The sequence below is a fragment of the Quercus lobata genome, chromosome 2 (assembly GCF_001633185.2).
Source record: "Quercus lobata isolate SW786 chromosome 2, ValleyOak3.0 Primary Assembly, whole genome shotgun sequence".
In the NCBI taxonomy this organism is placed as follows: domain Eukaryota; kingdom Viridiplantae; phylum Streptophyta; class Magnoliopsida; order Fagales; family Fagaceae; genus Quercus; species Quercus lobata.
Genome location: NC_044905.1, coordinates 84,677,209 through 84,746,460, shown reverse-complemented (window position 1 = coordinate 84,746,460; position 69,252 = coordinate 84,677,209). Strand labels below are relative to the sequence as shown.

Genomic DNA, 69,252 nt, shown 5'->3' with positions numbered 1-69,252 from the left:
TGATGGGTGAACTGGAAGCCCGAGATATTAGGATGCAGGAATATCTGGGACAAGTCAAGCGGCTGCAGACGAATTTTGAGTCCTTCAATCTGACACACATTTCCAGGAGTGTCAACACCCATGCAGACTCGCTGGCCACTCTCGCCACGTCCTCGGCATATAATCTGCCGCGAGTAATCCTGGTTGAAGATCTGGCCCAGGCAAGTCCCATCAGCAGAGGCCCTGCCAGAGTCCATCAGATCAGAAAGAGTCACAGCTGGATGGATCCCATAAAGAACTTCCTTCAAAACGACGTCTTGCCGGAAGAAAAATTGGAAGCCGAGAAGATACGAAGGAATGCTCCTCGGTTTTGGCTGTCAGAGGACCACAAACTATATCGGCGCTCTTACTCTGGACCGTACCTACTCTGCGTGCCTCCAGAGGAATCCGAATCTCTACTTGAGGAGTTACACGAGGGGATTTGTGGAAGTCATACCGGAGGGAGATCGCTGGCGCACAGGGCACTTACCCAAGGGTATTGGTGACCGAACATGCAGAGAGAGGCCCAAGAATACGCTAAGAAGTGCGATCAGTGCCAAAGATTCGCCCCGAATATCCACCAACCCGGAGGAGTTCTCAACCCCCTCTCGAGTCCATGGCCGTTCGCACAATGGGGCCTTGATCTAGTTGGACCCTTCCCCAAGGCCGCGGGGAACAAGCGATATATAATAGTCGGAACGGATTACTTCACTAAATGGGTGGAGGCTGAACCATTGGCCAACATTAGGGACGTGGACGCCCAAAAATTCATCTGGAAGAATATCATCACCCGCTTCGGGACTCCGCGTACACTCATTTCCGACAATGGTCTGCAGTTCGACAGTAAAAACTTTAGGGAGTATTGCCGCGAGTTTGGAATCATCAATTGATATTCCACCCCCGCCTACCCTCAGGGGAATGGGCAGGTCGAAGCCGTGAACAAGGTCATAGTGAACGGACTGAAGAAGAGACTGGATGAGGCAAAGGGGAGATGGGTAGAAGAACTCCCCCACGTCTTATGGACTTATCGGACGACGCCGCGACGATCGACCGGTGAGACCCCCTTCTCGATGACTTACGGGGCTGAAGCCGCGCTCCCGATTGAGAACAACTTTCCCACACTAAGGTCTAGATCGTTTACCCCAAACAATAATGACGAGTTATTGGAACGGAGTCTGGACCTAGTCGAAGAACGAAGGGAAAAAGCGATGATTCACATGGCCTATTATCACCAGAAGCTGAGACAAGGGTATGATGCTAACGTCAAACCACGGCCTCTGGGTCCAGGTGATCTCGTGATGAGGAAGATTCTTGGCAGCGCAAAGAACCCCTCTTGGGGCAAGTTGGGGCCCAATTGGGAGGGACCATACCGTGTCACATCCGTGGCCGAAATAGGCGCCTACTACCTAGAAGATTTAGATGAAAAAGCTGTACCCCGACCATGGAATGTAAATAACCTCAGAAGATATTATTATTAATGAGAATGGCTTAGCATGCGTTTTCTTTCATGATTATCCACTGCTTGCTGAGCTACTGACAACTATTCATAGTTTTAAACAGAACCCAAGTCCTGCATGGCTCCTCGGACCACAGACTTGAGGGAAATTATTACTCATGACAACTCATATAAGTTTTAAACAGAACCTAGTCCTGCATGGCTCCACGGACCACAGACTAAGGGGAAATTAATACTTAAGGTAACTATTCATAGTTCTAAACAGAATCCAAATCCTGCATGGCTCCTCGGACCACAGACTTGGGGGAAATTATTACTCATGACAACTCATATAAGTTTTAAACAGAACCTAGTCCTGCATGGCTCCACGAACCACAGACTAAGGGGAAATTAATACTTAAGGCAACTATTCATAGTTTTAAACAGAACCCAAGTCCTGCATGGCTCCTCGGACCACAGACTTGGGGGAAATTATTACTCATGACAACTCATATAAGTTTTAAACAGAACCTAGTCCTGCATGGCTCCACGGACCACAGACTAAGGGGAAATTAATACTTAAGGCAACTATTCATAGTTCTAAACAGAACTCAAGTCCTGCATGGCTCCTCGGACCACAGACTTGGGGGAAATTATAACTCATATAAGTTTTAAACAGAACCTAGTCCTGCATGGCTCCACGGACCACAGACTAAGGGGAAATTAATACTTAAGGCAACTATTCATAGTTTTAAACAGAACCCAAGTCCTGCATGGCTCCTCGGACCACAGACTTGGGGGAAATTATTACTCATGACAATTCATATAAGTTTTAAACAGAACCTAGTCCTGCATGGCTCCACAGACCACAGACTAAGGGGAAATTAATACTTAAGGCAACTATTCATAGTTTTAAACAGAACCCAAGTCCTGCATGGCTCCTCGGACCACAGACTTGGGGGAAATTATTACTCATGACAACTCATATAAGTTTTAAACAGAACCTAGTCCTGCATGGCTCCACGGACCACAGACTAAGGGGAAATTAATACTTAAGGCAACTATTCATAGTTCTAAACAGAACCCAAATCCTGCATGGCTCCTCGGACCACAGACTTGGAGGAAATTATTACTCATGACAATTCATATAAGTTTTAAACAGAACCTAGTCCTGCATGGCTCCACGGACCACAGACTAAGGGGAAATTAATACTTTAAGTTTTAACTACTTAGTAGTTTTAAACAGAACCTAGTCCTGCATGGCTCTACCAACTAAGTCCTGCATGGCTCCTCGGACCACAGACTTGGGGGAAATTATTACTCATATAAGTTTTAAACAGAACCTAGTCCTGCATGGCTCCACGGACCACAGACTAAGGGGAAATTAATACTTAAGGCAACTATTCATAGTTTTAAATAGAACCTAGTCCTGTATGGCTCCTCGGACCACAGTCTTAGGGGAAATTATTACTTATGATAGATTGGGGGACTATTACTTAAAGGAAATCATTTTAAGGCGTTCGCGCAGTCGGGCACCATCGCAACCCAAAAACCCCCTTCGTTTTAACCATTTACCTGTATTTACATCGTTGCAAATGTTTAAAAAAAAAAAAAAAGAAAAGAAAAAAGAGCGTTACTGGCATACATCCGTAGTAAGCAAAGCGAATATTTCATATTAGTATTCCGAGTACATTAGAAAAAGAGGTCCTTACAAAAGAATAAAGAAAAAACAGGACGACTCTCACAAAAAAAGAAGAAGCCTAAAAGAGCTAAGCCTGGGCAGGAGGATCTTCTTTTGACTCGGGCTGAGGGGAAGAAACCTCTATGGAAGAGTCCGTGACATGATCTTTCGCCATATCAGGCGCAGATGCAGCATCAGGCACCACCGGATCCTGCTCAGAGGCCGCTTGGACATCATCAGGATGTTCTCGGATCTCCTTAGGATAGAAAATGCTCTCAGGCAGTCTCAGCGCCGAGTCAGCAGGAACTCCTGCAGCATCAAGGGCACGAGACCATGAGATGCCGCAATATTCCCGGCATACCTCGGGGATCTCCTCGGATAGCCTCGCCTCTGTCTCTTCGGCCCCGAGCTGGCGAGCGGCACTCTTCTCAGCCTCTGTGGCCTCCCGGATCAGCTGGGCCTCCTCTTTGACCCGCCGCAGCTCATCCTCGACCTTTTGCAGAGCAGTCTTGAGGTCCTGCACTGCCTGTTTCTCGGTGGCGAGGTTGATCTGGGTCGCGAACAGCTCCTTGCGTTGGTCCTCCGCCTGGGCCTCAGCAGTCTTCAAACCAGCGTCTGCAGATTTGCGCCGGTTCTCCGACTCCTTGAACTTGTCCGTGAGTTCAGCATAATCGTGCTGGAGGGACCCCAAGGTTTTCTCCACCTCCGCCTGCGCCTGGATCTCAACCTCAGCCCGACTATTGTTACCGCGGCAAAATTCCTCAGCCACGAATACCTGCTGAGTAATCTACAAACGAAGCAAGATTGCTTTAATCTAATAAGGCCAAATAAATCAATGAAACAGTAAAAGGATTACTTACCATCGCGAGATCCCTTTTAAGGGATAGGAAAATCTCGGGCTGAGAGAACCGCCTATAAGCCTCCATATCCCGAGGAAGGAGTAGGGGCTGCTCTAAGGCCTCGGCCACGTATCCCGCCCGGCCTCGGTTGTACTCCCGGATCGAAGCATTGTAGGGGATGGCCACCCCATCCAGCTCCAACCTGGGGCCCCATACACGCGGGGCAGCGCGTACCTCTACAAGATTCTCCTCGTCCCGACTCTCCGAGGAGTTGCCCCTTCTGCTCCTTGGCGCGCGAGTGGTTTTTTGCTGCTTGGTCGGCTGGGCAACCACCTCGCCCTCCTCAGGAGTGTCGGCCGGCCTTTTCTTCTTTAGGTCTGGATTAACCTTAAGGCTAAGGTCCGAGGTGTCCGTAGGGGCCACAGGAGGGAGGGTCTTGCCCTGTGGTGGAGTTGGTGCCTTCGGGGACTGCCTTTTTGATGACTGTCCTTTCGACGACTGGCCTTTCCCTCGGGAGGCCATCAGCTCCTTTAGAGTTTTTCCTTTTCCTGCCATGGGCTCTATCTCCTCGTCCGAAGTATCGTCCGAGCAGATAACGATGGAAGGAACACCAACTGCAGAATGTCGGTCCCGCTCTCCTTTGGGATCAGAAAATTCCACCAGGGGGGTCTGTTGAACTTCCTCCTCAAAATAAAACTCGTCTATCTCTGCCTCAAGGGAAAGACGAGATGATTCAGCTTCCTCTTCAACCTGAACGGCAGCACCAGGCTCGTTTGGCGGAGGTAGCTGCTCTGCCAAGTAGGGATCTCTAACACCGGGCAACACAACTGGTGGCAGATCGTGTTCAGTTAGGAGCCCGTCCCTGGACACGTCAATCCTAACCAACCTCGGACTACCAGCCCTTATGGCGTGACCGATAGCCTGGAAAGAGCTGCTCAGAGGTTGATAGCCTAGAACCAGATGGGCAGCACGCAACTGCCCGTCCTCGGAAACGTAGATCTCCGACCTAAGAAGGTAGTTCAGCGCTGGCACGTTCACAAAGTTTAGCCGAGGGGCGACGTGAATTTTATCTGCAAACAATCAAGGAAAAGGGGATTAGTCCACGAAATCTTCCAATTATAAAGAAAGCAAAAAATGTAACCCCTCAATGCTAAATCCTATCCCAAAAGGGACCGATCCTAGAGACGCCGCACCTGGGTTTCCTGCCCGAGTTGGACAATGAATACCGTCGAACCACTCCCCAGAAGCAATAAGGAAATCATTCTTCACTGTCTTATTGGATATTGGGAGGCAAGAGATCAACCTAACGTCCTCGTTCTGGGATTTAAGATAATACCCCTCATCCCCGAGGCGATGACATTCGTACAGATAAGCCACATCGTGCCAAGTAAGGCCTAGATTCATCCGCTCGTTTAAGACATCTACACAGCCTAGTATCTTGAACATATTCGGGGCACACTGGTACGGCGTCAACCTATGGTTGAACAAGTACTCCCTTGTAATCCTACGCATGGGAAGTGTCATCCCTCCCTCTATGAAAGCAATCATGGGGATAACGACTTCTCCTTCACGCCTATCTGTCAATACTCCTTCAAGAGGACAGTACCGCAACCCAACCCCCGGGGGAATGTGGTATTTTGCCCTAAAGGCCTCCATAGCGGCTGAAGTTTTTACTAATTTCTCAAATCTACCCATCGGAACTGAACTGGGGAAACGAAAGTAAAAACTAAGAAGAAAAGTAGAGTCCGAGGAGGGAATTGAAACGGCGAGATGAACAAAACGTACCGGTACTTTCACAAAATGCTCGACGGGACGCCTAGAAATCTCTCTTGGACGAAACGCTTCACATAAAACGGCTACGATGGCGTAACGGACGCAAGTGCTGGTATATCTCTGGTATTCGATGGGGTTCTCTGGAGTCTTCTGGGGTTTACGAAATGCAGATAAAAAGAAGAAACTGAACCCCTCTGACGTCTTATATAGCCAGGAGGAGAGAGAAAAGATCGCTCCTGCCTAAAAACACAAAAAAAAACGATGGCCGTTCGATCTATGCCACACCGTTGGATGAGGGAACATAACGCCTCCAGAAGTTAATGACCGCGCCTCGTAAATTGTAGCGCGTCAAAAGTAACGGACCGCACGCGCGCCACACGCTCTATTTATTTCCATCCTCTCCCAAACATCAAAACCCCGTTTTTTCCTCCTCAGAATGAGATAAAAACCGGAGTTTTGAGGGGCTATTGTGGGGCCCGGCCCAGAAATAATGGGCCAAATCCAAATTCAGGCCCGTCCGAGGAGCGTCCTGTCCGAAGAGAAACCACGTATGAAACATTACTCAACCCCAATAAACGCCAAGGAAGCCTGTCCGAGGAGTAATTCCTCCTCGGACATCACGAAACCCAGACGAGGAGCTCTCCCAGCCACTTCAGTTCATCCTCCCAACATATAAAATGAATAAAATCCAAAATATCTCATGGGGAGCTGCCACCACATTAATTGCGCCCCAACCACCCTCTTGGCCGCATTAATGAGGAAATGACCCCTGAACAGTACCGCCTTGGCCTCTGCAACTCACAAAGGGAGAGATGAGGGCGTCTGATGGAACAGGTACTCAAGTAGATGCTTGGATGATCAACAAATGTAAGGTTGGGATGAGAGGAGAGGAACTATATAATGTAGTGGAGTCCCACAAAGAAGGGGACGAAAAATACTGTATGAGGAACTAAAGAAATAGAAATATACGTGAGAGATCCATTCTTGTGCTTGGGTTTTCTGTAACAATGTTGTCCATGTATCAAACCGAATAGGCTCACTGAAGCTAAGTTCTTTGACCCATCCTCTACAAATATTTATTGTGGGTTGCGCTTTGGGCCAGGGCCTGATCAATAGAACTTGGGCCAGGAAAATCGTGCAACTACAATACCAAATTTAGGTACATTTCTTTAAGTGCTTAATGTTGATGTTTATTTTAAGTTCTCTAATTAATTTAATCATATGTTAAGATTGGTCAATGCTATAACACTATTTTTAAATGCCTCTTCGGCATTGAGAGATTGTGATTAAAAAAGTCTTGAATATGAAGTCTTTGATCAGCCTTAAAAAGCCCATTTGGAATAAGCAAACAAATACAAGAATATAAAAGAGGAAGGGTGTCATTCAACAATGCCATGAATATGTCACTTTGGAAGAAAGTAAGAGGCTATAAACTATGAAGTTAATTACATAAAGGCAGGCTTGCATCGAATAATAAGACATATACAATTAATGTATCCTCGAGTTTCTACGACTTTATAAGAATCACCAAAGCAATTCCTTTTCAGAAAATTTCAAGAGGTGCTTTTTTTAATATTCTATACCCATAAGTCTTGGGTATTTTCTCTTAGGATGCTGAAGAAACTTCTAATATTCCCTCAAGTTGTAGTTAGAATTTAGAGTTTGGTGTTTCTGTGTGCTTTCTTTTGGCTATTTTTGTATGCATTGACTAGAGCTAATGAAATTCTTATTCGATGGTTCAAATTGAATGTTACAAATCTAAAAATGTATCTAATACTATGTTATTTGATGTAATATGTACACTGTTTGACTTGGTCTGGGTTTCTAATGATAAGAGATCCAACTAAAAGCTTAAAACATTTTCATCCATTTTCATCTATTGAGCTTAATTTATTGTTCACTGATGGAGACAAAAACCATTTCCCCTTGATTGAACCTAAGTGCCAATTTGATTGTTCCTTGAAATTCAAATTAAAATTTAGGGAAAATAATTGGACTGTTATTTTTGTGGGATGCTACAGCACCAGTTTCAAGGACAGCAAAGTAACAAGGTTTGTAGCAGAAAAGAGACGCAGTACTGAGGGTAAAGGAACTTGGTTTTAAAAGAATCATCCTTTGGTAAGAACTAAGAAGCAAAGAATTGGAGTTAATTTGGAACTAGTACAGGAAACCGCTGTGGATTCTCTCAGCACCAATTGAAGACCTGAGGCATATCCAACAAGTAATTCAATTAGATTTCAATGCAGTGCCGGGACTGATACTAAGGAAACCAAAGCCTTAGCTACAAGCTGTTTCTTAAACACCTTTTGCTCCTGTAGGGATGTTTACGAATGCTAAGATGTAAAGACTTGGTTATGAGTTACGACTACAAATGAATGAACCAAGCTACTTATGAATGGTTCAAACTCAGGTCAAGAAAAAGTTTGTTTGTATTCCTTTGTTTAGAAAACGAGTCAATCTCACTTGGCCATTAAACGATTCTAGTTCAAACATAATAATTTGTTTGTAAAATTAACATAAAAGACGATTTAACTATATGTGATAGGAAAAACTTAATAGATGTCCTAAAAACATTGGTTTAGAAAATATTTTTAGAAAATTTTTATTGGAAAAGAAAAAAGTAATTTTTTTACATGTTTTTATATTTCTCATAAAAGTTGTATCAAATTTTTACTTAAATGGTCCATTAACAATGCCCAAAGGACAATTGTTAACAAGACCCTATATAATACTATATTTTTAATGTGTATGCTTGTCTGAAAATATACATATATAAACTTAGAGCAATAGCATCAGTCCTTGGAAAATAGAAAAAGTGTAAAATTTTACATATTTTTGCTAAAAAACTACCCACGTCAGTGGGTTTATAATACTGTGCATATGCCAAAATGCTACAGTAACCATGTAAATGTATATTTACATGGTTACTATAGCTTTCTATTTCATTATTTAAATATAGTTTTCTCTCACCTCTCTCACCCCCTTCTCTCTCTTTGCCCTTGAATCTCTCTCTCTGGCCGACTCTCTGTCTCTCTTTCCCTGATTCAACCCAAAACAAACCCAAGCTGAAAACTCACACAAATCTGAAAACTGAAAACTCAAACAAAACAAACCAATTCAAACAAATCTGAAAACTCATCACAAATCCAACTCAAAATCAACCCAAAACAAAACCCAACAGAAAACTTATTCGAATAACCCAAATCAGCACCAAACTCACGCTAATGTTGCCATCACCGCTGCCATGGAGGCTCTGGTGGAGTGCTAGCTGTTGCCATGAGTGAGAAAGTGAAGAGTCAAACCTCAAATTTGTCTAAAAATGCTGAAAATGGACTAGGATTGACATGGGCTTATGTCGAAGTGAAGTTTGGAGGTTTGTTTATGGAGTTTGGATTGTTTATGGGGTTTTTTGATGAAGAAAAAGGGGAAGAAGAAGAAAAAATTGACCGATGAAGAAAGAGGGAAGAAAGAAGAAAATGAAAGAAAAATGACCGTGTAAAAGACAGAATAAAGTGTGTTTTGATGTGAATTGTTAGAAATAATTAATATATATATATAATGATTATTTAAATAAAAAATGGTGTAAAATAGATAAACTAATGTAGATACTTTGTAAAAATGGTAATGTAAAATTTTTAAAAAAAAGATTCCTTTCGTAAAATAGACAAAAAATTTTAAAAGCACCAAATACCAATGCAATTGCTTTTATGACTTAATTGTATAATGACATAATAAATAGTCCATTCTCTTCCCAAAAAAAAAAAAAAGATCATTGGAATAAAACTTCTTAAATTTGTGAAGGGTTAAAAAAATTGTCATGGATTTACTATATATGGTAAATTAATAAGCTAGCTCGCTCAAGTTCAACTTATGTTCAAAATAAAACTAAACAAACAAGCTTAGACTTTTGATTCTTGACATAACTCAGCTAATTAACAACCCTAAAAAGGGTACGAAACAATAAGAGGTAAATTTGCAAACATAATAGATGAAATTTTAAGATAAATTCACCATATTGTTAAATGATCAACCACGGGGAACAGAACAGAACATTGCATGATCAAAATCAATTGCAACACCACAAAAAGGTAGATAAAGGAAAATCATTATAAAAAAAAAAGGACACGGTAAGTTATGAGGCCTATAACATCCTGGATCTTTGACAACAAATGATGCAGGTCTTGGCCCTATATGGCCTCTAAAGCCTGAAGTATGTCAGCCTTCAAATCTTCAAAGTCCTCAACCCCAAAGCTAAATCGAACCAGGTTATCCTTAATCCCATACTTGACCCTTTCTGACTGAGGTAGATCCCTGTTTCAAAAAAATTAAAAATAGGTCAAGTCAAATTGGCTATCGGTTCACTGAGTTATGCATCCAGTATAATCAAGTGCATGGACATGGTCCATAGTTGTAGGAAAATATCCCTACTCTTTTAAACCCCTAAGACCCTAGAGTACAAAGATTAAAATCTACTTGGGTCCCCCATTTGTCCTAGTATTAGAAGTATAGTCCACATGGATGAACAGCTTATGTGGACCAGAACACCCTAATCTCACCACATCACCTGGAGACCATTTCAACAGCTTATGTGGCAAGATCACACAGCTTCGGATTTTCACAACCGATGGAGTGGAGTTAAAACATGCTTACAGCAGAACCATTCCAAATAAAAAAATAGAAAATTTATTTGATGAGGAACTTAAGGGAATACCAGTAAGACATAATTGCTGGCTGATCCACAATGCTCTCACAGCCACCAAAGGACGGGGCAATATATGGGATATTCAGTGAGTCAATGAATTGTATGGTGGTGTTTAGGTCTCCATCAACCTGCATAGTTGAGCAATAGATATTGATAAAAATAAAAAATAAAAAATAAATAAAAAAAAGGTGGCATTACTCAATGGAAGCACGTATACTAGAGAATATATCACCAGTAGCCCACATATTAAAGCAGTTAGCTATACTCACCTCAAAACTGACCACACCACCAAAACCAGTCATCTGCTGCATGGCAAGTTTATGCTCAGGATGACTTGGCAACCCAGGATAATAGACATGTGCTACCTGTGAATGATAACATTTGATTTCGTCCATTATCAAAATACCACCAGATGAGAAGCTCAAAAACTAATTTCTAATATTTTAAATCTTTTCTATAACAGCATCATAATAATACATACAGTGATGATTAACATGATGGTGCAAATTTCTAAGGCATGTATTGATGATGATCATCATCAATTAAGAAAGAAGAAGTTTTAAAGTTGCTAATTGAGGAGTGATGAGGACAATATTGACTATGGCTTTCAGAAAAATCAGGCTCTAAATTTTGCCAAACATATCTATCAGTACACATGCAAGATGACACATCCAGACACATATATTGTAGAACACAATAGTGAAGCACAGGCAGGAGTGCAAAATGAGTGATGCAGTTGGCACTCAAGGCCTATGCTATAGATTCAAATTCAAAACTTCATAAAATATTCCAGAAACACAAAAGCCATTGCCGAATTTTTACCAACAGAGGCAATATGATATAAGAATGTTCAAAGGGCAAGCAAACAAGTAAACTACAGAACTGAAACTTTAGAAAATTTGTCCAGTTTAGGGATTGGAAAAATTTCTGAATAATACTTTCTAGCAGAACTTTAATTGGGGGGCCAATGAGTTTGTTTAGCTAGACTAGTTGTTGATCTTGGCCAATTTTAGTAGGACTTGATAAGTGAAACTTTTAGATCAGCTTGCATCTTCTCGAGTTGCCTAGGAAACCCAGTGTGATTCCCAGGTGTTGCACATGGGAAATTTTATGATAATACTAAGGTGATCAAAGCAAAAGGTAGGCAGGAGAATGGTGATGCAACAATGATTTTGTGATGCTTCATGCTACATAAGGTTGTGGCAACAAAATGTTTGGAATTGGATTTACACTAAATATCAATACCTTAGGATGTGCCTCTAAAAGCTTGGCCATCCTTAGCGCTGTTGAATTCTGCTGCTGCACACGAAGATGCAGTGTCTTCATGCCTCGGAGGATCAGGTATGCGGCATTCTGTTGAGAAAAAGAAAATCACCATCATGAATCTCAAGTTGCATAAGATTTGCAGTAGATTTGCAGTAGATAACAGTAAAATCTGCAAATCTTGTGAATGAGTATAGAAGTGTTTAAAACCATAGATCAATCCATGAGATGCTTAATAAAAATGTCTCACCGGGTTGAGAGCACCACCCAAAACATGATGCAAAGTACGAACTTCTGTGACCAACTTCTCAGAACCACTAAGGCAACCTCCAAGTACCTGTAGCAGAAAGAATAATTGTTCAATGCTTAACTTTATGATTATTGACAGCCTAATTTGTTTGTGTTTTTTTAACCTAAACAGGTAGCCAACTTACATCATTGTGGCCCCCAAGGTATTTTGTTGCAGAGTGCAGAACAAGATCGGCCCCTAGGGCCAGGGCCTTTTGGTTGAGGGGTGTTGCAAAGGTACCGTCTATACAGACCAATGCTCCTTTCTTGTGGCAAAGCTCTGAAACCAGCTTAATGTCAACACATCTGAGGAAAGGATTGGTTGGCGATTCTGTGAAGAAAAGAGAAACCTGCATGGAAGTATAACGCCACAAAACTTAGAATTACCCAGCATTTCCTAAGTAGTCAATAAAGAACGTTGTGAAATCAAGCTAACACCTATCTCCATTACTGACATTGTTCTCATTCAGTGCAGATTCCAAGGCTCCAACATCTGCAGGGTCAATGACTGTGGCCTGCAGAGGTAATATTTATAATTAAGAACAAAGACATTGTTGAAGTCTAAATAAAAATAATAGCACCAAATCTCCCTATTCCAACCAATTCTATCGCACTATTCAGGAAACAACAACACTTCCCAAACAAGAACAGCACAAATACTCAAGTCTTTCTCATTTAAAATGTCAATAAATACATAACGTGCTTCACAACCTTGAGACAAATTACCAACATCATACAAATATGACAAAACCAAAAGGAGAAAAAACTATACCTTGATCCCCATTTTGGGTAGAAAGTTCTCAATGAAGATCCTAGTCTTCCTATAACAATCTGTCGTCGTCACAAGATGCCCACCAGCAGGAACCAGTGCCATCAACATGACCGTGCTAATGTTCATGCCAGATGACGTTATCATGGTCGATTCAGCCCCCTCAAGCGCACTAAACACAAGAAAAACACACACAACACAACCCTCACTAAATCGTTCGATCACACATATGCATTAAATTACCAACACAAAGACATGCCTTATCTTCTCCTCAAGAACAACCGTGGTTGGATTTCCATACCGCCCATATTCAAAACTTGCCTTGCGTTTCTCCTACACACAACATCATACGCACATACATTAATCCAATCAAACAAAAAATACCCAATAAAAGCCTCCCATTCCATTTTGCTCTCTTGCTACCCCCACATCAATAACTAAACTAACAAGTATAGCAAACCACAGCCACATACCTTGAAATCAATGAGCTCAGAAGTCTTCTTAAAGAAGTAGGCAGAAGTATTAACCACAGGAGTTGTAATTGCATCAGTTACTATTCCGCGTCCAAATCTCTCCCCTACACAAACACCCATTTTTTCCTTAATTAATCCCATGCACACACACACACGCACATACATACATACATACATACATATCTATACATACATAAACAAAGCATTATTCCCATAAATTTAACATATATTACCATTGAGTCAGTTAAACTTTTAAAAAGAATAAAGATTAATAATTTCAAAATGGGAAGCCAAAGTTCAAATCTTTATTATATCTAAATAAAAAGCATACATATATATATATATATAGAGAGAGAGAGAGAGAGAGAGAGAGTTGTACCGGCATGAATGGCAAGGCTACCATCGCAGCTAAAGATGGAGAGCTTTGGAATAGGCAAAGCCTCTTCCTTGTCTTCAGTCTCCAACGGTAATTCCAAATTCACATTGGCTTTCAGATCTTCTTCCTTGCCAAGCAAGGCCACGTCATCACCGATCGGAGCGATCGGTTCAGTGGCGGCAGTGGCGGCGGCGGCGGCGGCTGAAGAAGAGGCCGCCGCCGGGGGAGGGGAAGAGGGGTTGGAGTTGTTGGACCAAGAAGCCGCGACGATCTGAGCGACGCCGATGTTGCTACAATTCCGGCGAGCCTTGGTGCTGAGCTGGCGCACGAAGTTGGGAGGAAAACGAAGGATCGCTCCTTGAGCCGAAGCCGAGTTGAGCCGGCTGCCGAAGAACCGGCTCTGGCTCGGCTTCCTCTGCCATCCTCCGCTGGTTTTTGGCGCGCCGGAGAATTCGGGATCTGAACGACACTCGAAGAAAGAAGGGAAAACACGGGGACACGAGGACACGGCCATTTGTTTTGTTTACTGATACCGATACGTCGCTCTAGTTTTTTCTCTCTCTCTCTCTCTCTCTCTGAGAATCTTTTCAACTTAGAAATGATATTATAGAGAAAGGCGCAATTGGGTTTGTTTTGGTTGCTATTTATCACTAGTTTCTCACCGAGAACTATTGACAGCTACCATACGCGGTTTTTCTCTCTCGTTTTTATCCTTTTTTATTTTTTATTTATTTATATTTTTTTAGTAACCGCTGGTGCCATATAAAATTGTCTAATTTGTTTTACAACTCTCACACGTGTCGAGTTATGGGCGGTAGATTTGCGTCTCTATATATACAAGTTATTGCATAAATTGTGCTTTTTATGTGGCATCAGTATTAGTCTTTTTTCTTTTCTTTTTTTCTTTTTTTCTTTTTTAAGTGTCTTTTTGACCCTAGTCAATTCCCTAACTAACCACGGTTCCATTAGGTTTGCCTTTACTCACTCAATAATTACTACTTATCATCTACAAACATTCATGACATTTTTAGAATAATTTCAATACAAATTTTATGTGGTAAACTGTCATTAGTAAGCATAAAAATGATTTCAATGGTAGGCTCGTATTATAACTAGTAATCATTTGTCATTTGTCTTATTCACCCGATCATGTATGAGATACCTTCTCATAGATTAGAAATAACACATATCGATAAGGTGATAGATATAATTTTTTTTTTTTTTTTTTATGAGAAGATGGTAGATAGAACTTGGAACTCGAAATTCTCACTCTCATGCATTTGATAACATGGTAGATAGAGTTTGGTATTTTCTAGATTGGTCCTATTAACAAGTGCTTTTAGAGCATTTATTAATGGATATTCTGAAGGAAGTTTTGATACTACTTTTATGACAAATATAAAAAGTTGTGAAAAAAATTGGTTTTTTTTTTTTTTTAAAAATTTTATAAGAAGTTTCTAAAAATATTTTATAAACCAACGTTCTTAGGATATTTGTTTTTTCCCTTTCTAGATTTTTGGTATATGCTTCTAATCCATTAATGCCACCACCCAAGTCTCTTCAAAGAAACTATAAATTTATAATCAATGTTTTGAAATCATATTCATCTTTTTTGAAAATAAATAGATTGAATTTTACTTTTAATAATTTTTTTTGAGAATCACTTTTAATAATTTAAATACACATAAAAATGCTTATAATTATTATTTCTTTAAATATTAATGATATGATGTTTAAAAAAAAAAAATTGTTAGTGATATATACTAGTTAAAAATTATAGTTGATAAGATTATTAAGAATCCCACAATTGTATATTTAGAAACTCTAAATCAACTAATCCCATGATAAGTTTTACAATAAGTCCTATCCATTGTATGCTAATCCTATCACTTATATTATCCCTTCAATTCGATAAGTTGTTAAAAAAAATTATCTTATATAAACTTGGTCACTTTACAAGTATAAGTACTTGTGGGATATAGGAGCAAAGGCTGAGGTTCAAGTTTTTCGAAAAAAGTTTCACGTACATATACGCTTAGATTAAGAAGAGTAGAATTTTTATCTTATATTAAAAAAAATCATTAGAGTTTTTTTTTTTTTTTTTGGAGAAAAAAAATTATTAGAGTTAGGAATAGGATAAAGGACAATTTTTTTCATAAAATTCTGATAATCTTAGGCCTTGTTTGGTAGATTATCTAAATAACATATTTTCAGTTTTTAAACAACATTATACACATTTTCATTTATACATATTTCAAAAAATTACAAATAATATTACTCAAACTTCTCTACTTTAATAATTCACAAAGGGATAAAGATAATTTTTCCATAAAATTGTGAAAAATCTTAACCATCCACAACATTAAAATAACATTATTTTAATTAAGTACTATTTTGAGGAAAAATATGTTAATGGGATGTGCCGATGTGTGAAGCACTCATAGGCTAGCACTAGTTCAGAATCTGAGCTAGGTAGTAGCAGGTGAGATGGGGCCTACATTTTATGGTCTGATTAAAGAGCTCTAAAGGAATATTCTTTTTTTTTTTTTTGGTTTATTTTGAGACTGAGTTGTGTTCGTTGGTGGAGGTGATTTGTTTTACAGTGTGTGTGGACTGTGGGCTTGACTTTTTTTTTTTTGACCGCGTGGGCTTGACTTGGTCACAAATCTCAGTAATGAGAAATGCACTGTACTCTGAGAAAAGATTATATCCTGAACGACTATTTTAATCCTTTTCTTTTTTTCTTTTTTTTTTAAGATATAATTTATACTTTAACGTAATCTAAATGTATATGTGTATGAAGTTTCTTCTTTGAGACTTGAACTCCGACTCTTACTCCCCAGTCCCCACACCCCACAAATATTTATACTTGTAAAGTGACCACCGCATCAAAAATACACGATGTTAAACCTTATCCTTGAACTTCGCAGTTGCTGTTCTCTATAATGGCAACATTATAAGTTAATGGCAAAATTATCATAGATAATAGTAAGATTTTTTTTAGGATAATATAAAACAAATTATAAGTTAATGTACGGTCTTAGAGAACACTTTAAGGCCATGTTTAGTTCAAAAAAGTGATGTATTTACTTTTTATTTTCTCTTTTTTTATTTAAATTCTAAAATTAAATATAAAGAAAGAACTCATTTTTACATGTGAGGGTATTTGGTAAGTTATTTTGAATACATGATTTGGGTATAAAATTCATCATATATGGTTTGACATTTTTTTTCTATTTTTTTAAGTCTTTATAAGGGAGTTTCACACACATATATATTTAGATTAGATTAGAGTATAATTTTTATCTTGTATAAAAAAATAAAAATAAAAAATATTACTTTTTTCACTTACACACTCACATCAATCAGGTGGGGCCCTTTGCGTTTTCACAATATTTACGAAATTGCCACTATATTCATTTTATATGAAAATGAAAACACTGAAAAGGTGTTTTTATTTTTTGTATTCAAATCCAATTTTTAGAATACTAAAAATGAAAACAAAATACAAGTTCTTAAACCAAATAAGTTTTTTTTTTTTTTTTTGGTGGTGGGTCCCACTGAAAACTGAAAATGAAAACAAAAAACACTACTTTTTTCAGCTAACCAAACATGCCCTAATAATCTATTTTAAGAAACTTTTATAATAAATTGAAATAGCTGTAGAAAAAAGTTAATCATTTTTTGGTTTTCCCTTAAAAATTTTCTTTAAATAGTTTACTAACATATGCCCTAAGGCATACATTAGTAAACAACCCTTTTATTTTTTATTCTTTATTTTAATTATTTTAGGATATTCATTCCCATTATTTATCTTTATGTAATTCACATTATTAGATTAGATTATATTGTGTTTAATTATAATTCATATAATAACATGGAAGAAAACAAAATCCATGTAAGAATGAGGTTACTCTAATCCTAATAATTATGAGCAGTATATTTAAACTTTGTTTGAATGATTTTTTATGTACTTCAAAAAGCTTTGTTTGAATGATTTTTTATGTACTTCAAATGAAGAATTTACAAGTTTTTTAAAACATCATATTTTGTAAAGTAGAGATGAAGAAGAATTCACAATTTTTTTAAAAATATCATATAATAATCATTTTTTTTTTTTTTGAGAAACAAACACACACATAAGGGAGAGGAAAAGGGGTTATAACACAAAGTCACACCACAACTCTATTAAAAAACCATGGTAACTTTTAAGGGAGGATGGGACAAGTTATATTATATATAACATACTCTCTTAAGCAATGTGGGACAATTATCCATTCTTTTTTTTGAGAAACAAACACACACACACACACACAAGGGAGAAGGAAAGAGATTCTAACACAAAAGCATATCATAACTCCACTCAAAAGCCATGGTAACTTTTAAGAGATGATGGGTATATATAATAATCAATTAAATGATGATAAGTGAGATAATGATAGAAGATCACATGCTAATCCATAGAAATTTTTGCTCATCACTAGAATAATTTTTTTTAATTATTGGTGAATCAAACCATGCTAACATTAGATTCATCACTTTTTTTTTTTTTTTTGATAGATAGATTCATCAATTCAAACATAGTAAATAATTTATTTGATCAAAAGTTTTGTAATTTAATTGACACTTTTTTTATGGAGATGTTGAAGATTCAAATCTCCCTCTCCTATTATATCTATCCAATTTATCAAATAAAATATATTTTATTTAAAATAAATTTAGTATCAATTGTTATTACATGTAAAAGCACAAAAGGCTGGGAGAAAGGACAAAGGTTATTAGTAAACATGAAGGACAAATAGGGAAAACCATTGCTTAGTCTAAAAAATTAAAAATTCTTTTATTATTATATTATTTCTCACTTCTGGATTCAAATTAGACAAAGAAAACAACATGCCTCTCATAACATATCACATATGTGTTTTAAATAATGATAGAGTTTCTTTCAGAGTCTTATACCATTACGCTTGCCGACAATTCAAATGTTGTCTATTTTTCAGTTGAGTGGCATGGATGATCCTAACACTAGAGAAATGATCCCTACTTGAAAAGGCAAAGACAATAACTGTTGTTGCAACAAAAATTAAGCTTCAAAGTTCATTTATCAATTAAATTCTCAAGCAAAATAGTTAAAGAGCTGGCCATTGATCCCATGAAAGTCCTATTCTTTTATTGGTAAATAGGGAGTGCAATACTGAATTAGGTTCCTACATATTGCTAAAAAATACTATCAGAAAATCTCTCCACCCAATGGGCATTCCCAATTCTCCTGGCAAGAAAGTCTTATGGGTAGAGTTCTCCATGAATAAAGTATCCAAAACAGAGAAAAATAAAGGAGTTGAGGTCTTAACATAACATAACTAGGCTCAAATTCATAGACTTAAGTTTCTGGATTAAGTGACATTATTATATTTTAGATTAATTACTCAATTGAAGTCTACCTACCTTTCACAGTACATAGCCTAATTTTATGATGCAAAACTTCATAGGCTTAGTGGGGCAAGAAAAAAAAAAGAATAATAAGTATATGGAACCTATTTAATATATCTATTAAGGAACTATCGAATTATTAAAAAAAAAAAATCATAATCTTACTATTATAAAAATAAAATAAAATTATAATCTTAAGGAAACACACAAGCATGTGATTTGTAGAGTTGATTCCTATTTCTTTCTTTTAATGGGAAAATGAGTAGAACATTAATAGTCAAAATTAATAATGCAACAAGAATGTGAAGAAACCCAACATCTTGCACTTGAACATAGTTTAATAGCCAACAAGGGATAGTTTAGTTTATAAGGATCGGGTATTTCATCTAATCTATCTAGGTTCGAGTCCCGTTGCCAGCAGTTCTTCATTGGTTGGCATCAATAAAAGTTGGCCCATAAATCTTAAGCCCAAGGTTTGTGTAGTTTAAGCTAACCCTTATTTTCATTTAAAAAAGAAAAAGAAAGAAAGAACATAACAAGAAAGGACAATAAACTTTGAAGATAACATATTTAACAGGTACTCTTTAATATTTATTGAGTCAAATTTGGGGGATCTTTACCTAAGACCTATCGCTATCTGTTGTCCCAAGACAAGGACGTCCCCTCATATTCTCATTTAATTTATGGAAGTATGGGCTACGGCAAAACTATTTAAGGACAAAGAAAGGAACCGAACACTTATCATTGTCCACTGTTTTTCGCCGTGACAAATGGTATATAATATAATTTTTATAGAATTCGAATTTATGGTATCTTTTCCGTAATATTTTTCTAATTGTAAAATAAAAATATTAATTTTTTAACGTAATTCAACCCCAACTCTATTATTTATGCAAAAAAGTGAGCCGACAGGATCATAGTTGCTCTACATTTATATTAGGGTGGTCCCAGGACCACTTTGGGAAAAAAAAATTATATATGAATTTTAAAAAATTTGTGATTTTTTTATCTTAAAAAAACCCCTAAATTTTTCTAGCCTTAACATAAATAAACTTTAGACAAAATTTAGTAACAAACTTGGTTGTATATTAAGGTTATAACTCCACTTAATACTTTTTTATTAATCCATCATTAGATTACATTTTTCTTATTATATCTTTCATACTTGCAAAATATCAATAAAATCAAATATCAATGGCTATGTTTTCAATCAAATATTTAAATTTTGAGTTTTAGTAGTATAAAATTATACATAAAAAATAAGTTTTTGGAATTTAAACATTTGATTGACATAAAATTTGATATGTGCTTTAAAAACATAAAGCACATGCAATTTAGCCATTAGACTTTCAAAATATTTAGCCATGTTAATTTGTTTATTAGTAAGAGTGGTAGCCTTAAGTTATAATTAAATTTGCATCCAAATTTTTTCATTAAACTTTGATCTCCTTAACAATATATTAAGCATTTACAAAAAAAAAAAATGAAAAGTTCAAGAAAAATTTTATTGAATTAAAATTTTAAAAAAGATGTAGCTTGTAGTATTGATAATGAGACTATTATGCAACAATTCCAAAACAAGAAAACTCGTTCAAGAAAATTGTAAGATTTTATATATTTACGTGTTTTTTTTTTGTCAATATATAAAATTATCTTTTTATTAAATTTTGTATAATTTAAGTTTCAAAATGATAACTCAAAAAAAAAAAAAATTCATAGCGTCGTTAGCATCCATATGTTTCATAACACATTTTTTAAAGAAACCATATGTTTCACAACATGTGAGAGGACATTATATTAGAGGAAAAGAAAACTTTCCACCAACCATTTGAGCCCTTTTTTATATATTTCCCAGTCCGCCAAAGAAAGAGTGTGACAGAACATTAACCAGCCAAAATCACATACCCAAGTTGGGTGTATACTAACAACACAAGTTGGGTTAAAATTAAACCGTAGGTGCTGGTGAAGGAGTAGGAAAGCATCAAGCATGTGGTTCTCTCAGTGCCCAACTTGTGTTTGGTGCGTGTCTTTTCTCCCATGCTCTAGAGTAGAAAAAGGGTTCTGTTTTGTTACCAACTCTTAATTGTCGGTTTGTCACATATGACTGAAAATAATAGTAGATTTGAATGATTCCCCTAAACGCATACAAATTTCTATATTTCTGTATTTAGGATCACAATTTTTGTCACAAGTTACTTGTGTGGCAAGTCTTGAGTAGTGAAATTATGGATTTACTATTTTTTTTCTATCACTCAAAACTTGTCATGTGAATAAGTTGTAGTAAAAATTGTGAAAAATGTTATAGTTTTTAGCATTTTTCTCGTGAGTGTACCATCCCTTGTGCATGCTATGGGTAATGGGAAATCGTGTTGCACAAAATATAGCGTAGCATGAAATGTGCCGTGTTGGCGAGTACACATTAAAATAAAAAAAAAATGTGGACAAGATCATATGTGTCTATCAAAATTTGGACAAGGTTCTTTTGGGAGTTTCAATTTCCAATACCCATGAAATTAAAATATTATTATCATGGCGCATTATGAGCTCTTAACATTAAAATTAAGGTTGATATTGATGCAATGATAATACTTATACCAAAAGGCAAAAGCATAATAAAATGGAGAAGGCTAGTTTGTGGGTGGCCCCTGTCCCTGTGGCTATGATGAGAAGCTGTAATGCATGAGCAGGATATTCATCATTTTGTCCATTGAAAACAAAGACATTAGTGGACCAAGCAACTAGGGATTCTTTATAATCCTGTCCTGTCTATTTATAAGGAAAGTGCAGGCCAAATATTAAAGTTATTGTTATCCACAAAGAGAAAGAGAAAGAAAAGAAGAAAAAGAAAAAAACAAACAACAACAACAACAACAACAATAATGCTACCCCTGCCAATATGATAAATTTCACAACTTTTTACGTGTAAACATTTAAAATAGATATGATTAATATAACATTACTTTCTTTATGAACTAATGTAACATCACTTTTACATGACATCGTCGTTAACATCATTTATATTGTATATTAATTACAATTTGTGATTTTAATAGTTGTTACATATATATATATATATATATGTGTGTGTGTGTGTGTGTGTGTGTGTGTGTAAGGACCAATTTGAGTCCCTAGCCCAAAAATTGGATAGACTTAGACCCAAAAAGCCTAAAACAATGAATTTGTAGAGAGTGACTTGGAAAACTAGGCTTCTAGTGAATCAAATAACAAGTAAAGTAGATCTTGATGACAAGAGAATGAAGACAAACAAGTTTAAACTAAAGAAAATCGTCATTGACACAGTCCGAGGAGATCAGTTCTTATATATTGATTCTCAAATTTGATTACAAGTTTAATTCTTGATTGTTACAGTATTTTTCTCTCAATCTCCCCCTTACTTCTCCATGGAGAGTCTCTTCCATTATATAATTCTCTTTTAGACGATCTTGACCCTTCACTTGTTGATCATCCAAGCCACTACTTGAGTGCTTGTCCCATCGGATACCCTCTCAGGCCCTCTGTGCATTGGGGTAGCTAATGTAGCATTATTCAAGGGTCTTCTCCACATTAATGCAACCAGAAAGTTAGTTGTAGAGCATTCAATGCGGTCGTAGTAGCTTTCCCTTGAGATATTTCATGGCTTCCATCTGTCTTGTTCCTTATGGATACTTATCTACATTAGTGGAGTCATTTGAACCATCGCCCCTAGTGTCAGACCACACCTTTTGACCTCGGCTTTACCCTGCCAAGGAAATATTCCTCCTCAGACAACCTTCTTGGATGGTTATGATCAGACCTTACCTCTTTACTTACCAACACGGATTCTTAGGAAGGTGTTTACCCGTCCTCGGACTATTCATGTCCTTGGATTGGGCCCCTGGCTCAATATATATTTAGATATGCGTTCCTGGGCCTATCACTTCTACAAAAGCCCCTCGAAATTCTTCTTTCTAGCTCTTCGAGGAGAAAGAAGGATTTTGATGTCATTGTAGTTGCTCTGTGCTCATCGTATACCACCTCTGACTGCGAAGACGCCTTTTCAATTGCCCAAGGCATGCTCCTAATGCTTCGGTATTCGAGATGTGCCTTTATTAAAATTTTACATCTCCCTGTCCCTCACGTTCTACGGCATGATGTGGATCCAATAGCTGAGGATTTTGTTGGAGCCTAGGCGGGAATTTTCCTACTCGTAACTCTCCTTTGATATAAATATTGCCCAAATCAATCGCTCACCTTACTTTAGCATTCATTTCACTTTAGCGCTCATACATCGAACTTGCAAACTTACCTAACTCACTCGTGCCCTTGCAAATATCAAGAGCCTGTCCGAGGAGAGTTTTCCTTTTTTCTGTAAGTCTTCATACACCTTCTCACTTTATTTTTTCATATACTTTTTTTTTGTGTCCTTTCCTCTTCAGCTCTTCTCTCTTCTCTCAATCTTTTAGTTCCTGCAAACTTTTCTTAGGAATGGGTAGATTCGCTCATTTGGTAGACTCTGAGAAGGGTTTAGAGAACTTTAGGGCTCAGTATAGGATCCCTCCAGAAGTAGTCATTAGGTACTGTAAGGAAGGGGAATGACATGAGAAAAGGCAAGAGGGAGAAGAGTGGTGATCCCAATGATTGTCTTCATAGATGTAGGGATGAGAATCCCTATAAGTATCGTAACCAGGGACTACCTTAGGGCTTATAGGTTAGCTCCCACCCAATGCGCCTCCAACATGTTTAGGATTCTAGGGAGTGTAGATGCCCTTAATAAAAATATGGGTTTAAGGCTTATCCACAATAATATCAACTGGGTTTACAACCTCCACCACCTAAAGGGATAGAGGTATTACCTAAAATCAAGGTACCCAAGGTTAAGCTTATCCAATGCCTCCTCGAATCCAACAAAGGACTGAATAAGGATTTCTTGATCGTGTCAAGGGAGTGGCACAATGGCCTCCCCTGCCTGACGAGAGAGGGGCAACCAGGTGGGGTTTTAGATCTAGGTTTGAATATCTGTATATGACCTTTCCTTTGATTAGGTTTGTTTTTTGCTAAGGATGTTTTTTTTGTTTTTCCTCGTGGTTTTGTAGATAAGAATGCTGCTGTGTCTAACTTCAATCTTGTCAATCAAACAAGCCTAGACAAGATACTAAAGGTTGAGGTATTCATTCATAGTGACGGCCAGCTCAGAGCAGCACACCTCATCCTCAGCTACACCCCTATTTCCAAAAGCTTCCAGGCGCCGAAGTGCATCATAAAGGCCAAAGACCCTTGTCTACATCGGATAAGCGTTGCCGCTCCGGGTTTTCTTATCTCCTGTCTGATCTTAGAAGGCACGCTTGTCACCAATCCCATACCTGAAGGCATTCCAAAGATCGCCCTGCCACCACAACATACAGCCGAGGAAGCTGCTTCTTCTCATCCTGCCATCACAAAGGAAGAAGAAGAAAAAGAAGAAGAGGTAGTTGAAGTGTCCGACTCTGAGGATGAGTTCGACGTCTTCAATCAAACTTTGTCCCCAGAAGCTTCACCTGGTGACCTCGGCTCTTCTTCCCCAGCCCAATCCAGCCATAACTAAGAAGCTGCTAACACATTAGACGAGATGGGCATACAACGCAAGTAGAGGTCCACCTTCCAAGAATTATTGGAATCTTAGCATGGGGGACACGCATCTAGGAAGGTAGCCCAAATTAGGCTTCCCACTCCTCCACCCACCCAACCCCTCAGAACTGATCCAGTTGACCATAAGAGGAAGAGGGAGGAAAAGGGCAAAGAAGTGGTAGAAACTGGGCAAATCCACCCTTCCCAAGAGATTGAGCCTCAAAGGGGGGCTAAGCAACCCAGAGGGATGCAGACAAGATCAGCTAACGAGAGAGAAAGGAGGAATGACCACTAAGCTGTAGCCCCAGCCTAGGCCCCACGCATGGAGCTAGATGGAGCTCCTCTTCTCAGCGATGCTTCCATCCGAGACTTCCAGCAGGGCATGACTTGGTATGTTGCTGATGCTGTGGAGCACTCTTTGTTGCTACCTAAGGACATGGCTGACCTCCGATCCATGAGGCAGCATGAGGTCTTCTTTGGCTTAAAGAGAGACCTGACTATGGTAAGTCTTCTTTCTTTCTTTCTTTCTTTTTTTTTTTTTTTTTTTTTAAATTATATATATATATATATATATATATTTTAACTATACTTCTCTTCCCTTCCAGGCTATTCAAGCTACATTTAGGGCAGAGGAGATGGTGAATAGCTCCCATCGAAAGATGAAAGAGGAGGAGGGAAGGTGAAATGCGGCCGTGGACGCCTTTCATGTGGTCGAGAAGAGAAATCAGGAGCTGAAAAACAAGCTAACCGAGGCAGAGAGGGACAAGAAAAGTGCATAAGCTACCTTGGATAGCGCTGAGAGACAGGTAGAAGGGCAGAGAGTGCTCATTCGTCAGGTTGAGGACTAGCTGGCCGCCTCCAAAGAGCAGATCATCGTCTTGAAGAAAAAATTGGAGGAGGTCGAAAAGTTCAAAGATCAAGCAGAGAAGACCAGGGAGGAGGCAGAGAAAGCTAAGGAGGAGGCCGAGCAAGAAAGGTATGGCATAGGAGTGGCTGAGACCGAGGAAGCCCTCAGGGTTGAGGTCTCAAAGGTATATAGGAACTATTGCCTTCAAGTATGGAATGAAGCTCTCAACCAAGCTGGGGTTGAGGCTTCTTTTGTACTTAGGAAGACAGAGAGTGTATACTACCCTCTAGCCATTCGTGCCTCCTCCTCCAGCAGCGCCAAGGTAGATGCCCCTCCCGAGGTGGCAAATCCTGAGAAGAACAGCCTTGACAAGGTCTCTCGCTCCTCTAGCAGCCCTCCAAAAGTGGCTGAGCAGCCTGGGGTGAATGGAAAAGAGGCTGAGATGACTAAGGCTCCGCTTGGGAGGAGGGAATAGAATGGAATGGAAAGGAATGAAAAAAATTATTTTAGAATATTCTTCCCCTCCCTTGTTTGGGAGTTTTAATGGAGGGAATGGAAAGTCCATTCCCTTGTTTTGGAGTTTAAGTAGGAGAGAATAGAATGGGTAGGAGGGAACACTCATTCCTCTCTATTCCCTTAAAACCTCACATTTTCATTCCTCCCGAAATTGGGAGGAATGTGAGAGAATGGAATTAGATTTAATGATTTTTTTACTAAAACTCTCAAAATACGCCTGTATATTCAATTCTTTATTTTAAAATAGGGGTCTAATAGTAATGTTGTCATAAAATGATTCCATTTCATTCCTTCCATGTTGTTCCTAAACAAGATTATTTACATTTCATTCATTTTCATTCCTTTCCATTCATTTATTTTAAAACATTCAATTAAGGTTACTTAATTCCATTCCATTCCATTCCATTCTTTTCCATTCCTTTCCCTTACTTAAATGCATTCCGTTTCATTCCATTCCTTTCCATTTTCTTATGATCATTCCATTCCATTCCTTTCCCTTATAAACTCCCAAGCAGAGCCTAAGGGAGTGGCCCCTGATGCCACCAAGCCCCCAGCTGCCACTTAGGATCCTCCTGCCGAGAAAGAAACTCCTAAAAGAATGGAGATAGTCTTGGCCACCTTTCCCTTGCCTGCCAAAGGTGATCCTGGAAGTAAAGGCCCTGAGGCTCCAGAAGCTGCATCTATTCAGCCCATTAAGACCCCTCCCAAAGAGAAAATTGTAATAAAAAGAAATAGCTTTTAGCACAGTTCTTTCCTTTTTTTTTTTTTTTTTTTGCAACTTCTGTTTTGGTTTTCAAAGTTTGTAACCAAGTTGCCCTTTCGTATTCAATCTGCCTTGCTTTAAGGCTTTAATTAATGAAAGTTATGCATATTTTTTTCCTTCCTATGATTATCATATTGGTGTTGATATAATTTCTATCGTATCTAACACTTAATAAACATAGCAATGAGGTAAAACTCTTATCATTAATCTGCATAAGTAGTAGAAAAGTTATCCCATCTCATATGGTCAGCAGCAAAATAAGTTAAATTTACTAAGTCCATCATCTCGGCAAAGCATAATTTCAACTTCAAGAACATACACAGTAAAGTAGCATACATACAGGTTTAAACTTACTCTATTCCCTACTCATTAGTAAGTTTAAAGGACCAGAGGGATAATCAATTCTCAAACAAATACAGGTATGCCTGCAAATGCTTTAAGTGATGCTTATGAGCATCCACTTGAGCCTGTTATCACAGTGAAAATATTTGCTGTTTAGAGTGGCTGATTATATTTGACATTCAAGTAATCAATAAGAAGTACTAATTTACCTTAAGTATGTAGTCCAAAGAATCTGAAATAACTAAAGCTTTGTCTTGACACTTGGCAAAATGATAGGAAGTATTAATTTACCCAAAGTATGTGGTTCGAGGAGCCATACATAGTTAAGGTTCTGTTTAATACTTAAATAGATGTAAGAGAGTATTAATTTACCCAAAGCATATGGTCCAAGGATCCAGGCATAGCTAGGGTTCTGTTTAATACTGAAATAGATGTGATGGAGTATTAATTTACCCAAAACATGTGGTTCGAGGAACTAGGCATAGCTAAAGTTCTGTTTAATACTGAAATAGATGTCAAGGAGTATTAATTTACCCAAAGCATGTGGTCAGAAGAGCCAAGCATAGCTAAGATTCTGTTTAATACTTGAATAGATGTTAGTGAGTATTAATTTGCCCAAAGCATGTGGTCTGAGGAACCAGACATAGCTAAGGTTCTGTTTAATACTTGAATAGATGTTAGGGAGTATTAATTTACCCAAAACATGTGGTCCGAGGAGCCAAGCATAGCTAACGTTTTATTCAATACTTGAATAGATGTCAGGGAATATTAATTTACCCAAAGCATGTGGTCCGAGGAATCAGGCATAGCTAAAGTTCTATTTAATACTTGAATAGATTTCAAAGAGTATTAATTTACTTAAAGCATGTGGTCCGAAGAACCAAACATAGTTAAGGTTCTATTTAATACTTGAATAGATGTCAGGGTGTATTAATGTACTCAAAGTATATGGTCTAAGGAACCAGACATAGCTAAAATTCTGTTTAATACTTAAATAGATGTTAGGGAGTATTAATTTACCCAAAGTATGTGGTCTAAGAAACTAGATATAGTTAAGGTTCTGTTTAACACTTAAATAGATGCCAAAACGCATGATACATAATATAATAAACCAGAAGTATGGTAAAGGAAGCTTTCATTAATAATAATACATTCTCAGGTTGTTTACATTCCAGGGACGAGGTACAACATTTTTATCTAGATTTTCAAGATGATATGCATCTATTCTTGCCACTGATATGATGCGATATGGCCATTCCCAATTAAACCCCAACTTTCCCTAAGTTGGGTTCTTAGCAGTACCCAAAACTTTCCTTAACACCAAGTCTCCAAGTGCTAGTGGTCTTAGCTTCATGTTGGCATCATACCCTTGCTTGAGCTTGTGTTGATAATAGGCCAATTGGATCATAGTATTTTCTCTTCGTTCTTCAATTAAGTCTGAGTTCTTCCCCAACAGCCCATCATTGTTGCTCAGGGTGAAAGAACTCGTTCTCAGCGTTGGGAATCCAGTCTCCAGAGGAATAACAGTCTCGACACCATAAGTCATTGAAAAGGGCGTCTCCCCTGTTGACCTACGAGGTGTAGTCCGATATGTCCAAAGGATGTGCGACAACTCTTCCACCCATTTTCCCTTCGCATCATCCAACCTCTTTTTGAGTCCATTCATTACAACCTTATTGACAACCTTGGCTTGTTCATTCCCTTGTGGGTAAGCCAGAGTGGAATATCTATTTATAATTCCCAGATTACAACAGTATCTCCTAAAGGTTTTGCTATTAAACTGAAGGCCATTGTTCGAGATGAGGGTATGACGGATCCCGAAATCTCTTGGTATCCACGTCCTTGATATTTGCCAATGGTTCAGCTTCAACCCATTTGGTGAAGTAATCTATGCTGTCTAGCAGATATCTCTTATTCCCTATTGCCTTAGGGAAATGACCCATAATGTCCAAGCCCCATTGAGCAAATGGTCAAGGGCTAAACAGAGGATTAAGGACTCCTCTAGGTTGGTGAATGTTTAGTGCAAATCTCTGACATTGGTCGCACTTCTTCATATATTCTTGTACTTCCTTTTACATGTCTGGCCACTAGTATCCCTGAGTGAGGGCTTTGTGAGACAAAGATTTGCCTCCTGTGTGGCTCCCACAAATCCCTTCATGTAACTCCTCAATGAGCAACTTTGATGCTTCATGGTGTATGCACAGCAAGTATGACCCAGAAAAAGAGCGCTTGTATAATTTTTGGTCCTCGGAAAGCCAAAACCTAGGAGCCTTTCTTCGCACCTTTTCGGCTTCTGACTTCTCCTCGGGCAAGATATCCTCCTTGAGGAACAGTACTATAGGATTCATCTATCTGGGCCCTACCCTGATTTGATGGATATGAACCATCTCACTCTTCACCTCAGTAGGCTTGCACAAGTCCTCAACAAGTATGACCTGAGGTAAACCCTATACTGAGGAGGTTGCAAGAGTAGCTAGGGAGTCTGCATGTGTGTTTCTACTCCTCGGGATATGTAGTAAGTTGAAAGATTCAAACCTTGATTGTAAGTGTCTAACCTGATTCAAATATTCTTGCATTCTCACGTCCCTGGCCTCTAATTCCCCCTTCACCTGGCCTACGACCAATCTTGAATCTGAGAACATCTTTACTGCCTTTTCGCCCATTTTTTGAACCATGGTCATCCCTACCAATAGAGCCTCATACTCAGCCTCGTTGTTTATGGCCGAGAAGCCCAGTCTTAATGACTTTTCAATAGTGATCTTCTCAGGAGATACGAGAATTAGCGTCACCCCAGATCCTTTCTGATTTGCTGCACCATCAACATATACTCTCTAGGATAAACACTCTTGTAGGGAGATCAAGCCAATTGATTTTCCATCCACGCCCTGCTTCTCTACCTCTTCCTCCAATGGGGATTCAGCAAACTCGGCCACTAAATCTGCAAGGACTTGACCCTTGACTAAGGTACGAGGCATGTATTTGATGTCAAAATCTCCTAGGATTGTACCCCACTTAGAAATCCTCCCTATGTAATCAGCACTTTGAAGTAGAGACCTAAACGGAAGCTAGGTCAAGACAACAACTGTGTGTGATTGGAAGTAATAAGGGAGTTTACGTGTAGCGTGCATCACCGTCAAAATGGAATTCTCCAGTGGTAAGTAACACACCTTGGCCTCGTGTAGTGACTTGCTTACATAATAAACTGGTCTCCGTACATCACTATCATCTCGCACCAACACTAAGCTCACCGCATGAGAGGCTACAACAATATAAGCAAATAAGACCTCATCCACCTCAGGCTTGGATATGATAGATGGACGAGAAAGGTATTCCTTAAGCTGTTGAAAGGCCAAGGAAAACTCCTCAGTCCACTCAAATCCCTTCCATTTGTTCAACAACAGGAAAAAGGGTCTGCATTTGTCCGCTGAACGAGAGATTAACCGATTCAAGGCAGCAGTCATTCCTATTAGCTTCTGGACCTCCTTGGGATTCTGAGGTGGTTGTAGACTATTAATTGCATTAATCTGAGAAGGATTGACCTCAATTCCACGGTGAGTGACCATATAGCCTAGAAACTTGCTTGATCCCACGCCAAAAGAGCACTTGGAAGCATTAAGGCGCAACTTATGTTTCCTCAGTATTTCAAAAATGTTCCCGAGGTCTCCCACATGGTTGGTCACCAACTTACTCTTCACCATCATGTCATCTATGTAGACCTCAATATTTTTGCCTAATTATGACTCAAACATCCTAGTCATCATCCTCTGATAGGTAGACCTTACGTTTTTTAAACCAAAAGGCATCACTATGTAGTAGTAATTTTCAGTAGGAGTGATAAAAGCTGTCTTTTCCTAATCACCCAAGGCTAATGGTATTTGGTGGTATCCTTGAAAGGCATCTAAGAAACTCATTCGAGGATGACCTATAGTTGCATCCACCAGTTGGTCTATCCGAGGCATAGGGAAGGGGTCTTTTGGACAAGCCTTATTTAGATTTGTGAAGTCCACACATACTCGCCACTTTCCATTCTTCATTTTTACCACAATATTGGCTAGCCACTCAGGGTAGAATACCTCCTTAATAGCCCTCGCCTGCTTAAGTTTCATCACCTTGTCTCTGACAGTATTAGAATGATCTTTAGATGAGCGCCAAGATGGTTGGTTTTTGGGGGTGACAGACGGATTGACGTTCAAATGATGACAAATGAAGGTCGGATCCACCCTCGGAGCTTCGTAGGCGATCCATGCGAACACATTAACATTCCTCCTAAGAAACTCCGTCAGCTCTTCCTTTTCCTGAGGAGGTAGCTGAGCTTCGACTTGAAAAAATTTCTCTAGATCATCACCAACAACAACCTTCTCTAAATCCTCACACTTCACCTCCTTTACTAGCCCATTGACAGGTAGTGCCAAAATCTTTGATTGCTACAAGCCTTTCTCAGCAGAGGCCGAGGACTCAGCTTCGGGCTGATGTAAGATTTCAGCCACTAAACACTGCCTAACCATGGATTGACTCCCAACAAGCTCTTCAATTTGGTTCCTTGATGGATATTTCATCTTCTGATGCAGAGTTGAAGAAACAGCCCCTAGGGCATGAAACTAGGGTCTGGCTATAATGGCCGTATAGGGGGAATAAGCATCCACCACAATGAAGTCCACTTTAACCACCTCTGAACCTGCCGCATAAGCAGCCTAATCTGACTCCTTGGAATGATGACTTTCCCATCAAAACTCACCAAAGGTGAATCATAGGCTGTCAAATCCTTTGACTTCAAGTTTAGCCTCTTGTACAAATCAGGGTACATAATCTCTGCACCACTACCTTGGTCCACTAACACCCTCTTCACATCATACCCTTCTATCCTAAGGGTAACCACTAAAGCATCATCGTGTGGTTGGTTGGTTCCAATCTTGTCTTCTTCCGAAAAACTCAACGCTAGTCGGATCTCCACTTTAGCCTTCTTTGGCTCAGAATTAGAGTCCTCGGTGGGTAGCCGAGCTACAGACATCACCCTAGAAGGATGAGAACCATTTCTCTCAGGTGCAGCAAAGATGACATTAATTGTGCCTAACGAGGGTCTTGAAGAAGCATTTCCTTGAGCCTCTGACCTTGCTTAGTCTCCTGACCCGTTGGGCCGATACAAAAACTGTTGTAACCCTCCCTCTCTGACCAGTTGCTTTAGATGGTTCCATAGAATTCTGTAGTCTTTGGTGGTATGCCCTCGCTTCTGGTGGTATTGGCAATGAAGACTTTGGTTGCGCTTCATGAGGTTTCCTCCCATTTTGTTTAGTCATTTAAAGTATGACTCATTCTTGATCTTCTCTAGAACTTGATGTACTGGCTCCTGGAACACTGTGTTTACCACTTGAGGAACTGTAGGCTCAGATTGCCCAGCAAAATCCCTTCGGGGCCTGCTATTATTGTATCTATCCGATCTGAAATCCCTCCTCTCTTGAGGGATAACCTTACCCTTTCCCTTGCCTTGTTGTTGGTCTTCCTCAACCCATTTGTACTCATCAATGCGATCCATAAGCCGACGAACACTCTTTACCGGCTTCTTGGTCAAGGATTTTCTCAAATCATACTTGGTGGGCAGGTCGACTTTGAAGGTCCTTATAGCCATGCCATCAAAATCCCCATCAATCACATTAAACATCTCCCAGTATCTGTCTGAGTACGTTTTCAAGGTCTTGCCTTCTCGCATAGACATGGACAATAGAGAATTTAAGGGCCGAGGAACCCACTGCACATATTAAAGCGAGATCCAAGGGCTTGAGTGAGTTCCTTAAAGGAGTCAATGGAGCTCGCTCCCAATCTATTAAACCACCTCATTGTCACAGGCCCCAAACTAGATGGGAATACCTTGCACATCAAGGTCTCATTCTTGGAGTGCATAGCTATTCTTTGATTAAAGTGGCTAATATGCTCCATAGGGTTTGTTCGACCATTATACATGGTGAACGTGGGATGAATGAACCACCGAGAAAGTTTCCCTCCCTCAATTCTACGGGTGAAAGGTGATCTGGAAATTTGGTTGAGTGCTTTGCTCATTGCATCATTTCCCAAGCCTTTGGAAGATGAGCTATTATTTTTGCGTTCATGGTGGTAGTCCTCATCGTACAAGAAAGACTCACTAGGAGGGGTCCTTGATTTGCGTCTATAGCTACCATCTTCTTCATCGTTGGAAGAGAAGTCAGAATTGGAAGGAGTTCGCTTTCGCCGTTTGTGACGCAACCTCCTCTTCAAGTGATCAATCTCTAGCTGCATGACTTTGGTATTTCTCTCATGAGAGAAGTGGCTACCACCCCGAGAATGACTCCTACTAGTATGGGTAGTATGCACACTCCCTTCCCGATCCCTTCTTCGTTCGAGGTTGACAAAATGATTTTCACGTTGAGACCCCATAAATTCTGCCTGGTGTGGACCTAAACCTACCATAGTTGAACATTAGACTCATTATAACACCAAAATTCCCATAGACGGTGCCAATTGTAAAGACCAGATTTGAGTCCCTAACCCAAAAGGTGGATGGATGTAGGCCTAAAAAGCCCAAAACAATGAATTTGTAGAGAGTGGGTTGGAAAACTGGGCTTCTAGTAAATCAGACAACAAGTAAAGTAGATCTTGATGACAAGAGAATGAAGATAGACAAGTTTAAGCTAAAGAAAATCATCCTTGACGCAGTTTGAGGAGATCAGTTCTTATATATTGATTCTCAAATTTGATTATAAGTTCGGTTCTTGATTACTATAGTATTTTTCTCTCAATCTCCTCCTCACTTCTCCATGGAGAGTCTCTTCCATTATATAGTTCTCTTTTAGATGATCTTGGTCCTTCACTTGTTGATCATCCAAGCCACTACTTGAGTGCTTGTCCCATCGGACACCCTCTCAGGCCCTCTGTGCGTTGGGGTAGTCAATGCAGCACTGTTCGGGGGTCTTCTTCACATTAATGTAGTTAGAAAGTTAATTGTAGAGTATTTAATGCGGTGGTAACAGCTTTCCCTTGAGATATTTCATGGCCTCCCTCTGTCCTGTTCCTTCTGGATACTTATCCACATTAGTGGAGTCGTCTGGACCGTAGCCCTTGGTGTCAGACCACACCTTCTGAGCTCCGGTTTGCCTTGCTGAGGAAGTATTCCTCCTCGAATAGCCTTCTCGGATGGTTATGATTAAATCTCACCTCTTTACTTACCAACACGGATTCTTAGGAAGGTGTTTACCTGTCTTCGGACTATTCATGTCCTCGGATTTGGCTCCTGGCCCAATATATATGTAGATATGCATTCCTGAGCCTATCACCCCTACAATATATATATATATATATATATATATATAATTGTTAAATTTGTATTGTATCTAGATTTATTAGGAAACAAAGTTTTGGCAAAAAATGATAAAATTATTTTTGTAAAAAATGTTATTCAACTTAAAAAGGAAAAAAAAAAATCAAACTGTTATATTCATTTTTTATTTGAATGAAATTTGTTGGACTCAAAACTCATAAGAGCTAAGACACTCCTGTCTCTTTATAGCTTACTAACATTGTTTTACTTCATTTGTAGGTAATTGAGACAGTTGTCGTCCAAATGATGGTATGGCGTACCTATAATGTATTTGCGTGAATTACTTACTTGAAGGATGTAGACGGTGATGTTATATATGTGTATAAACAATACTAAATGAGAGAGAGAGAGAGAGAGAGAGCATGGCTTATTAGGGACTGCTATTTTATTTTGACAAGGTTCTGTAGTACCGTTTCTTTAAATTTTATTTGTGCACTTATATAAGCCATACTTTTGCTCGGATTTTAAGTAGAGGAAATATAGATAATTTGTGCTATTCAAAGAGAAAACCTCGTGCATTTCCTCCTTGTACATCATAGAAAAATCCTTGTTCTTTGTCCACTCATTTTATGATCCCAAAGAGAGTACTTGATTGTTTGAAACCAGAGTATTTTTCCAATGAGGTTCACTACTGTTAAATCTTCTATGAGGTTCCTTGGAGTCGCGGCGCGGGGGGGCAGGGGGGGGGGGGTGTTGAACTTTCAAATTTTTGACTATATTATAATAACCTGAAATATTTTATTTGCCCCCGACACAAAAAAAAAAAAAAAAAAAAAAAAAAAAAAATCTCAATTTAGTGAATTCACTGTATCTTTCCTAGTAGTAGTAGTAGTAGACGACTTCTACTCCTACTACAATTCTATATATAAAACCAATGAGTCCCACTTAGAATGATTTAAAAAAAAATCTCTACATTGATTCATTGAATATAGTCTGAACGCAAAGACTTGACGGGTTAGACAAAAACATATTATAAGTCTACAACTATAATATAAAACTGTGGGTCTCACTTGATAATGATTAAAAAAAAAAAAAAAAAACAACTTTGCTACACCTACACGGAATAGAATCAGTACTAGTATAGAACTCTTAAAAAAAAAAGTATATATAATGCAAACAAAGTACACCTCCCATCAAAGAGAAAAAAATTTCTTTTCATACCGGTCTCTTTCTTTGGACCTCAGAGTTTTTATGGAGTTTTTAAAAGCATTCAAGTTGGGTTTTTAAGTCACACGTTCAAATATTTAATTTTTTGAAGAATTAAATTATATGTTCAAACTGTTTATATTTAGATAGATCTCTTGATTTGACTTCTTAACCATAAATTTATAATTCAAATTATTTGTTTAGACTATTTGTATTTATAATGATCTCTTAATTTTATTATTCTTAATCATAAATTGTAATTATTCTTAATTTGATAGTTTTTAAACCCCTTAAATTGATTTAATCTAGGTAATTAGCCAAGTTGTTACTTAGTCCAATTAAACAAGTCTAGGTTATCACAATAATAAAGATCAAATCATGCAAAGCAGCGGAAAATAAATAATACAAGATATGATCACCTAAGAAACCAAACCGGTAAAAACCTGGGGAGGATTTGACCTAGCTATCCTCAAGGTAAACTTGAATCCACTATCTTGAAAGAATTGAAGTTCATACAATAAAACTTACAAGCCCCTACGCTCGACTTTTTATTGCTACCAACCAGTAGAACTTACTGACACAACCACGTGCAAGCTCCGAATCCACGGACTCCTTTCTTGGATTCACCACCAGATACAAGCACACCTACTTGTATTTTCTTTAAACTTCAATGGCAGCAACTGAATTGATCATCAAGGTATAGATAAATTTTCTCATCGAAAACCCTAAGTTTGTGTAAAGGAAAGCTCCTCTAGATCTCACAAGAGATTTACACAAACCGCAATATGAGCAACACTAAAACATGGCTAGGGTTTGCCTTTTATATTTAGGACAAATAAGAAACTCTAAAAACGTTTTAAAACACTTAGGGCTAAGTTAGACGAATCTGCAGAAAAACATTCTGCCCGAGCTTCGATCGATCGAGCCTGTCTTTCGATCGATCGAGCCAGGCCGAAAGGCACAATGCTTCCTGCTTTAACTTAATTCCAACTTTACATAAAATCACAACTTTGAGCTAGACTAAAAACACTTCTAAAACATTGTTTTGATCATGATTTGCCAATAATACAAATTAGAGTTCTAAATATATAAAATCCTAAAATTTTAGAACCTAACAGTATTTATAATGATCTCTTAATTTGATTATTCTTAATCATAAATTGTAATTTTTTTCTTTATTTTAATGATATGACATATATATTTGTAGTTAATTGACATATAGTTGTTTATTTATTTTGTTATTAATATTGATTAATTTTTTTAGATTAATTTTTTACTTTCAATTTTGTCTTTTAATCTTGCCCCCTCGACCTAAATTCCTGGCTCCGTCGCTGCTTGGAGTACCAAAGGCTTTGGTCTATGTGAACAAGGAATTCATGGTGGAAATTTGTCTTGGAGGATCCATGACTTTCAAGGGTTACTATGGTAGGAAGGAAAGCAAAACGTTTGTAGAGATTACACTTGTAACTTGTAAGTAAATCGTTGTATCTCTTTTCCCCTAGTAAATTTTTTACGTGACAATTTGTGTCTATGTAGTCATTTTTCAACTGAATATCTTCTTCTTTAGTTTTCTATTTTTTTACCAAATATTGTCTTGTCTTTTACTGTTTTTATTATGGTGGTTTAAGATTTGGTTTTGGTATTCTACCTTTTCAGTCAAAAAAAAAAAAAAAGATTTGGTTTTGGTATATACTAAATTTTAGTGGACTACATATCTGTTTGGATTAATAGATACATTGAATAATTCAACAATTAATTGGTATATTCTGCTAAATGATTCGCCTAGGATAAAAAAAAAAAAATTCCATAAAAAATTAGTGAAGGAGGCTAAGAAACAAAGGCTCATTTAGTACACGAGAATAGACCACTTGATAGAATATAACAATTAATTTAGAGAAATAAAATAACTATTCATTTGAGCTTCCAACTGACATTTTGGACAGGATCAAAGCTACTCCCATTCAAATGTTTGGGAGTAAGGAAGACACGTTAAGCTGGAAATTTTCACAAGATGGAGAGTTCAACTCGGCATCAACATATCTTTAAGCAATCTTGGATGATAATCAGAGCAATCCCCTCCCAAGAGAATGGATTTAGAAGATGGATACCTTGCTAAGAATATGCTCATTCCTATGGCTTTGCCATCACAACAGTGTCCCAGTGAGAGAGGTCATTGCTAGCAGAGGAATTGAATGTAATACTATCTGCCCTCTCTGCAGGAATTGCAATGAATCAATCTTGCACCTGCTTAGAGAATGCCCTTACGCCATACAAATCTAGAGAAAGATTGGAATTCCTGTTCCTTTGGAAGCCTTATTCAGACTGGATGTGCTTCCATGGTTGAAAGCAAATTGCTAGAGCAATGCAAATATCCTCTCTAACGGCATCCCGTGGAAAACAGTATTCATCTTCACTATATGGGCACTATGGAAGCACATGAATAGGGTGGTTTTTGAAAACACTACTCTGAATCCTGATCTTCACAGTGCATGCATTAAACATGCTATAGACTGCTACTGTACTGGAAAATCACTTCGAGCCAAGAGTATGAGAACAAAGCAAGTTCAGTGGATTAAACCCCATGAGGGTTGGTTTAAGCCAATGGCGACTCCAGGAATTTTGTTCAGGATGTTTCTTAGGAAGCATAAATTACACAATCTTATTTTTCTTTTAGCCTTTAGGTAATTAGGTTTGATTCAATGTTATTAATTTCATTTCGTTTCGGTCAGAAAATACCATGCCGGTAAACAAACCGGAACAGTAACCCATCCTATTCCACTTCGGAAAAAATTTCTGATCATTCTGGTCTATTTCGGGTGTTTCAGGGTGTTTCAGTAAATACCAACCGAAATTCAAGATTCGACCGGCATGAAGTTTGTGCTTAAAAAAAAAAAATTGTTCTTAAAATCAGAACAAATTTGCATTCTGTAAACCAAAAAATCTCAAAAGGAAAAAAAAATAAAAATGAGAAGAAATGAAATGAACAAAGGTACTTGTACAACTAAAAAAAAAAATCGTATTGAGAAATTTAAAACTCAAAACTTGAGAAGAGGCAATGCCGCACTGGTATTGGTAGAAGACACAGACGAACAAGGAGGAAGGCAAAACGTAGATGTAAAAGTGGAGATGAAGATGTTGTAAAATTTAAAAGTATGAAGTGTAAAAATCGAGAAGAGAGAAGATGTGTGTGGTTAAGAATAAACAAGGAAAAATAATTAAAAATGAGAAGTAAGTAATATATGTCTAGTGAGGAAAAATAATACTGTAATAAAAAATAATAAAATGTTGAAAATTGTGTTGTATTGGGCAGTATGTTGAGTCGAAGAAATCAAACTACTGCCCAACCTGTAGTAGTTTTATTATAATTTTTTTTTTTTTGAGTTTTTCATTTTTGCTTGAAAGACTCCAATATATATATATATATATATATATATATTTTTTTTTTTTTATGAACTCAAAACGATAGAAAACTTTATTGAAACGAAATAGAATACAAGTAAAAGATTGGGGATTAAGCTTAGATTCCTTTTTTTCATTGGAAACAAGGGAACAGTAAACCATTAAAACAAGTGCCCAGGGAAAGGACCAAAACAAAGTGTAGCCCAGAGGCATTACACCTCTGTCCACTGCGAACCTATCAAACCTGTTCTGCCATCATCAGTTGAAAGACTCCAATATACTGTTAAGTTGCTTAAATAATGGACCAAAATTTAATTTTATTGACATAAAAAAATTCAGGGTGTTCCTAAAATTTTTTTTAAAGGTAAATAAATATAAAATTTTAAATTATATATATATATATATATATTTTTTTTAAGGTCAGGGTGGTCCTGGGACCACCCTGGCCATAAGGTGGTGTCGCCACTGGTTTAAGCTAAACACTGATGGTGCTTCACTAGGGAATCCCGGAAAAGCAGGTGGAGGAGGGTTAGTCCGAGACCACCGGGGGGCATGGCTGAAAGGATTCGGTTGCTACATAGGCAACACCACAAGTGTCATGGCAGAGTTCTGGGCACTAAGGGATGGCTTGCTATTGGCATCTCAAATGGGGATTTCCTGCCTAGAAGTTGAACTTGATGCAAAAATTGTTGTGAACCTTGTCCTATCTAACTCAATGCCTAACAAAGCTTATTCATCCCTCTTGATTGATTGCATGTCCTTGCTTAATAGGTTCTAGCAAGTCAAGGTGACCCATATATTTCGGGAAGCGAATAGTTGTGCGGATGCGATGGCTAAGAGGGAATGCCTGCATCAGGAAACTTTTGTGATGTTTAACACCCCTCCCTCACCTAATATTTCTTCTTTTGTAATTTTTGATGCCAATGATGTGTACTATGTAAGGCATTATGCCAATACTATGCCTATGGCTCTATAGTTTATCAATGAATTGCCTTTTATCCCAAAAAAAAAAAAAAAAACTTGTAAAATAATTTGTAGTTTTAACATTTTCCATAACAAATTCAAATCCCAAAGGAAAACTAAAAGCCTATTGCTCCAATACGATTTTTCTTTACCATTAGGCTCAAGTTTAGGTTCTCTTATTTATGGGTTTTAGTTAGCTTAATCGGCAAAGTCATTTGTCGTCGAATAAGAGATATTGGGTTCGAACCTCATTTACACCAAAAATCAATTTGTGTTTTGGGCTAACGATAAAAAACAATCATTATGGAGTGAATGTCATAAATTAAAATTCTATTAATAGTGTCACATAGATATAGATGATGTTAATAAAAACCATAGCTTCAAAATAGAGAAACATAAATAAATTCATATATTAAAAATATATAGAGTGGTTCAAATCTCTCTCAATTTTCCGTTAATTATTATCCTTTTCACAATCTTCCACATTTCTCTTTCTTCAAACTCATACCTTCATTGTCAAGAGTCTTGTAATTTAACTATTTGACACCTATTAGTATTTTTGAACAAGACATTTAGCTAGGATTCATTTTACCCCGAACTCTAGTTATATATAAAACTCATACTCTCAACCTTACCTCCCAAAATTGTTTTTCAAAAAGATTACTAAAATTAATCTCTTCCCCCATTCACTATTCACCAATGAAGTGAAAAAGACAATGGATTCCATCCAAATAAAAATCTTGAATCTAATGCAACAGTTACGGCAACTCAGTATTAAGTAAATAATTCCTATATAAAAAAAAGATTAATTGTGTAAAGGGTGTTTTTTTTTTTTTTCATGATTGCCTTCTGACCGTTGATCTTTAAGGGAGGAAAAGCAAACATGGAGTATATGACTTGACACGTGTATCCATTATTAACCATCTGATTCTTATACTTTTCTCAGGAACCATTGATCTAAAAACACTAATTAGATAACAATACGGTACAGTGTAATGGTTATTCCATGTGATGCCCTAGCTCAAAAGTCTAGACTAATATAAATTCCAACGGTCTTGTTTAGTCTTTTTAAAAAAAATGCCTCACACAAAGTGGCGGCTTAGTTCAGATCTCTGAACCATTGACAATGAGGTATCTTTTAATCATACCCTACAATCTCTATTTCTTTCTTATGCTCTATGCTTTTTCAATCACTTTCTATTGCCATGAATCTTCAATTTTTTTCAATGGCACTATCTCTCATGAAGGTTTGAATTCCCTTCTCTCACTTATTATAAGAAATTTTTTTTCTCCAAATTGGTTATATATATTTGGAGTGACAGGTTTATGAGTCCTGATTTTCTTATTGAAACAAAATTTTTTTCACTTATTAAAGCTATGATCTTTCTATAACATGTTATGCCCTGCAAGTATCAGCTTACTTTTAATGTTTGTTCAGATTTATATAATGTTGGTGAAACTATGTGATGTTTTGGACTTTGTGGTTTTTGGAGATGTTTTGGAAAATTGTTTATGTATGAAGTGTCTTAGTTTAGTAAGTCAATCATAATGAAAGGGAGGTCATAAATTCATATCCTATTGCTTGCAAAAGAAAAATCTGTTTATGCATTATGTGTATCTAATCCAAGAAAGAGTTGCTTTCAACACTTCTTTTGTTGGTTTTTTGGGATGGTAAAATCCTGGGTTGTATGGCCCCTCATTGGCTCTATTTGGATCAAAGGATGAGACCAAAAAGGGGTGCTTCAAACAAAATTAGGCCCAATCGGGTAGCTTGCAACTCAATGGACTAATCAATTTATGGCCTGCTTTGTGGGAATGCCCTGCAACAGTCTTCATTTTGAGGATCATGAAGTTAAGATTGAAAGGTTTTCAAGAGCAATGCTATGTTTGAACTTACACAGTTCATCAGAGGTGTGTTTAGTTATTAGTTCACTTGAAATATACACTAAGTTACTAAACACTCACCCCCCTTCCCCCTAAAAAAAAACATCGAGTTGACATATCGACTGCTTCTTTGCCTCCAATAATTCTCATGTACTGATATATATATATATATATATTTTTTTTTTTTTTTGAAATTTTGATTTAGGATTTTTGGTTCATATCAAGTATTGCACTGGTACTGAGGCTCCATAACCATTTATTTATTGGCTGCCTAATCTTGATGTGCAAAAATAATGTTGGTATCCGCTTTGCAGCTTAAACTTAACATGTGTTCTGCTGCCTGTAATGACCTCACATGATTCCATCCAAATATATATATATATATATATATATTTTTTGGTTGTAATAATTTTGAGAGAGGTATATAATATGGAAATTTTATAACATGTTTTTTATAAAAGCACACATAGCCAAAGGACTAAGGAGTGTCCAGTGAAGGACGAGGTTTACATATTTCTGATTCACAAGATGAGGACATAAATTTTAAATCTGTTTATATATCTCTTGTTGATATGTTCACATCCTAATCGTATCTTAAAAAAAATTGTTTATGTATGAAGTGTCTTAGTTTAGTAAATCAATCATTATGAAAGGGAGGTCATAAATTCAAATCCTATTGCTTGCAAAAGAAGAATCTGTTTATGCATTATGTGTATATAATCCAAGAAAGAGTTTCTTTTAACACTTCTTTTGTTGGGTTTTTGGGATGGCAGAATCTTGGGTTGTATGGCCTCCCATTGGGTCTATTTGGATCAAAGGATGAAACCAAAAAGAGGTGCTTCAAACAAAATTAGGCCCAGTGGGGTAGCATGGCTGTAGTTGAAACTTGCAACCCAATGGACTAATCAATTTATGGCCTGCTTTGTGGGACTGCCCTGCAACAGTCTTCATTTTAAGGATCATGAAGATAAGATTAAAAGGTTTTCAAGAGCAATGCTATGTTTGAACTTACACAGTGTCATCAGAGGTGTGTTTAGTGATCAGTATACTTGCAATATACACTGAGTTACTAAACAATCCCCTCCCCCACTAAAAAAAACATTGAGTTGACATATCGAGTGCATCTTTGCCTCCAATAATTTTCAAGTACTAATATATATATATATTTTTTTTTTGGAAATTTTGATTTAGGATTTTTGGTTCATGTCAAGTATTGCACTGGTACGGAGGCGCCATAACCATTAATTTTTTGGTTGCCTAATCTCGATGTGCAAAAATAATGTTGGTATCAGCTTTGCAGCTTAAACTTAATATGTGTTCTGCTGCCTGTAATGACTTCACATGATTACCAAGTTCATTACATTCATAAGAAAAATAGAAAAAAAAAAAGTTTGTTTAGAAAAAGTACGACTTCAAATTTAGTTGTGGTTTTACTTTCATAAGCAATGGTGAATCTGGTTTGTTTGACCATGGTGATTTAATCTTATCGCCACAGGTCTATAGTGTGCTGTTTCTACTTTCTATTATTTACTTCTGCAACAGTAAACTAGCAATCAAAGAAAAAAGGAAAGCTTCTAGATTAGTGTTAGCAGGGTAATTGGAATTAAACTACATACATGCCTACTTTCTATTTTCTATATTTTTAGTTTTTAATAGTATATATCAACCAAAGTTGATAGATAAAATTTAGTTTAGCATATTGGTTGATACTTTTTTTTTGGTTGAAAAATTAGTATATTGGTTGATACTTGATTTAAAATACTTACAATCTTGCCATTGCTGAGTCTCCTAGACAATCAGTGTGCAGATATCAATTTTAGGATGATTCTTTGTTTCCTTATTCTTTAGTGACAAATAACACATGAAACTTCTTAGTTTGAATTTCATAACAAAGATTTACATACACTACTGCACTAGTACTAAGGCTCCATGACCAGAATAAAGTTCAATGGTTGCCTAATCTCACTGTGCAGATATCAATGTCGGGATCCGCTTTGCAGCTTGGGCTTTAATAATGTTTTTGCTGCCTGTAATGCCCTCACAAAAGTTGACAACTTTTTCTCCATAATGTATTTGGTGTTTGAATTCTAACTTATCAGTAATCACTGAAAGTGCATCATTTTTTATCTGTTCTCTTTAATTCTGCATTAATCTTTTCACAGCAACAAGTAAACTCTCGCCAACTTCTTCCTGACATATTATTGAGTTCTAAAGTATCAATATTGGGGTTCATAGATAAAACTAGATTACCACACATATTGTGAGAAGTTGATTCAACAAATGCTACATCTGTACTGCACGAATTCTGGTGGCCTAATCTAAATGTGCGATAGACAAGGGTGAGCTTGCTGTCAAACTTAGACAAAAAAGACTTACTTTTGTTTCCTATAATTCCTTGCTCTGCTTGGTAACCTTGGTTCATTACACTATTTGCAAATGAAAGCTGTACGAGGCACTATTCCCCCTCAGGCCCATTGTTCATAGAATCCATCACGATGATGCCACGTGTATAAGACCTTGAATCAAGACATCGTGTGCAGTTGTGTATTTTGTTGGGCCCACAACCTTGGCCCAGACAAGGCTAGACGCCCATCCAAAGCCCAAAAACCACAATGGAGCCATTATGGCATGAACGGCAAAGGTGAGACCCTACCAGTTAACTCTAACCTAGCTGGGGAGTGCAATTTCCTGGGAAAATGAGACCCTAGATGCTCAGTATTGCCTTGGGACACATCGCCGCTGGGCAAATCTTCTAATGTTAGAATTAGTTCTGATGCCATTTTTACCACACCCCACTCCCAACTAAACACCCACTTAAGGATAACGACATTGGACCTCCTTTTCCCACTCACAAGAAAAGTAATCATGACCCCTCCACTAATCTCAATCTATAAATAGGAGAAGGGAATGAAGAATAAGGGGGTTGAAAAGGCTTCAAAGGAAACTAAGGATAAAGGGAGTAAAGGGAGCACCAAGAGAGTTGTAGTTGTAGTGGTAGAGAGAGTAGAGGAATTCGTAGGGAGAGGTCACTTTGTTGGGTCTTTGCATTAGGAACTATCCAAGGTAGGAAATCCAAAGTCCATACTACAAATAAATTGTGAGCTCAAGTGAGGATTGACCCATCAGTCTCATTTTTGACACGCACAAAAGCCTATGCACCAACTTGGTACATATGAAACAAAACCATTTCATTCACTACCTCTATCATTCCATATTGTTGGTCTTGTTTAGAAAATCCAATATTTTTAAGAAAACATCATTTAATGAGTTGTTTCTTAGTTAGAAAGTTAGAAGTTTCTAAAACTATCACCGTTAATTTAAACTTGAATGACAAAATAGTATTTGACATTTTTAACAAAGTAAAAGATAAGTAAGAAAATTTTTAATTATTGACTTCTCAAAAGGATTATGCTTTGGGCCAAACAAAAACTTAGAAGCAAAAGATAGAGATTTTGAAGACCTTTTACGGATATCATGACAAAAAATGTAATAACAGCTCCCTGTAGTCTATGCCACAAAAACCCACATTAGTCTCTTTGTTCTTTGTGTCACTCATACTCCAGTTTTGTTTTGTGTGTGTGTGTGTGTGTTCAGCCCTACTTTTTTTGGTGGGCGTGGACTGTGGGGACAATGAAGTGAAGAAGAGGAGAATAGGAATTTGGGTTAGGACTTTTGATCTTGGGCTTTAGAATAGGGCTGTGTTTGTACTTTTCGGGCCTACACTTTTTTCTCCTTCCCATTTTTATGACAATAATTGCTATTTATTATGAAAGAAATTTGTGTGTTTTATTTTGTATTTCAGATACTAGGATTTATAACATGGATTTCAGTTAGCGTAGTTGGTGAATTTTTTTGTTGTCATGAAGTGACTTGGGATCCAATCATTTGTGTATTAGCTTGATAGTAGATAACAATTATCACGAAGTAGACACTGTAAATTCAAACCTTATAATACGTATAAAAAGAAGGTAAAAGACTAAAGTATACTTTTAGCCCTTAAATTTGGAGTTGTTTTCATATTGACTTTTTATATTTCAAAATGTTCTTTTTTGCTCTTTATGTCATGTTTGATTCAGTTTTTCTATTTGCACACTTTACGTTTCAAAATTTTCATTTACATGAAAGGCTAAACAAACTAAATCAAACATGAAGGGTCAAAATAAAGATTTTGAAATGTAAAGGGCTGAGGATGCACGGTGCTCTCGTGCTAGGCATGTAGTAGCAGGTGGGAGTCTTGCAGTTCCTTGTAAGAGGTGGAGTGCCTTCTTTGGTGTGAGGCAGTGGTAGTCCTTGTTCGTTGCAGGGTCAGTTAGGTGTTTTGTAGGGAGGGCTGTTTCCTGAAGGTCCATACACAGGCAGTAAGGGTCCAAACTTAGCCATGGCTGATGAATTAGAGGAGTTATGGAAAAAATTAACATTTACGGAGGAAGAAGACACGGGTATAGAGCTGGATAGCAGAAGCACAAACGCAGCAAGGAGGATTGGGAAGTATTGTGCGGTGATGAAGATCCTATCCCAAAGAAGTATAAATATAGACGCACTAAGGAAGAACCTCAGAATGCTGTGGAGACCGAATAAAGGGGTGCAAATCTCTGAGCTGGAGGAGGATTTATACCTGGTGGAGTTTGGTGATGAAAAGGACAAAAGGAAAGTGATGGATATGTGCCCCTGGAGTTATGAAAAGCAATTAGTCCTGATTCAAGAGTTCGACGGGAAGCTGACCCCGAAGGAAATTGAAGTTAAATGGGCGCTCTTTTGGGTCCAGATTTACAATCTGCCTCTGAACTGTAGGACGAGAGAAACAGGACGGGTTATTGGGTCGTGTTTAGGGGAGGTGGTAGATGTGGATGTCTCAGAAGCTGGAGTGCAGTGGAGTAAGTGTCTCCGAGTTAGAGTTCGAGTCGACGTAACTAAGCGTTTGGTTCGAGGGAAGAGAATCACAGCAGAGGGAGAGGAGCCTAGATGGGTCAATTTTAAATATGAGAGGTTGCCAAATTTCTGCTATAGATGTGGGTTCCTTAACCATTCGTTGAAAGAATGTAGTGAAGGGCAAGACCAAAGGGACAAAGAGGAAGTCAGTCAGCTCCAGTATGGTTCCTGGTTGAGAGGGGAGCCTATGCGAAGGGGAGGGAAGGAAGCATTTACACAGGGAATGAGGAAAGATATAGCGGACCGATTTGAGGAGTTTAGGAGCAGTCCGGTTGCTCAGTCGGAGAAGCGACATACGGCGGAGGAGCGAGTGGAGGCAGGTAGAAGTCACGTATTTGGAAAATTGAGTCAAGAAGGCAGCTTACCCACACGTGATGCTGTGGCAGAAAACGTACCTAAGGTTGGGTCTGATTTCCTGCAAGCGGAAGGTATGGGCAAGGAGTTGGTGGGAAAAGGTGAGGAGAAGGAGCCCGTGTTGGAGAGAGTTGTTGAGGAAAATCTGGTGACCAACCCGGATTTTATGGAGGGGTTGCAGTGGGGAAAAGGTATTGGGCAGGGGTCCCAGACTATTTCAGAGGGAAGTTTGAATTTAAGTCTTGAGGAAAACAGAAAGTTTGTTGGGCCAGCCCCTGAAGTTATTAGCCCCGGCCCATTAGCTATGTATTTTGATGACAAAAAGGGTTGGGTTGCTGAGGCTTTGGGTCCAGCAAGTAAACACTGGAAAAGATTGGCTAGGGAGAGTAATAAAGGGAAGGCTCAGGTGTCTGGAAGCCCAATCAAAGGAAAAAGGGAGGGCCCAACCCCTCTCCAGGAGCTTGATCCAAACTCAGGAGGCTTAAAACGAAGGAAAGGGAGACTGATAGGAGATCACGATCAAAATGACAAGGAGAATACGGATGGCGGTGAGGCGGTGGCTGCAGAGCAGCACCGCCGAGCCAAATGAGTCTGGTTGCTTGGAACTGCCGAGGATTGGGATCGGCCTTGGCAGTTCGGACGCTCGCCGACGAGGTGAGATCAAAGGATCCTCTTCTGGTTTTTCTTTCGGAGACAAAAACCGGATTGAATCGGATTAAAGGAATACAAAGAAAGCTGGAGTATACTCAAGGTATAACGGTCCCAAGTGATGGCCGGAGTGGAGGATTGGCGTTGCTCTGGAAAGAAGGGTTTGATGTGCGGTTGAAGAGCTGCTCTAATTCGCACATCGATGTGGAGATACACGATAATTCTGCTCCTACCCCGTGGCGTGCTACTGGGTTTTATGGGCAACCCGACGCAGCCAAAAGGTACATCTCGTGGGAGCTTCTGGATGTGTTGAAGACTCAGAGCTCATTACCGTGGGTGGTGTTTGGCGATTTCAACGAAATCACCCATCCCGACGAAAAATTTGGAGGTCCGGAGAGAGACGCCAGGCAAATGAGGGACTTCAGGGAATGCCTTAGTAGATGTGGGCTTTTTGATTTAGGTTTTGTTGGGCAAAGGTACACTTGGTGTAATGGAAGGGAAAGGGGTCAGAGAACTAAACTAAGGCTGGATAGGATAGTAGCTAGTGAGAGCTGGTTGGGGGTGTTTCCGGAGGCAGGGGTTTTTCATTTTAGTTTGTCATTATCCGATCACTGCTTGCTTTACTTGTCCCTTCACCGGCGCCAATCACGTAAGCCGGTCAAAAAGAGATTCTTCTTTGAGGCTATGTGGACTAGAGAGGCTAGTTGTAAGGAGCTGATTAAAGAAGTTTGGGACCCGGTGGGGAGAAGCTCAGCTGGTACGATTGTGGAACGCTTAAAGAGTTGTCAAGAGCAGCTCCGTAGGTGGAATTGGAATGTGTTTGGGAATGTCAACAATTCCTTGAAGCAGAAAAAATGCCAACTTCAACAGCTTGAAGCAGAGGACGGTTTACTGGATAAAGCGTCGGAAATCCAAGGGTTGAAAATGGAGATTAATGAGATCCAAACTAGAGAGGAGATTATGTGGAATCAGAGGGCAAGGGCTGCATGGTTGAAATGGGGGGATCGAAATACAAAGTTTTTTCACGCCTCAGCGAGTCAGCGGAGAAGAAAAAACAGAATTGTTGGGCTGCAAGATGTTCAAGGGGAGTGGATTGAAAATCAGGAGGGTATTGAAAACATTATTTTTGACTATTTCACAAAGCTCTTCAGGTCGGATAATCCCTCAAATTTTGATGCGAGTTTGGGTGCTATTTCGAAGAGAGTCACGTCTGAAATGAACGAGAAGCTGCTTGCTGTGTTCAAGGCAGAAGAAGTGTGGCAAGCCCTGCAACAAATGCACCCCACAAAGGCCCCGGGCCCTGACGGTATGTCTCCCATTTTTTACCAGCATTATTGGGATATCGTAGGACATGATGTGGTTAATTGTGCTTTAGAAGTTTTGAATTCTGGTGAGCTGCCCTGTACTCTTAATGAAACATTTATTTGTCTTATTCCTAAGGTAGCTTCTCCTCAGAAAATCACAGAATATAGACCGATAAGTTTATGTAACGTAGTGTATAAAATCATATCTAAAATTCTTGCAAATAGATTGAAAAAAATTCTTCCGGAGGTCATTGATGTGTCTCAAAGCGCGTTTGTGCCGGGTAGATCAATAACAGATAACGTGCTGGTGGCATTTGAAACTATGCATTGCATAGACCAAAAAAGGAAGGGGAAGGAAGCTTTGATGGCGGTAAAGCTCGACATGAGTAAAGCCTACGACCGGGTCGAATGGTCGTATTTAGAAGCGATGTTGAGGAAGATGGGTTTCCATGAGAAGTGGACTGCTCTTATGTTGATGTGTGTCCGAACGGTCTCTTACTCGGTTTTGATAAACGGGGAGCCTAAAGGAAAGATAGTGCCTTCAAGAGGTCTTCGACAAGGGGATCCAATCTCCCCGTATCTCTTCCTATTATGTGCGGAAGGTTTGTCGGCTATGATGAAGAAAGAAGAGAACGAAGGTTACATTAAAGGTGTGGCTGTTTGCAGGGGGGCTCCGAGTGTATCACATTTGTTCTTTGCCGACGATAGCATTATTTTTTGTCGGGCATCTATCTTGGAGTGTGAGAGAGTTTTGAAAGTGTTGGAAGATTATGAAAGGGATTCGGGGCAGAAGGTGAATAAGGAGAAAACAGCCTTATACTTTAGTAAAAATACAAGTAGGGAAGTGCAAGAGCGGGTCAAGCTAATGTTCGGGGCTGAGATAGTTAGACAACATGAGAAGTATTTGGGGCTTCCGCCATTAATAGGAAGGGGGAAAAGGAAAGCATTCAACCGAATTAAGGATCAAGTGGGAAGGAAGATTGCGGGGTGGAAAGGAAAGCTTTTATCCATCGCAGGCAGAGAAATTCTCATAAAAGCGGTGGCTCAAGCCACCCCCACATACACAATGAGCGTTTTCAGGCTTCCGGATTCCTTGTGCAAGGAATTGAACTCAATGATGGGTAATTTCTGGTGGGGCCAAAAGGGTAGGGAGAGGAGAATGGCGTGGATATCTTGGGAGAAGTTATGTAAGCCTAAGTCGGAGGGAGGTATGGGGTTTAGGGACCTCAAGGCGTTCAACTTAGCGCTTTTAGCAAAGCAAGGGTGGAGATTGGTGGAGAATCCAAACTCATTGGTTCATAGAGTCTATAAGGCCAAGTACTTTGCAAACGAGTCTTTCCTAAACGCTCAAGTGGGTAGGAGACCCTCCTACGCGTGGCGGAGCATCATGGCGGCAAAGGACATAATTTTGAGAGGTGCTAGATGGTGCATTGGAAATGGGCTTAAGGTTCATATCTGGGATGATAGGTGGGTCCCGAGACCTGACTCCTTTAAAATATTCAGTCCTAGGCGTACTCAGGAGGATGTGGTGATGGTTTCGGACCTCATAGATGCGGATAGGAGGTGCTGGGATACAGCGAGGGTTAGGAGCACTTTTCTCCCACATGAGGCAGAGCTGGTGTTGGGCATTCCAATCAGTTCTAGTTTGCCTATCGATTCAGTTATATGGGCATGGACCCCAAATGGAAAATTTTCTGTGAAGAGTGCTTACGAGGTAGCGCAGAGGTGGCTAAAAGAGGGGCCAACAAGACCGGATCTAGGCAGCTGTTCGGATAATGCGAGGATGAGAGCAATTTGGAAAATGGTGTGGAGGTTGGATTGTCCTAACAAAATTAAACACTTTATGTGGAGGGTTTGCAAGAATATTCTTCCCACTAGGAGTAGGCTAAAGGGGAAGGGAATTAATTGTGAGGATAGTTGTGCTCTATGTGGATGTAGTGAGACTTCGGGGCATATACTTTGGGATTGCAAATTAGCCAAGGAAGTGTGGAGTGGCACAAAGATCAAACTTCCAGCTCTGCCTGGCCCGGTTCCTGAGTTTGTGAATGTTGTGTGGGAGGTCATGGATTCTCACCCAAACACAAATTGGCTGCTGCTTGCTGTGACAGCGTGGAGTCTGTGGAATAATAGAAATACGGTGGTTCATGGTGGCCTTAGCAAAGGAAAGGAGGGGCTTATCAGGTCTGTGGCAGCTTACATTGAAGAATTTAAAGGGGAGAAAACTCCACAGAGGAGAGACCATCGAAGTGATGCTCAGACGTGGAGTCCACCAATGCAAGGTTGGTATAAAGTTAACACGGATGGGGCAGTATTCAGAGAGACCGGCAGCTGCGGCATTGGTGTGGTGATCAGGAATGAAGAGGGCCAAATTATGGGAGCTCTGTGTAGAAGACTGGAGTTACCGTTGGGAGCACTGGAGGCAGAGGCTAAGGCTGTGGAGGAAGGGGTCCAGTTTGCAAGGGACCTTTGTCTGAGTCGGATAGTCATTGAGAGTGATTCTCAGGTTGTGATCAACTCTTTTGGCAAGCATGGTCCGGTTCAAAGCAGCATCCAGAAAGTGATTGAAGGTTCAAGCATTGGGCTGCGCCATTTTGATGCGTGGGAGGTAGTTCACACTCGTAGGGGCTGCAACACAGCAGCGCATGTTATGGCTAGATATGCCAAGTATGTAAACGATTGTGATATTTGGGTGGAAGATACCCCACCAATGATTGTAAATCAAGTGCAAAATGATGTAAGCCATTTGGCTTCTGCTTCGGTTTAATGAATTTTAAGTTGAAAATCAAAAAAAAAAAAAAAAAAGAAATGTAAAGGGCTAATATGAAAATAGAATCAAATATGAAAATTTAAAACTTAAATGGTCAATGTGAAAATATCTCCAAACTTTTTGGGCTAAAAGTGTAATTTAGTAAAAAAGAAAAAAAAAAAAAAAGATGCTATTTTTTTTTTGGTAGTATGGTTAGTAACATTTCATTACCATGTTATAGTAAGTTGTAAATTATGTGAAGAGGAATTGTACGAGCGACAAGGGCAGCTTGGATTAATATTGATAACCTCAACTCTTAAAAGTTTCATTAAGCACATTTTATTATTTAATTAAAAATAAATAAACTGTAATCTAGCATTTTTTGTTTCGCCTAAACAATTTTACTGAACAAAATTTCACAAGTATTACCGCACCACACCATAAACTTATTGGTCATCTTTTTAACACTAACGTGAGAGAGAGAATGGACATTTCACCCATCGGCAAACATTCCAAATCCAGTGCAATATTGGTTATTAGTGGGTTGATTTTTTTTTTAGAGTTCATCTCGAGTTTGAACTTTAGAACATAAAGTGGAACATAAAAAGTGATACAAGGAACTTGTATTTTGAAATTTGATAGGATATGTTAGCATTTATTAGTCCCACAAAAAAAAAAAAAAAATGTATTCATTAGTTGTAGGCCTTATATATTGGAGACCTGTGCCCATTATGATTAATTGTACAATACTCATGTTATTTGTAATTCACTCTTTTTTTTTTTTTTGAACAGATTTGTAATTCACTCTTAATTACTTATAGACAACTTATAAAATGCGCTTATAAATAAGCTTCTCTCTATACAGTTTTGCATACAATTGAATAATATACAAATATTCTAATAATTTCAAATGAAGCCAAATTGGAAATCAGTCCTGGATGGTACTTTCATTAAGGGTTGGTGTTGATGATTAAAGCCTTTTGGCGACAAACTAATGCCGACCATATTTTTCTAGAGACATAGGTTGAAATAGTACACATATAGATATGTAAATGTCCCCTCCAAAAGATTTTTGTCGACAAACTAAAGTGTTCTTTTCACATAGGTGAAATAGGGTGGATAAATTTTATTTTTTTTTAGAGAAAATAAGAAAAAAAAATTTTTTGGAGTGTGTTTGGTTGGGTGGGGAGGAAGGAAAATAAATTGTGGGACTTAGGTATTTTCTCTTCGGGCCCACCAAAAAGTTATCCCAAAAATAGAAAAAAAAACTGAACAGAGAAAATGAGGCTGCTTAATGGACAAAAATGCCCTTGTGCATTTGCACATGGGCTTGTCTGTACATTGCTTTTCTTCACCATTTTTTTTTCCTCTTCTTCTTCTTCTTTTTCTTCCCTCGTTGCCTCTTCTTTTTTTCTTTTTCTTTTTTTTCTTTTTTCTTTTGATTTAAGTGTACATTGCACATATATATATATATATATATTTTTTTTTTTTTTGCTTTCTTTTGTGGGTTTTTTTTTTGTTAGTTGTTTGTCACTTTTTTGGTTTTAATTTGACATCATTTTTAACAAGAGTACATGAGTAAATTTATATAAATTCACTTTTTCCATCCCTCCACTTTTTCACTCCCAACCAAACAAAAAGGAGGGAAATTAAAATTTTTTCTATCTTCTCACTTTTCCACCATTCCAACAAAACAGATTCTTACTTTCTGGAACTAATGCCCAGTTTAGATGGAGGGGAAGGAGAGTAGAGTTGATTGGAAATTAGTATATTCTATTCTCTTCTACTTTTCCTCCCTCTCCCTCCATCCAAACTGGCTTTAAGTTTGTTGATGAAGGGTTTTCTTAAGTACTAAGGATGAACTATGCAATAAGCTATGATAATAATTTATATGTGAGATTATTTAAATCTTTCAAATGAGAGGTAGAATGGAGCTAAAGTTAGAATTTAGGACCATCTACTTTGATAATTATCAATTATCTCAAAAATTTAAACTAATTTTTTTTAATAGGTAGATAGTGGAGGAGAAAGAAGATGGAGTTTGAACACATCTATTGAGTTTGAGAACTACAAAAGATATTATTACTGATGCGTTATTACTTGAACCCCCCTTTTAATAGGTAGATGGTAGGAGGAGATGGTGTTGAACCCCAAACTTAAGGAATCACAAAGAATATCGTTACTGCTAGATTATCACTTGAAACTAAGCTTCAGTACTTAAGAAAGTGAATTTTAATCATTCAGCTACTATTCTAACCACTTTTTATTAGGAAAAAAATTGTTAAAATTTGTCAAAGTTCTTTTAAGTATACTATATAATGCAATTTGTACTGAAAAAAACAAAAAAACAAAAACAAAAGAAGACTCCTATTGATTTAAATTATTTTCACTACTTTTTTCTTTAAAGATTTTAAGGAATACTTCTTGTCTATTTAATTTCCATGTACTCCCAGAGATCCATTGCACGCTTGTTAATAAATTCGGTGCTATTTCCTGTTTAGTTGGTTGCACAAGCCTTTAAAAATTGGTCAGAATGCAAATTCTGACTACATTGCTGGGTCATGTAACCTGTATAGCGGACCCATAACCAATTATCGTATTTATAACTCAAACTTGAAGGACAAAAAATTAAAGGAAAAGTCCTACCTCGCCCTCAAATACTGAAATTTATACTTCTGCTCACAGTCAGATACAGTAAAGTATGTCTTCAAAAAAAAAAAAAAAAAAAAAAAAAAGATACTCTAAAGTATTAAATATGTGTTCAATTGTTTTCTGAGTACAAAGCAAGTAAGGGTTCCCTCTGTCTGGCATTTACATTTATGAAAGAGCTTGTTCTCTTTTTGTTCTATTAAAAGCTCCTTCTTTGAAAATTTAATGCAGTGTTTCTAAAGTTGATTTGGACATATTACTGTACAATTTTAGTGTAGTGGTCACCTCACCACAAGTATAAGTACTGGTGAGGTGTAGAGGTAAGGGCCGTGGTTCAAATCTCCAAGAGGAAGTTATATACACATATGTACTTAGATTAGGTTAGAGTATAAATCCTATCTTGAATTAAAAAAAAAAAAAAAAAAAAAAGTTGATTTGGACATTTATCCATAAAAGTGGCTGAGTTTGGGTGCTGTTTTGTACCAATTTAAAATTATTATTATTATTTTTTTTCTAAAAATACATTGACAATTATGGATGACAAAAGTCATACGTCTTTCTTGATACACCCTACCTTAATTTACTCTGAGTGGATTTTTCCTATCCTGAACAGATGTCGAGGTAAGGTTGAGTTTTGCTTGCTCTATCGTGTCTCAAATATGTAACTATGTTTTTATTTAATATATATTTAAATGATTTATATATATAATTTAATATTATTTTAGGCATTTATTTATAATTTATTATTTGTACATATTTATTACTATCCTCTTAAACACTAAATTTTTCTCTTTCTTAGCACTCTTACATCTGCCTTTCTCCTTTCTCTTTCTTCTCTACATTATTATTTACCAAAGTGATCATCTCATTAGTGACGACAAAATACCTCTAGCCTATTCTTGATCTTGGCCTACCACCTACCTCACATGTGTTTTTCTTGTTCCAAAGAAATAATACATCGAGAGACGGAACACCCTTAATTAGACCTTGCCTCACTCCATTGTCATCCTTACTAAAAATTGTTTTCTAGTGTTTTTGTTTTGGATTTAAAAATTAGCTCATAAGTTTATGGAGCTTATGTAAAGAAATTTGTACCTTTATTATCACTCTTGCACTAAAAGTTGCCATAACTTTTAAGTGGAGTTGTGATATGTCTTTGTGTTAGAACCAATTTTCATTTCCCTTGTGTGTGTGTTTGTTTCTTTAAAAAAAAAATTATCACTCTTGCACATACTATGCATATGCACACATGCAAGATGGAAATAAGACCCTTTTTATTTTTATTTTTAAATTTTTTTTATCCTTTAGTTTTGATGAATATAATATTGATGTGGCAGCTCGAATTGATCTAGCTGACAGCTTGGCCACATGCAGTGATCATGTATGCACGGCCTACCTGAGCATACCTTGGCCAAAAGGCAATGTGGCTCCTGCAGATTAATTATCAAGATGAGGCTTTTGGGGGTACCACTCAAACCTACCTTAATCAAAGATCAATAATCTCATAAATAAATGGATCCAGTTAAAAGATGCTCTTAGCACATTTGTTAATGATTCATTTTAGGAAAATTTTGAAACTATTTTTATAAGAAATAGAAAAAACTATAAAAGATTTTTTTTTTTCTTTTCCATAAAAATTTTTCAATTATATTTCCTTAACGAATATTCTTAGTGCACCCGTTAGCAAAACCCTAACTTAAATTGCCAAAATTATGAAATCCCCATCCAAGGGGAAGGATTCCTTGTGAGAATTCAAATTCTAAACCCCATACAGGAATCAAGAAGAAACGTGACATAAATTAAATGAGAAAAAAAAAAAGATCAGTGAGGAAAAGATATGATCAAAATATATCATTGAAATTCACAATAATTTCCATAAGATTAAACTTTTTACGCTCCCTCTGATTTAGGCATTAGAGAGTTCTCCACGGGCAAGCTCACCAGATGATTATATTGCAAGGTCATCCTTGCAATTAACTACATCATTAAGTTTTCTCTAACTTTTATCCTTAAAAGCTTAAACTCAATTCACAAAAAAAAAAAAAAAAACACCATTTAGTTGATGTCGTAATTCTTTCTCAAAAAAAAAAAAAAGTTGATGTCGTAATTCTTTCTCAAAAAAAAAAAAAGTTGATGTCGTAATTGTTGGCCCGATTCATGGTTTTACTTGTAAGAAAGTAATTATATGGCGGGTTCTTTGTCCTTATGCCGAAATTCTAGAGAAAACCTATCAATGTGAAATTGATTGGCCATATTCAAATGTCAACATAAATATTTAAGATTTAAATCCTCCCATCCTCAATTATCATTTATCGGTATATAAAAAAATTGTAGTTTGTACAAAGCATTTTTTTACATTTCGTGAAATATATATTAACACTATGAATATCATTAATTAGAAAAAGAAAATGTTATACTCCATCAAATTTTACTCAAATTGGAGAAACCTTTCTCCCAATTAAGTGATTTTAATGTTGGCAATTATGGAAAAAATTTCATTATTACATTTTTTTTATACAATTATTACATTTAATATATGAAAAGTTCGAAATCGACCAGAGCCAGTGCAACAACTGAAGGTACAGAGTGATGTGGTTGCAGTGAGCTCATAGCTAGGCAAACTATTTTTTCAGTTCATCGTTGGTACAAAGCACATGCATAACTTCCATAAGAAGAGCTCATTTAATAAGCACAGTTGGGCTCAGTCGAGGCAATTTAAGACCCATGTGAGGTGCATTATACACTGAGTAAATGCTCGTATAGAATAAAAAGATATATATATATATATATATATATAGGGGAAAAATTAAAAAAAAGAAAAAAGAAAAAAGAAAAACGGAAAAACATGTATGGTGTCTTTCACATCTAAATTGTGGCCCAAAATTCACCATTGTTCCACAGTTTTCAACACAGCCTGGATTCATGATCCTCATTAATGGCAATATAGCTTCTAGTAATATATTCTTTCTAATTTTTTATGTGATGGCTTATCTTGAAGTGCACCCTGTGGATTTTTTTGGCCATTTCTTTATTATTTTTGTTTTAAAAAAATTTGACATGTTTTCATATTTTTTTGGCCATTAATGGATATTTTAGGCATCCACACTTTGTTTTATTTTTTCTTTCATAAGAATATTTTGACATCCAGTTTATCTTTGTTTCTTATACTAGTGTTCATGAGTAGCATTAATTTTAAGATCATATGACATACAGGGCGCATGAGTACTATAGAGTACTTACTATATGCCGACATATTTATATGTAGCTCAATTAATTGTTAACTGTGAGATTAAATTTTATTTTATTTTTTATTTTTGTTATGTGAGAGAATTAGGTTTACTATTTGTTTTGTTTTTTTGTGTGTGTGTAACTTCGTGCATATGCACAGTTACAATTAAAAACAATCATAATTATACGATTCAAAATTATATATATTTTAGAGAAAATATTAAAATTAAAATTATACATGGTATTAACTTACACATTTATTAAACCATAAAATTCTAATATATATATATATGATTTAAAATTTAATTGAATTTAGATTTTTCGGTATTTGCACTTAATAATTCACTTGGCATAGAAAGTAAAAAAAATTAAATGGACACATGGCGCAAAATTGGACTCCAGTTGAAATCTAATTCAGAATTTAATTGGATTTTGACTCTTCGATTTTTACACTCATAATTAATTTGACACAAATATTAAAATTTAGATGGGACACATGACACATAATTGGACTCCAATTGAAATTCAATTTGGATTCTAATTTAATTTTCTCTAAACTTTGGCTTTTAATATAATATATATATATGTATATAGAGAGAGAGAGAGAGAGAGAGAGAGAGAGAGAGAGAGAGAGAGATTTGATAATGATGTATTAGAATATTGATTAAAAAAATAAGATCATCTTTTTTCATGAACTCATATTTCTGAGTAATTAATTCTATAGGCATAAAAATTTTCACAATAAAGAAGTGTGTCTCAATATTAATTAAGAAATTAAATTCATCATTTATTTTATTTTACTTCTTAAGAAAATAATACTAGTTTGTATACTAGAAGAAAATTTTCACCATTTATAGGAGGCCACCCTGATATATATAGGAGTACTTAAAGTTTCATTTGTACGTTTACAAAATTAATTTACTAAAAAAAAAAAAGCACCGACAAATTAGAGCAGGTACGTAGGGGATAAAGAAAAAAGCTGTACAGAGAAAAGCATGCATTGCTCATGCTAGAGTCATGGTTTATTTTATAATAGGTCAAAAAGAAAAGTAACAATCAAAGACTGGGACGTCTTATCTACACATTAACTACTCTTTACTCGCCTCCTTGGTGACTATGTTCAACGGCAACGTGCATGGTGAATATGCATTAATCCACATTGTGACATTGTCTAGGTGATTAGCTCATTCTAATCTTATTGGTTTTTAGATTAATATTCCAATTTTTTTTTTTATTATTATTGTTATTACTATTATTATAAATAAGATTGTATAACCCAGCTTTTTTGTTATTACCCTCAAATTAAAAGTTTGAAATTGAAAGATTATTATGTTAAGTTGAGAATTTGTACACACTATATCAAATTTTGGAAGCAATGGAATTGGATTTTGAACTGTACATTTCCTATTAAACGAATGTTGAGCCATTTGATTTCTACTTAAATATGATTTTCCTTGAGTGCATATACCAATATTGTATCATGTATCTTAGTTAGAGCCCATGTTTTTGCTAAAAAATTTGCTTGAGCAATTTCATAGATAGAATTATTTTCGCAATATATTTTACAACTTGTTATGGTGAAAATTTATGATTAGACTATTAGAGTAAGTTGATGTAGTGTCGCTGTGTCATTGTAGTGGCAAGTAGGTAACACATGGTAGTAGTAGACAATGAAGGGTTTGGCACGGGGTGGCGTTTTCTACTCTGCAAAACCTTATTTTGATGAGTGTAGGCATGTGAGGCACTATTTTAGCTATCTCTGGTGTGGTTGGGCTCGTCATTCTCTGATTTTGTGATTCAAGTAGTTGGTTGCTTAAATTTGAGCATGAATTGACCTAGATTTTGATAGAATAGAATAGCATTAATGGTTTAGTAGTAGTGGCAATGGTGTTTGATGCAAAGTGCCTAAGAGATGGAGAATAACTTTTTAGAGACCGTAAAATTGTGTGTAAGATTATATAAGAGACTATCTTTATAGAGGAAGACATATGAGTGTTGTATAAATAATAGATATACAATAAAAATAGAGTACAATGGGCTTAGGCCTTTGGGCTTGTATTCTAATAAACTCACCATTGATATGGCTTTTACGCACGGCTAATAGCAACCGCCTATGTTAACAATTATGAAAAAAATTGTGTAAACTATTTTATCCTTAGATAGACTTATTGATTGATTCAAATGTGTATGAATAAAGAAATTGAAGTGGACCTATGAAACAAAAGGATGGAGTTATTTCTAATATCTTAAGGGTTAGTTTGGATTGAGCGGGAGAGAGGGGGAGTAGAGTGGAGTAGAGTAATGTTTGCCGAAAATTAAAAGAATAGAGTAGAGTTAGCCATAAATTATTAACTTTATTCTACTATCCTTTAATCCAAATTGGCGTGAAGTATTAAGCATGCGTCTCCCAAAATCCCAGCTCCCAATACCATGCTAAGTACTGAATGGTTGATTTCTCATGCAGGCAGCCCACTTTGATGGAGGATATATTGTTTTCAAAGAAGAAATTTCAGTCCTTAGATAATGTCTATCGATCTGGCATGCACCATGCATGGTATATTAGCTGCTTGAGGTATAATAGTTCCACACTAAAAAAACATTCTAGTGCAGGTGAAAGACATTGATTGAATGGTAGCTACAACATCAGATGCATGAGTTTTAATTTATGGGATTGAAATTTATGGGATAGGATTCTTGTCATCTTGTGTCATTTGGAAAGAGGAGGAGCAAACCGATCTTGTGGAGATTCAGTGTTTCTTCACCAAGCAAGGTGGTATCCTAAAAGACAAGACACCAAATGTAAAAACAAATCCTCAACAATTATTTTGTTCGGCTACATATATCTTTTGTACACTCCTTTTTGATACCAAAAAGATATGACATCTGCTTCCCCAACAGACCATGTCTCAGTCTTTGAAGGCGCCATTAGTAGGGCATCGATTTGACATTAAAAAAAAAAAAAAAATTTAAAAACAACAATTTTAATTGAAAATTGCTTGTAACATAGTGGAGTGACCTCTCTCTCCCACTGGTGATTTATTCTTAGGATCTATATATATATATATATATATATATATTTCAAAGTTATAATTAAGTGAATATATTTATCATTTTATAAAAGTTTAAGCTTTTTGGATAAATTAATAATTTATCATGATAAGAGAGTAGGAACTCTCGAGTTTGATTTTATTTCTTATTTAAAATATCAAAATTTCTGTGTTGAGCCTCACTTATTAAAGGAAAGTTTAGACTCATGCGACCACATGCGAGGGGAGGGAAGTCTAAAAAGTATAATTAAACGATTAAATTCAGTTTTTGTTATGATTGATAATTTATCCTATTTCTCTCAAAAAAATTATTATCCTAAATATTTTTTTGTTTTCTTCTAAATAATAAATCAAAACAAGTTTAAATCTTCAGTATTTTCCTCTGCAATGTTCAGACTCCCTCTATTATTTTTCTCCCACTTTTCAGAACAATATGGCAAGTATCCATAGCTTGTTATAGCAACATCCATGATCTTGTCCATGGCTTGTCCTCCAACTAGCAAGCTACATTATGGGATTTTTGACCCCAAAGCAAGAAACTTTGAAGCTATCTGAGTCATCCATTTAATTAGCCACTTCCATTATTTTGCCGAAAGATCAAAAGGACAGCAGACCAAAAGATCGAACCAATATGGGGGACCATATATATATATATATATATATATATATTGTCAGACAGATTATTAGTGCTTCTTTTTGAGGAAAAATAAAAGCACCCTTTTCTTCTTGGACCATTGTCCAATTTCATATCATTATCATGTATTACCCGGACGTGCCTTCATATCTTCCATAAATTCCATATGATATCAATTTCTATTAAGCTTACATCAATTGATCAAGACTAGACCCTACATTTGAGTCTTTGAAAAACACTTTCGGTTTCATTATAAATTTTAGTTAAAATTTTTGAAGTAAAATGTCCCTCTTTTTTATTTTAACTATCAATTTTTCAAATACTCCTTAATTACATCTCACTCTTCATTTTTTTTAATCCATCTAATTAAAATTTTTATCATAGAAATTCTTTTTTTTTTAGACAATAGAGAGAGAGGAGAGATAAAAAGTTTTTTTTTTTGGTTGCAAAATACAAAAATGCTCTTAAAACTTGTTGAGTACCATATATAGTGTTTTGCAAAAGATTTAATAGAATTAGAGAGTCAGATGTGAGACGTTTTTTTAGTGATTTGACTATATATAGTGCTCTTCATTTAGGCTAAAAAATATGTTAATGTCTTGAGAGGTCTAAACTAAATTGGAAGATTGATGCCAATCCTTCACTTATATAATGGATAAAAAATTTACTATGCCAATTGATGGAAATGTCACAGGCTCACAGCATTAGGTTTACTTAGGAGAGGACAAGTTTCCAATATAGTTCACCATATATAGCTAGTTGCATTACACTATTAAATGTAGCCATTGATTAGCGAAAACCCTACACCATACTTGGTTTTACAAGAAAAAGAAAGTTGTAGTTTTCGGAAAAGGAAATGAAAAAGAATGACGTGGACAACCTATCTATAAAGAAAATTTGTCTTATCGTAGCACTCATTAGATGACTAAAAGTCATTAGATCAGGTATATATGTTGCCTATTATCAGCCATCAAATAAGATTTTGTTCCACCAAAAATGATGCCACGTCAATATAATTGTCTCACAACCATAAAAAGAGGACAAGAGAGAAAGTGTGCCCACCACCTAGCTATCAACATTGCAAGTACTTTCTAAGCTAATAAAACATAGTTGTGATGGTCACTTGGATTCACTTTTTATGTAATTTAAAACATCATCATACTGATCATTGCATATATCTTTCGGTTTGGATCTGGGAGAAGTAATTAATAGAAAGTCTTGCTTTCAATTTATATATATAAAATTTTTATTTTTACTATTGTAGCTTGGATTAATGTACTATGTGGGTTTATGCAGAATTTTTTTTTTTACTATGTGGGTATTAGCTAGTCTTCCATTTCAAATTAAAGTACTGACTTTCTTCGGATCAGGTACAATTTTAATAAGAATCTCAATTAATTCTAGAAGAAAACAACAGTGAATTTAATTGATTTCTCGAAGAAATTGGTATGTACGAGATGATCTTGAGAAATGGACTATATTAGGTAAGTAATGGTACGTTAGCCTTTTTTTCTTTTTAATTTAGCCAAAATTTAGATTCAGTTCCTTTTGAGCATTTTATATAAGGTTATTCAATTAGATTTAACCAAATAGCTTATAGGCCAAGGCAACACAAGCGTATGACTTATTGACTATGCATTTTCTTGTGTATATAGTTATAGCTTTTAAGACCATATGGTTGAATTTAGTTGAAGATTCTAACATAGTAGAAAATTGTATTTAAGTTTTATCTTTCTCTTATATAATCATCATCATAGCATGAATACAATTAGTTTTTACATGAAAAAAGAGCATCAATTTGGTGAAATTGAAAACAGCTTTTTATTTTCTTTATTTATTTTTAAACCTCATTCCCTTTTTCTCCCGTTGAGAATTAATCACCAGACAAATTTTGGTTTTGATTTCATTTTTTGCTTTCCAATGTAAAAGTTCTGACTTCATGAAGAGAGAGAGAGAGAGAGAGGGAGAGAGAGATGCCTTGCTTACAAGCAAGAAGGCGACATGAAACCAACAGCAATAAATCTATCATAAATACATCTCTTATTGGACATGTCTATATATATATATATATAGATATATATATAATATAATATAAAACTTTATACAAAGACATGGGTAAAAATGTCATAGAATCAGTTACTTCCACAGGACCATATATTACCCTTGACAACTCAGGTCCGAATGAAAATTCAAAGATTCAAAAGGAAGAAAAGGAGACACAGATTTTCATCATGGATGAACTATGAACATTTGACATGAGAGAAAGAAAGAGATTGCCAAAACTGTAGTGTTGCTTTCACAGCATTTTCAAGCATGTGAAGCATTTCATTGTTTTAAATAATTTGTGGAAGCAACCAAAACTGATTTGGCAACAATATTTCTCTATGATTGCTACTTAATAACAACAAAAAACAAATCAATAGCTCTTCATGACTTGGCTTGAGGAGTGTGGTACTGTGGCTTACTTCTACTTCAATTCATGGAAATCTCTTATTTAGAACATTGGTGAATCAGAAGGGGATGAATTCACCAAATTAAGAATGCTATTCCAATAATTCTTGTTATCTTCATAGTAGTCACTGCCACCAGCATTGTCTGAATCACCTCCTCCATCTGATGAACTCCTATCATCAGAATTGTTAAGCAAAAGATTAGTGAACCCATCTTCTCCCACAATATGTCCACCATCAGTACTCCATGTGCTAGTTTCCATGGAAATTGACATGTCATGTAGGCTAGTAGCTCTAAAAGTACACAATGAATTACTTTCATGATTATTATTCTCCATGCCCTCTTTGTATTCAAAGCCTTTCCAATCTTGTTCACCTTCTTCTTTAACAATTCCAACCGCTGAATTAGAACCTGAAGTAGCGCCACCAACAAACTCAATCACAGGCATTGAATTCTCACCAACCGATCCACCAGTCATAGTCGGTGGCACATTCTCTGAAAATGTTAGTGTTGAAGTGGGAGACTCAAGGTCACTATTGCCAATTCCTGTTGCTACAAGACCACCATTGCCTTCACTTGATTTAGACCACGCACTAGTACCATTCCAACCTTTTAGTACATTCAAAGACCTTGAAGTCATAGGCTGAGCTGAAGTGGAAGCAGAAGATGAAGAAGCATGATTGGCAAGCTGATGATGTTGTTGGTTGAATGAATGTGAACGCAGCTTTGATTCTCTAACAAGTCTTGCTTCAGCTTCAAGCCTAGCACTTTCCCACTGAGCCATGTGACTAAGATTTGCTGCATTCTTGGTTTGACCATCATTAGAGAGTAAGGTATCATTTTTGGGCTTGTGGGTCGAAGGGTCAATCCCCATTTTGGCTAACCTTTTCTTAAGATGTGTATTCCAATAGTTCTTGATCTCATTATCTGTTCTCTTAGGCAAGTGAGTAGCTATCGCCGACCACCTAAGGCCAAGACAACAAAGATCTCAAAAAACACAAATAGAAAAACCCTAGAAATTATCTAGTACAAGCAATTATCAATATTGTTTTGAAGCATCTAATTAAAGACAAAAGGCACACTCTGATCATCGGCATGTGTACAAGAAAGAAACCTCAGTTTCTATGACATGTTGAGGAAAAAAACAAATGAAATTAAAGATCCTTTTCAGTTATATTATGTTCATTTTCTTTTTGGCCATGAAGATTCTCTGGGTTCAAAGATAACCCATTTAATAAAATTGGGTGTCAGAAGATAAAAAATTTATGGAAATTACAGAAATCATATTTTGAAATCTGGGTCAAAATAGGAATTTGGGTTGGTGATAGGACGGAGTGAGTAGTGGTTGAGGAAATTGAGAGAGGTCATTACATTTAAAGTATGTAGTATTGGGGTGAATAAATTCAAATAGAAGAAAAAATTTAGTTTGCAGTAGAAAAACCAAACTAAGAAAAGCACATAGTACATTTGGTTGTAACAAAAGAAGATAAGACTAAGATGAAGCATTGAAATTTTTTATTTATCTTTTTTCAGAAGGAAAATTTTAAAACTATTACCAATTTTACCGAAAAAGTTAATCTACTAAAATTTGAAACACTAGAAGCAATTGTACCATACTAACCACAAAAAGTAGAACCCACTAGCTAGGTTTTTTATGATAAGAAAAAGGTAGCTAGCATGGCTAAAGTTAATTAACACAAAATAATTGCTCAAACAACAAATGTTGATATATTTACAAGATTTTTTTTTACCTGTTCCCTAAGAGGGCATGAAGTTGAATGATGGTTTGCTCTTCTTGCAAACTGAACTTTCCTCTCTTAATATCAGGTCTAAGATAATTAGTCCATCTCAGTCTACAGCTTTTCCCACACCTTTGAAGTCCTACAAACATAAACAAAGATGTCAAAGTCTACAACAGTGAACTAAATAAGCTTAAAACCTTTTACTATTATTTATGTCAACTACAAATTAAGAACTAATGAAAGCAAATTAATCACCAGCTTTTGCAGGCAAGGCACGCCAGCTTCCATGGCCATGTTCTTCAATATAAGCTAGGAGCTTTTGATCTTCTTCTGGTGTCCATGGTCCTTTCTTCAAGCCCACCTTTTCACAACATGGTGACCTACCCATTTGGAAGTGGAACTCAGAAAAGTGGGTAACTAGTTTTTGCTTTCCTTTATATAATACTAAGAGTTAGAGACACTAAAGTTTTGTTGAGATAAAAAGAAAGAAAGAGAAGGGTTTGTGTTTATAAATGAAGAGATGGGCAGAGAAGAAAGGTCAGCGACATAAATGTAATGAAGGAATTAATATCACCATAGTATATATAAAACTTGCATGCCAAAAGTGCCCTTAACTTCCAACTGAATTTTGCGGCATATTCTATGTTGTAACCTTGTATCCAATAGTGCAAAAAAGTACTTAAATTTTTAATTTTAATTTTTTTTTAATAATAGTTTTGTGTTGTACACTGTTAGCTTTTGTTTTTTCTTGCAAGAAATGGATATGGGAGATTCAAACTCATCAATTTGTTCTTATCGAATCAGACAATACCATTGAAATACAATGTCTTGACTTGTTTTAAGATTTTCTATTAGGATTTAACGATTTTGAATTTTCTACTAATAGAATTTACTTATTTATCAAGAAAAGTTAAATGATTTCATTCTCTTTTTACATAATAATAGATTACGTTACTTCTTTTTTTTATTTTTTTATTTTTTTTTATACAGATTACGTTACTTTTTAAACGAACCAAAGAAAATAAGTTGGAAATTTATAGTCATGAGTCTCCTGATGACCTTTTTCAAGGGAGAAGCCTCCAAGAATTAATGGTTTTTGGCTATGTGCGGTTTTACTATAACTTATGATGATGACTTTTACTTCCTAATATGACCCATTTCAATTCGGTTGATCTATAAATAGTATTACGTACCTATTAGACAAGAATACAGTTTACTACAAAGTGTTATGTGCAAGAAAATAAAATTTTTAAGTACTCCCGAAATATAGTAAATGGATATTTCATTTTATTACATTCATGATGGATTCACCATGAATTTAATGAACGAATCCCACCATAAATGTAAGAGGAGAAAGCATTATTTTCTATGCTGCAGGAGTACCTAATAATTACGGGCAAAAATGCAATTTTTTTTTATTTCTTTAAATTTCCATAATTGTTAGCAGCTGTTAAGTGAATCGTGCAATGAAACAGTAATTAACGAAGGGTAGTTGGGGCATGAACTTTGAGTACCAAACACACAACATAGGCTTCCAAATAATTTCACTTCAGCTTTGTTAATTTTTGTTAATAAATTACACTATCTCAAACCCACTATCTCATAGTTAACTTATTATCATGGAAGAAGAAAGTACTATTTGAATTAATATAACTCCACGGTCCCCTTTAGGCTTGTTATTTGAGTTAAATACAAGTTAAATTATGAAAGTATGAAGTGGGTCTTAAATTGGCTAGGTTGAAGTGATATTTTGATGTCTCTCATTTTTATAATTTTTTAAAAATGAGTTGTTTAAAAAAGCTAAACTAGGTTTTGAAAAATAACACTTAAAAAAAGAAGTGATTTTAGCCAAACGGGCACAAGTCTTCTTTAGATCCCAGGTTGTTGACCCAAAATCAATCCCACCTAATGAAACTTATAATAGACAAAACCTTATCTAGGTTTTGATTATTAGGTCTTGGAATGGACCGACATTAACTTTGCCAAAACAAAAAGAGGAAGTATTCTCTTTGATAATATAACATAGCCGACTGCACCGTCTATAGGTCCTTATCATCATATGCAGCAAAGCAATCATAGCCATTCAATCCTTATCATATAAACAAATAAATAAACATAACACTCTAAGCCATTAATCTTGACTGACTACATTCTTCAATTTGATCAGAAGCAGGCAGGGTCTGATAAGAGTGATGCTGCTTATGAATACATGATTGCTCAATCAGACTACTCCCAAAAACACGTGTGATTTCCAAAAATAGTGTTTCAAAGATGTGATGTCACTTGTTCAGGTACACTTACTAAGCAAATGAATTATTCGTTAAAAAAACACACACACACACATGCTAGTGAGCAAAATTTGATCTTATTCTTTCTCCCCTTCGTTTCTGTCAAAAAAAACTTATTCATTGTACAATAAGTAGTAACACTTTCACTCTGTTAGTTTGTTTAGACCAAAGGCAGAGCCATGATTTGACTTTAGGGGGGGGGGGAATTACATTTGACATCACATTTATGAACGTGCAAGCGAACACACACACACACACACATATAGTATTTGAGATCAATTTGCAAAATAACAATTCAATTCGTTCGTGTGTATATTAAGCAATATTTGAATGCAAGAAAATTCAAAATAAAATAACATTTTCATTATATTATTTATCTATTAGGGGTTTATTTACATAAAAAAAATCATTTTGAAATTGTAATTATAAAAATGTTATATCAGGAGGGTTTTGGTTTTGGTTTAAAAAATTATCCTATTTATTAACCACTTATTTATATAATTTTTAAATGCATTTATTGTATTATATAATATAATAGAAGAAATATTAATAGATTTTTTGGGTGGGGCCAGGGGGGCAAGTGCCCCCCTTCGATCCCCTTGGCTTCGCCCCTGGTTTAAACTCTTGTAAACTTAGATTGTTTAACCTAATTAATTAACCAAATTGTTACTTAGGTTTATTATTCAAATCTAGACCAAACACAAACAATCATATCACAAAGTGTGGAAAGGTAAAGAAGACATGCAATATGATGAACTAGGAAAACCAATGAAACTGTCTAGTTTCAAGGTAAAAAACCTGAGGGAGATTTAACCTAAATAATCCTTAAGGCAACAAATTCACTATATAGAATGAAAATTTTACAATAGATTTTTCTCTAAATTTAAAGCTATTTCCTGTAGTACTTACTCACGTGACCACACGCAGCTCTAAATCCACAGATTCTTCTATCTGAATTTGTTGTGCATAAACACCATCGTTTGTAACTTTGAGATCCCACTCAAAGTTTTAGACCATCAACAATAGTTAATTTTGTATGCAGCAACTTATCTCCACTGGTTCTTGTATATGGATCTTCTTTTCGGTAGGTTCTTGTTGAGTTAGAAGGTTACAAAATCTCTTAAATCTCACATTAATAACTCACAAGTCTTTTTAGGGCTTTTGAAACATGATTTAGGGTTTTCTTTTTATACCTAACAGTGTTGGACTAAAACTCTAAACATTTCGTGGGCTTTTGAGTTCGATTTAAAATCAGCAGAAAACACATCTCGATTGGTCGAATCTATTCTCTTGATCAGTCGAGCAAGACAGTTTCTGAAATCTTCTTTTTGCAGCTTGATTGTTCTTGGATCTTGACTTGAACTAACTTGAGCAATGTCTAACACTTGTTCTAAGAC

At 36.8% G+C, this 69,252-nt stretch overlaps 2 protein-coding genes across 2 annotated transcripts; both read right to left on the bottom strand.

The window, feature by feature from the left end:
- Positions 1–9,668: 9,668 nt before the first annotated feature.
- LOC115976906 (cystathionine gamma-synthase 1, chloroplastic) lies at positions 9,669–14,292 on the bottom strand. The gene is made up of 11 exons (XM_031098450.1): positions 13,621–14,292; positions 13,242–13,345; positions 13,028–13,101; positions 12,772–12,940; positions 12,455–12,514; positions 12,146–12,349; positions 11,962–12,048; positions 11,694–11,801; positions 10,718–10,813; positions 10,458–10,576; positions 9,669–10,057 (listed from the first exon to the last, which is right to left on the bottom strand). The coding sequence occupies exons 1-11, from the start codon at positions 14,129–14,131 to the stop codon at positions 9,934–9,936; spliced, it is 1,656 nt and encodes a 551-aa protein (XP_030954310.1). The 5' UTR covers positions 14,132–14,292; the 3' UTR covers positions 9,669–9,933.
- Positions 14,293–63,654: 49,362 nt separating this feature from the next.
- On the bottom strand, positions 63,655–66,121 carry LOC115976905 (transcription factor MYB106-like). The gene is made up of 3 exons (XM_031098449.1): positions 65,823–66,121; positions 65,577–65,706; positions 63,655–64,790 (listed from the first exon to the last, which is right to left on the bottom strand). Exons 1-3 carry the CDS (start codon positions 65,953–65,955, stop codon positions 63,869–63,871), a joined length of 1,185 nt encoding a protein of 394 aa, XP_030954309.1. The 5' UTR covers positions 65,956–66,121; the 3' UTR covers positions 63,655–63,868.
- Positions 66,122–69,252: the final 3,131 nt, after the last annotated feature.

Coding starts and splice junctions, on each gene's coding strand:
- LOC115976905 (XM_031098449.1), bottom strand. CDS start 65,955: ATGGGTAGGTCACCATGTTGTGAAAAGGTGGGCTTGAAGAAAGGACCA. Junction 65,707..65,822: donor TGCCTTGCCTGCAAAAGCTG/GTGATTAATTTG, acceptor TTATGTTTGTAG/GACTTCAAAGGTGTGGGAAA. Junction 64,791..65,576: donor CATGCCCTCTTAGGGAACAG/GTAAAAAAAAAT, acceptor TCTTGGCCTTAG/GTGGTCGGCGATAGCTACTC.
- LOC115976906 (XM_031098450.1), bottom strand. CDS start 14,131: ATGGCCGTGTCCTCGTGTCCCCGTGTTTTCCCTTCTTTCTTCGAGTGT. Junction 13,346..13,620: donor TAGCCTTGCCATTCATGCCG/GTACAACTCTCT, acceptor GTGTTTGTGTAG/GGGAGAGATTTGGACGCGGA. Junction 10,577..10,717: donor GTGGTGTGGTCAGTTTTGAG/GTGAGTATAGCT, acceptor TCAACTATGCAG/GTTGATGGAGACCTAAACAC.